This window comes from Myotis yumanensis, unplaced genomic scaffold (genome assembly GCF_028538775.1).
Source record: "Myotis yumanensis isolate MYYU_CA2020_CCGP unplaced genomic scaffold, mMyoYum1.0.hap1 SCAF_1, whole genome shotgun sequence".
NCBI lineage: Eukaryota > Metazoa > Chordata > Mammalia > Chiroptera > Vespertilionidae > Myotis > Myotis yumanensis.
The window spans coordinates 95,473,771-95,545,859 of NW_027223752.1; the positions used below are offsets into that span (position 1 = coordinate 95,473,771).

The 72,089-nt window shown below is 38.5% G+C and overlaps 1 long non-coding RNA gene across 1 annotated transcript; it reads left to right on the forward strand.

Annotated features, from left to right (window-relative positions):
- Nucleotides 1–22,305: 22,305 nt before the first annotated feature.
- On the forward strand, nucleotides 22,306–50,419 carry LOC139019027 (uncharacterized). Its single transcript, XR_011472973.1, has 3 exons — nucleotides 22,306–22,491; nucleotides 49,389–49,500; nucleotides 50,290–50,419. It is a non-coding gene; the product is annotated as an uncharacterized lncRNA (long non-coding RNA).
- Nucleotides 50,420–72,089: the final 21,670 nt, after the last annotated feature.

The following is a 72,089-nucleotide window of genomic DNA, read 5'->3' on the forward strand; positions in this document are numbered from 1 at the left end:
GCAGCTCTCCCACTGTAGTTACAGCTGGTCCTCACAGACAGTTGGCCTGGAGGTCAATTCCTCCCAGTGACACCAACAGCAATCAAGTCTCAACTACAACAAGACTGTGCTCACAGCCCACAAAGGGGTGCACCTAGAGCTCCCAGCTCAGGTGACTGGGGAGACTGAGCCACTGGGCCTTATAGAAAACTTACAACACAAGGCCACTCTATCAACATTGGGTATAGCAGCTGTACCCAAATACATAGAAACAAAGACAGGGAAGCAGCCAAAATACAGAGACAAAGAAACATGTCACAAATGAAAGAAATGGAAGAAATAATACTACTGGATATAGAGTTCAAAACCACTGTTATAAGGTTACTCAAGAATCTTCTAGAAACCTCCAAAAAAAATGGAAAAGGATCAGTCAGAAATTAAGCATACACTGACTGAAATAAAGAATAATATAAAAATATTCAACAGTAGAGTAGGGGATTGTGAGAATCAAATTAATGATTTAAAAGATAAGGAAGCAAAAAACACCCAACCAGAAGAGCAAAAAGAGCCTCTGGGACAACTTCAAGGGTACCAACATTCGAATTATGTGGGTGATAGAAGAAGAAGGAGAGCAAGATATTGAAAACCTATTTGAAGAAATGACAGAAAACTTCCCCTACCTGGTGAAAGAAATAGACTTACAAGTTCAGGAAGCACAGAGACCCAAACAAGAGGAACCCAAAGAGGACCACACCAAGACACATCATAATTAAAATGTCAGTAGCTAAAGACAAAGAGAGAATCTTAAAAGCAGCAAGAGAAAAGCAGTTAGTTACCTACAAAGGAATGCCTATATGAGTATCAGCTGATTTCTCAACAGAAACTATGCAGGCCAGAAGGGAGTGGAAAGAAATATTCAAAGTCATGAATAGCAAGGACCTACAACCAAGATCACTCTACCCAGCAAAGCTATCCTATATAATAAAAGCATAGTATGCAAATTGTCCCCTCGATCAGGAGTTTCACCAGGGGGCAGGGCTGGCTGGGGGAAGGGAGGGAGGTCCTGGCTGGTGGTGGTGGTGACAGGCAACCAGGGGAAGAGAGGGAGGCCTCTAGTCATTTAGAATTGAAGGTCAGATAAAGAGTTTCACAGAGAAGATAAAGCTAAAGGAGTTCATCACCACCAAACCAGTATTATATGAAACTAGAGGTCTGGTGCATGAATTTGTGCATGGGTGGCATCTGGCTGGCCCACTCGGATCAGGACCAATTTGGCTAGGCCGGCCGGGGGGGAGGGGACGTGGGAAGTTGGCTGGCCATCCCTGCCCCTGATTGAGGTGGTGTGGGGGGGGCAATCGGAGGTGGGGCCAGCTGGGGAAAGGGGCTACTGGTAGTTGGCCAGCCAGCCCCACACCTGATTGGGGTGAGGGGGCTGATTGGGGGCAGGGCCGGCTGGGGGGTGGGGCCGCAGGCAGGTGGCTGGCTGGCCCTGCCCCCTGGTCAAACGCCCAGTAGAATTCCCAGTTGAGGGTACAATTTGCATATTAGCCTTTATTATATAAGATATTATATAGGATATGAAGGATATTTTTTAAGAAGAGGAAGAAGAAGAAAAAGACAAAAAATATGAACAACAAAATGGCAACAAATACATACCTATCATCAATTTAATCTAAATATCAAAATAAATGAATAAGAAATCTAATGAACAGAATAAACTCGTGAATAAAATAGAATCAGAGGCATGGAAATGGAACAGACTGATGATTCTCAGAGGGAAGGAGATTGGGGGGGGGGCAGGAAGAGATTAAACAAAGATCTTATATACATATATGCATTACCTATGGACACAGATAATAGGGTGTTGAAGGCCTGGGGTGGGGCAGGAACTAATGTGAGGAAAAAAGAGGGACATCTCTAATAATCTCAACAATAAAAATTTAAAAAAATGTTTTGGAAGGAAGTGTAATGCTATAGATGTTTATTTCACATAGGGGGATAAAGAGAGGAGAGAGATTTAAAAAGGAACACACACACACAAAACACCTGCTGATAAAACATGTTCTTAAAGACTGGGAAGACATTTACTCCAAAATGTAGTAGTTACTCTGGGTATGAGGAATATGAGTGATTTAAAAAATCTTTAATGCTTTCTTCTATTCTTCACATTTATTTTTCTTGTAACTTATGTAACCAGAAATAAATGAAATAATAAATGCCAGTGACATTTTAGACAAGCTATTTACTAACTCATAATGATGTAAATTTTTAAAAATATATTTTTATTGATTTCAGAGAGGAAGGGAGAGGGAGAGAGAAATAGAAACATCAATGATGAGAATCATTGATCAGCTGCTTCCTGAGCACCCCTCCCCCCCAAATTGGGGATCGAGCCCACAACTGGGGCATGTGCCTTTGACCAGAATTGAACCTAGAAACCTTCAGTCTGCAGACTGATGCTCTATCCACTGAGCCAAACCAGCTAGGGCATGATGTAAAATTTTTGAATGTGGAATGCAATGTTGGCCAAGCTTATTGAAAAGCCATTAATTGGAACTTTTTGTATATCAGTCTTATAGCACCATGATTTTTTTCTATATTGATTTACTTGTATTTCACAAAATGTGTTTACTAAGATCATGCTACAATACATTTAATTGTTATATGAAAGTGGTTATTTGGTTGATGTCAAAAAGAATTTCACAACAACATATTTAAAAGCACTTTGCTTTCTATTTTGTACAAAAAATTAAAAATGGATGTACTAGATAACAGATAACAGAAGGTACTAGTGTTCAACTTGATAAAGATAGAAACAGATGATTCTCCCAGTTACTCAAAGCCATAGTCTTGATATTCAGACTAGCTCCATTTGAGAGGGAAGTAATTATACTTTTATTCCTAATTTCAGTTTTAGGATTAATGTTGTGATCATGACATGTTGAACTAAATATTAAAGTTTCCATCAGTGTGACATCGGAGCATCATAGATTCTAATCTTAAAAAATTGTCTTACCTATTACTCTGCACTAGGTAGACAGTTTGTAACAGATGAAGACTCACCCTATTGAACACCAACAATGAAGAATGTTATATCTTTTTGGGTAATTTATTGCTATTCTTGTTATAAAAATTACTTTTTAACTTAACTTTTGCTTCTTCTTCCACTGTTTCAGCTTAGTTCTTTTTGGTCTAGCTCTAATATTGATGAAGAATAATGATATGAATGTACTTTTTAATATTTAAAATTTATCATTAAATTGCTCTTTGATCTTCCATGCCACAGGCTATGAAATCCCAGTTTCTATTATTGATATTTTACAATTTTCCCCATTGCTTTCACAGTCCATGGCCATGCCTCTGTGATATCCAGTCCATGAATTTTAGAAAATACTTTGGAGAGGCCCCTTATTATACTCCTAGCTCAATTTTTAACTCTTCTGACAAATATGTTCTGGAATGTTGAGAAATACATGGAGGTATGAAGGATCAGGTTCCTTATATCAATCAATGCTCTACAAGGACATGACAAAATAACCTGGAACTCTCTATAGGTCAAGAGAGGAAGAATAGGTGATGGTAGCCTCTTCTTTGTGTTCCTTCTTGGAGATAAAAGGGGGAGAGGAATAATAAGGAAGAATGTAAGAAGATTTCCAGATAGAGCAGTAAAGGAGCTACCTTTGGCAGGATAGAGGAGAGGGAAAAACAACAAGTAAGCTATATAGACTCATAGCTAACCTATGATTAGCTTGGGTTCAGAAATGTGTGCCTTATAAAGATGTCCATTAGCACAGTTCTCTGTTCTCCATAGTGGAGGCTTGCCTCCTAGCACTAAAAATGATGGTATATCTTGAGGTAGTTTTGGTGAGAGTGGGGACCTCTGTGTAGCTGTCCTCCTTCCTGGCAAAAGGCCTCACAAATTCTTTGATGTTGGTCTCCTCCAGGCCTCTCCTAAGTATATATGATCCCTTTACAAATAGGTGCCGATATAAAATGCAAAGGAGGGAGAAGGCATGTTAAAAGGTTTCATGGAAAAGGGGGGTTTGAGTTGGGCTCCAAGCAAATGCGTACAATTTGACTGGTGAACACTGGGGAAGATGGTGACTTAATTGAGCAAGTCAATTATATTCTCCACACTGGCAATGACTAATCAATAGCCAGCCTCCAGGTCATATTTCAGTGCTGTATGTGAAGACTCCAGCAGAGTTTGTTGGTGAGGGGTCTGAATCCTATCTTTTATAAGTTAATTATATTGGCAACTTCTTTTATTTTTCAAATATAATTTTTAGCTAATATGAAGAGAAACGCACCTTTTTAAGTGTGCAAATATAATTCTATAATTTTATTGGCTTATCTAAAATTTCTTTTTTCCCCTCATATACTCTTCTAACAAAAGCAGATAGTCAGTCTGCTATGTATGAATGAAAATCCCACTAAACACTTTAGAGTGGTTAAGAAAGAAATGAGCATATCAACAGATTTGAGACCATTTTCTGCCAAAGAGATAAATAATTGATGGCCACTGAAAAGAAAAAAAAAATGAGCAAACTGAAATTGCTCTTCTAAAGAATAAAGGCGAAATATATCTTCTAAAGAAAAATAATGAAACAAAGTGAACAGATACAGCTAAAGCCGCTGTATGTTGAGAATGATTCTGTGACACACCGAGTGGTGATGAAAGCTGACTGCCAATTTTTATAGAGGAAAGTGTGAAACTGATATCAGATGGAGACCCATCCATGAATTTGGAAAAGATGGAAACAACCCATGGGCTTAAGTCAGAGCACAAGGGTGCTCTGCATTATAAATACCACCTGACAGAATGATTTGGTAACTAAATACTGATACTGGCTTTTCTTACATAATCTTTAGCCCTTTCATTTCCAACAAGAGTTAGTACAGCATGCCCTTTGGAACTTTGCTATTAATTACAGAACAAATTTGTCAGAAGAGCTCAGAAACTGACCTGTGAGGGAAACGGGGCCTCTCGTGTGTGTTTTCTGAAATTCATGGAACCTTAATTTACCTGGACTCTGGTTTCTGTGTTTTATTGCAAGGCATAGTCAGTCTACTGGCAATACTGGTGATAAAAATACAACTAAAGGAGATTTACAATGTCAACAGAGTAAATGGATGCTGCACGGACATGCTCCCAGGAACAAACTGGAATTACAACTAAAATACAGAAAAACCTCCTGAATAATCAACGGAAAACGTGCAGGAAAGAACCCTGATACCCGAGAACTGAAAGTGGAGACCGCATAGAGACTGATTTATTTTGTATATTATAAAAAATAAATTAATTAAAAAATACAGCTAAAAAAAGTAAAGAGCAAAAGTACTTAATGTTTGCAGTAAATGGAATCTAAATCATCCTTTCAATGGAACCACCATAATTTCATGTTTTTGAAGGAACAAACACAATGCACTTTAAGTTCAGACAAATGAGTTTACCTAGGGAAATCACAGCAAAGAGCAAAAGCCTGATACTGTTTATTTCTTGTAGACTGAGCAAACTGTTTTCTAAAAGGAAGTTAAACTTGCCCTTATCAAGAATTTAGTTAAGGCACTTGGGGGTCTGTCCCTTACCTTTGAGGTCAACATCAGGAATCCTTGCAAACATCCCTTGGTGCCACTGTCAGAGTCAGAATTTGGGGCTGAATAGACAGTTATTTCTGACTAATAAGACAGTCTCATGAGTTCTTGTTTTTCTAAATGAGGAAAATCCAGCAGGAGCATACTGTCAAAATGTGGGAAGGACACAGACATAATGGCATTTACTCACTAAGTTATCTCCTCTTCATTCCTGCCTGAGGATGCTGTCAGCAGAATTCCACAATAACCTCTGAGGTTGCAGGTGTGTATCCCTCCATGCAGCGCCCTGATAAGAGAAAAAGGATGAAAACCCACCAGAGAGTACATATTATTACAATAAACTGACTTAATGTCAGTTCATTTCAGTACTACAAATGCTTTCTTTTTAAATATTCTATCTATTTTTCTACTCACCACCCTCTACTTCCACAAACTTCTCATATAGAGCTGAAGTTGAATTTACAAATGTGACGGCAGAAGGGCTGGACCAACAAATGTAGGGCTTCTACCACACACAAGACCAGTGCCTTGCATATAAGAGGTGCTCAAGGAACCCTTGTTGAATGACTGAAACCTACTTGTAAGATACAATGAAAAATTTCGCAGGGGAGCCAGAGACTGATCTTCTGGGTCCCTGTAGCTCATGTAACTCTTTGTTACTTTCTGTTGGGGACTGGCAGCCTAGGTTTCCAGTAGCTTTGCTACTTTGAGCACATGACTTATTTGCGGAGGAATGCCATTTTGGGCTGTAAACACCGGCTATTAATAAAGCCCAAATGCAGAGGTTCTCAGAAGCTTATGGAACAGATTTAACTGGCGTTCTTTTCATGTCTACCATTGAAATGTTTGCCAGCCAAGGCACCATTTTTAATTTTGGGTAGTTACACATATTCCTTGACAAGGATGATCTATTTTCATTTTGTGTTCTTTTTTAAAAAAAATATATATTTTATTGATTTCAGAGTGGAAGGGAGAGGGAGAGAGAAATAGAAACATCAATGATGAGAGAGAGTCATTGATTGGCTGCCTCCTGCGCGACCCCACTGGGAATCGAGCCTGCAACCCAGGCATGTGCCCTTGACCGGAATCGAACCCGGGACCCTTCAGTCCGCAGGCCAAAGCTGTAGCCACTGAGCCAAACCAGGTAGGGCTTATTTTGTGTTCTTACCATTATGCATTGTGGGTTGCGAGGTAGTAAGTTTAAGTTAGAAATGAGCAAAGTAAATGGAGTGTGTATTAAAATAACATTCTTGTTCTCAAATTGCTTGATAAAATGTTACTGTGATGTCCAGGGCCCTATTCCTCCAGCCCCCCCCCCCATTCTTATTCATTATGGGATTAAGGCCCAGGAATCTGAATTTTAGCAAATCCAAGCACCTGATGCAGAAGGCACATGAATCTTTCTTTATGAAGTCTTAGCATGCATGAAAGGGTCTTGTAAAATATGTGCAAAGCAAATTTTTAAATTGTTAGTAAACTTTGCCTAGTAATAGCTGACAGTCATTCATCAGCTTCTGTGCCTGAGACTCATGATCCAGGTCACCTTATTACCCCATTTTCCAGGTGAGGAAACTGAGACATAAAAGAATAATATAGCAGAGCCAGGACTCAACACAGTTGATTTGCCCCACGGTCCACTCTCTGGACCACAAGTTATCCTGCTTCTCCCATTACTTCTTGCTATCAATGGATACTGCAGAAGTGAAAACTTGGTGCTTCTAGGAATTCTACCTAGCAGTGTCCCCTCTGTTATTATTCAGGTGTAATACAGTCATAAACGGACAGTCCTGAATAAATGTGAAACAAAGTTGGATGGGGTCCCCGAGGGCACTGACAGGCACTTGCACAACACATTACATGTTCTTGGTTGTACGCTGACCCCTGGCAGGTTGAAGCATGAGTCTGATGCAGTCTAGAACTTTCACATTCTTTGATTTATGTGTTGATAAAGTTTTACCAATTCAGTGGGGGAAATTCCTTTGGGTGAGGGATTATTATTTCAATCGTTTAGTATTAGGTGACTTTGCAATTTAGTGTTGCTGACGGAAATAGATAGATAGATAGATATGAATTTTTGGTTGATTGACAGAATTTTGACCAAATTAATCAGACCTTTGAGCATTATGAAAAGAGTAATTTTCCTTTACCACTCAATTATTGCCTTCTAAATGGATAAACTAATATGAAAGTAATAAGTGAGACCTCACTAGAGGCTGTGATAGGTAACAAATACATATATTATGGCACAGATTAAAAGAACGGCTGATTTACACATAGAAGTATATCATTCATTTTTTATAATTCACTGTTTAATCAGTTTTTTAAAAAATTAAAGGATGTGTACACTTAAAGAGGCTCTCTTTCCCCTTATTTCTTGATGTTTTTTTCCTCTTTCTTTCTCCCCTCTTTCTGTTCTTTCTCTGTAACTGCTGGCACTTGAATGTAGAAAATAGGCTCATTCGTTTTATCTTCTCATGAGCTTTGATTGCACAGTGTAAGGAAAACTACAGTCTGGAGAGAGGTGTTAATGTTGGATACTGATTCTATCATCTTTTGTCATGTAACAAAAGACATAAAAACCAACAAAATGTGCTATTTATAGAAAAGACCGACAACAGTTTTGTTAACCCAGGATTTGACCCCTTTACATGTAATTTCGGGTTTAAAATAAGATCAAAGGCTGAAGTTTGGGTTCATAGTCTGTGAGTCCCGTAAGGAAAGCACCAGCTCTTTCTCGTTGTCATCTTCTCAGGCACAGCACACTGCTGAGGATGAACTGTTTGCACGATGACGAACTGACAGCAAGGTCTTAGCTAGTTGAAATGGCAGTTTGGCACCTGTGATGTGTCATCTTTTTATAGTCAGTGTGTTTTGCTGGAAAAGATACTAGATGGGGAGTCTAGAGGTATGAGTTCTTTTGTTAGCTCTGCAACCTTAAGAAGTGCGAAGGACTTCAGGCCACAATTTCCTCACAGATAGAGTGAAATGCTTGGGCTAAATGGTTTTCTTTAGTCTCTTCCTGATTTAAAATTTGTGTTTTAAAATTGAAGAAAATATATTTACCTCTTTAACCTTTTTATTTAGAAAAAAATTCAAAATTACAGAAAAGTTGCAACAATAGTTTAAAGTCCTGTCTACCCTTCACTCAGCTTTACCAGTTAACATTTTGCCTCATTTGCTTTACTATTCTTTGTTCTGAAACATTTGAGGGGGCAGATACAATGCCCCCTTAATCCAATGTATTCTGGAATGTTCTTCCTATGGACAATGACATATTTACCCAAACCATTATATATTTATCAAATTCAAGAAAGTTAACATTGATTCAATACTCTTACTTAATAAATAGCCCTATTTGAATTTTGCCAGTTGTCATATTTTTTTGTCAAGTTTTTCCCCTGCTCCAGGACCCATTCCAGGATCACACACTGCATTTAGCAGTCTCTGTAGTCTTCCCAGGTCTGGAACAGCACTTAGTGTTTCTTTTGTTTTGCATGACTTTGACATTTATGAAAATTACAGGCCAATTTCCTTTTTGTAGAAAGTCTCTTAATTTGGGGGGTTGTCTGATGTTTCTTCATAATTAGATTCAGGCTGTCTATTTTTGGCAGGAATCCTACATTAAGTAATACTGTGTTCTTCTTAGTGCGTCACATCAGAAGATACATGACACCATGATGTTAAAAAAAACATTTTTTAAGATGGGAGTTTCATGAGGGAGGGGAGTTTTTCCATTCTCGTTGTATTCCATTTTTCTGATGTTTTATTTAGTTGTTTAAAATAACTATATTGTTGATTGTTTTCCTTTAGATAAAAATAAGCCAGTTAGGGAAAGATAAATATCACATGATCTCACTCATTTATGGAATATAATGAACAACATAAACTGATGAACAGTTTTTTGGATTTAGGTTTTTTAAGACCATAAACAAAGGGAAATAATTACTAAATTACCTAGATACTGGTAATATAATCAACTTATATTAAAAAGTTGATTGTCTATATATTGAAGTTTTCATCTAAATAATTTTATTTGCATGATAGACAACCTTAAAGTAACTATTCCTACTCGCAACTAAAGACTTCTCAAGTTTGAAAAGTTTTTGTAAAGCATTTTAAAGAGGATGCAAATGTCTTCACTCTGGAGCCCACATGATGTTGTTGTTTTTCTTGAAAGAAAAAATCTCATAACAATCACCTTGTTGATATTATGCCAGGCAGAATTGTAAAGACTAACTAGAAAACTAGATCAAACAATGGAAGAAGAAGAAAAAGAACCAGAACGCAACTCTCCTGACCTTTACTCCAATACTTTTTCACTACATTGTGGTTCTCATGAGTCACTATTTGGAAGCAAATCTGGCTCTTTTTTTTTTTTAAGTAAAGAAAGCCATTAGTCAATGACTATATACATTTAACATATTTCATGGAGCCCTCAGAAGAGCACCATGGACCAGTTTCAATGACAATGCCCTTAAAAGTAACCACCTAGGAGTCATTTGGGGCCACTTTGGGGCACTGTAGTGTTACTGCCAAGCAATAGATGGCACTGTTAATATACGTTGATTTTATTATAAAATCTGGAAAAGGGAAGTAGTATTCCAGGGATTTACTATGTGGTTGTTCCAACTAAAGTTAGTGACTCTTCATTTATTTGGTAAAGTCCTATCAAGGGTCTGATCTCTATGATGTTTAATTTATTTTTAAAATATTTTTATTGATTTCAGAGAGGAAGAGGGAGAGAGAGATAGAAACATCAACAATGAGAAAGAATCATTGGTCAGCTGCCTCCTGCATGCCCCACACTGGGGAGCCTACAACCCGGGCATGTGCCCTGCCTGGGAATTGAACTGTGACCTCCTGGTTCATAGGTTGATGCTCAGCCACTAAGCCACACCATCTGGGCTATGGTGTTTATTTCATCTCCCCTAATATTATCTGGCTGTGGAAGTTTTATTTTTTGTTTTTGTTTTGTTGCACATACAAATAATGCAACTTGCAAACTTTATTCCAAGAGTACTTTATTGGGGGCATTGAAAGGCATTTATTATTCATCTCAGATACTGCAGACTTAGGAAGCTAGATATATAGTCTCTAATAACCTTTATACATTTCTTAGCTAAAAAGAATACTTTAGATCATTTCATACTTTTGACCTGTTTGTATGATGCTTATATAGAATTTTTAAAAATGTATTCCATTTTTCTGATGTTTTATTTAGTTGTTTAAAATAACTATATTGTTGATTGTTTTCCTTTAGATAAAAATAAGCCAGTTAGGGAAAGATAAATATCACATGATCTCACTCATTTATGGACTATAATGAACAACATAAACTGATGGACAAAAACAGATCCAGAGACAGAGAAGCATTGATCTGACCATCAAACCTCAGAGGGAAGGCAGGGGAGGGTGAGGGTAAGGGGCAGAGATCAACCAAAGGACTTGTATTCATGCATATAAGCCTAACCAATGGACATAGACACCAGGGGGGTGAAGGCATGAGTGGGGGGGGGGGGGGAGCAATGGGCGGATAAGGACACATATGTAATACCTTATCAATAAATAAAAAAATAAAAAATATCATGAACATACAAGTGTTTCATATTTCATGACATAATTTTTAATTTTTTTAAATGAGTGGGTAAGATATTTTATAAATCACAAGAAACCTTTAAAAAATCTGGAAATAGCAGCATCTCCATAATCCTTAATAAATTCAGGCCTTGATTATTTGCATTGAATGAAAACTTTACTGGCTCATCATACCACCTTTTAAACACCTCACTTAAATTATGCAGATAAAAATTACATTCTGTTCCTTTATTTTTAAAAAAAGTAAAGAAATAATTAAAACTATGTTTAACCAAATACTTCAGAGGTAAAAAATAACAAGTAAGGAAATGGAATTCATTTTTGCTTCTTTTAAAAAATAAAATAATTTAGTTTTTCTTCTCAGGGTGGGGGAAGTTTACACCTTCTACAACCATGACATCATATGAAATATTGACATCTACTATCAACCTAATTAACTATTTGCTGTTCACATTGCGGTGAAAGTACATTGAGACTTCTTTTGTACTCTTATCACTTGTTTAATAGCAAATTGCCTGGCATCTGTGTATTAAGGCTTTGATCTATCAAATACTCTATCAGTTGTTGGCTCAGGCACAGGAGACTGCAGAGTACACAAAGCTGTCGCTGCAGACTCCAGGGGAAAAAGAGGCTGTGGATATAGCCACGAAGTCAGTCAATATTTGCATGAGGCAATGATAATGCCTTCTTTATGTTAGATTGTTATTTCACTGAAGCAAGTAGGAAACTTCCTTTTTAAGAACTTGGTGTATTTTTTTAGAAATTCTTTCCCCCTCTCCCCTTCACCTGGTACATATATGGCCTGTTTTCTTTCATCTCCCTTCATTTTCCTTCCTGCCTTCAACATTTGACTATACACAAATGCAGCATGATACATATTCTTGAGGAGTCCACATTGTTTTTCAAGATTTATATGTAAAGGGATTTTGATAAAAAATGATCTTGCCTACAATATGTCAAAACATTACATCAAAATTGGCTGCTTTATTTTTATACCTTAGATATAAAAGCTGCTTGTTTTATCCTTATTTTCTCATCTTCAATTAGTTGGTTGGTAAACTCAAAACACCGATGTCTTAATTCTACTTTCTAGTGTAGACTTCAGGCTAGCACATCTTTTAACATATCGCACAGATTATGAAAAATAAATCTTATAAGATTAATATTTGAATGAAGGCAATTGAAAGCTATGTTTATCTCCCAGCAAAAGTTAAAATTTTCTCTGTCATATTTCTTGTTTCACATTATTTTAGAATTTGTGGCTTTTGCAATGAGGATTTGATATTCATAAGATTCTGTTTATACCTAGCAAATGTTTCCAATCACATTCTATTATGAGATTCTCTTTCTCTTTCTTTCCATTCTCTTTCCACTTCTTTTGTTTTTAACATAGGAATGGGAGTCAGTGGTAATAAAACAACCACACTGGTATTCCCTTAAGTCATTCAACCAACATTTATGAAGTGGCCCATCAACCACAGTTTTATTTGCTCGAGGGGACATACAAGACACACCGTCCCTTTCTTCAGAGTGTGTACAGTTCAGTTGACCTGTAACATCAAGTAAGTAACATGAAGAAATATAGGGGTTACGATAAAGCTCTGTATAATGTATACTCTGGGCACAGAGGAAGAAATGGCCAGTTCTACTTGGGCTGAATGGTCTGGTGGGCTTCAAGGCAAAGGGAGCACAGTAAAGGTGTTGTGAAAAAAAGCATCCAGGCAAAGAAAGCAATAGGAGCAAAGATAATGTATAGAATAACCAGGACATTAGAGACAATTTGATTATTAAAAAGTTATCATGGGCTGGAGTTGGGATGTAAGGAGGGCTAAATATTTGATTATTTTGTAATCTTTAAATAGATATAAATAGAAATTAAACCCACGGGTTGAGTTCACACAAGAAGAACATGTATGGTAAGAAAGATAATGCTAAGCAACAATTCTTGGGGAACAACAACTTTGAAGGATCAATCAAAGAAAGAAGAATTAGCAAAGGAGATTGAGAGGTTGAAGGAAAAACAAGAGTGGAGAATCTGAAAAGGCAAAGGAAGAAATAATATCAATGAAAAACTGTTCCACAGCTTCAAATATTTGAAGAACAAATAAGACAAATACTTAAAAGATTTTGTTGTCAGTGACTATTAGGTGGTTATCTATGACTCCGACCAGAAGAGTTCCAATGAAATTGGGAGTGAATGAAGGTAATAAGCCACACTACTGAAAGTCAGAGTGAATGGAGATGTCAAGGTGGCTATAGAATATTCCTTCAAGGACATTGACTATTATGGTAAGATGAGTGACAGAGCTAAAAGAGAATTTATGGTATTTCTGTGTCAATCCGCATGTGCATTTTCAATATAGAGAGGTAAGAGCTGGTTACCTCATTCCAAAAAGGTTCTATTCGTTCACGTCTACAATTGTGTATGAGAGTATACAACTTTCTACCCCTTTTCAACTATATATTAACATACCTTCTAACGTTTGCTCATCTGATGGCAAGAACTCTTTTAATTTGCAATTTCCTGCTTATTATGAGGTTAAACATACGTTTTAGCTATTTGTATTTCTTCATTCTTGTCTTGCTCATGTATAATCTTTGTCCATTCTCCTATTACATTTGTTATTTTATTTATCCTTTTTTTTCTGTTGTATATGTTGAAAACATTTTCTTCTGGACTTTAGTTTGTTTTTTAGCTTTGTTTATGGTGTGTTTATGACAACAATATATGTCAGTCTTTACCTTTATAAAATTAAAAAAAAAATTCTTATTTGTTTTATTACAATACTAGAGGCCCGGTGCATGAAATCGTGCACTTGGGGGGTCCCTCAGCCTGGCCTGAGCCGTCTCACAGTCCAGGAGCCCTCAGGGGATGTCCAACTGATGGCAGTCAGAGATCCTTAGCACTGCCTCGGAGGCGGGAGAGGCTCCTGCCACCTCCGCTGCTCTCGCCAGCCAAGAGCCCAGCTTAGGCTTCTGGCTGAGCATGCTACCCTTATGGGAGTGCACTGACCACCAGGGAGCAGCTCGTGCATTGAGCCTCTGCCCCCTGGTGGTCAGTGTGCATCATAGCAACTGGTCATTCTGCTATTCAGTCAATTTATATATTAGCCTTTTATTCAGGGGTGGGCAAACTTTTTGACTCGAGGGCCACAATGGGTTCTTAAACTGGACCGGAGGGCCGGAACAAAAGCATGGATGGAGTGTTTGTGTGAACTAATATAAATTCAAAGTAAACATCATTACATAAAAGGGTACAGTCTTTTTTTTTTTTTTTAGTTTTATTCATTTCAAACGGGCCGCATCCAGCCCGCGGGCCGTAGTTTGCCCACGGCTGCTTTTATTATATAAGATTTTAAGGATTGTATTTAATTTTTTATAAGTGTGATATAATATAGTGCAAAAACTTTATTCTTATAAAATGGATACTTTACAATTCCAACACCATATGTTAAACATCTATTCTTTTCCTAATGGCTTGAAATGTCACCTTTATTATATACCAAATTCTCTATATATGAGTGTGCTTTCAGATTTTCTATTTGTTCTATTAGTATGTTTGCCTATTCCTGTGCTGTTTTACATAATGCAACTTCAGATAATACTAAATACTATGTTTGATATCTGATAGGATAAATATTCTTCATTTTTCCTCTTTTTTAAAAAAAATTGAAGGCATATTCTTGCTCACTCTCTTTTTCAGATGAATTTTAGGATAAGCTGGTCAAATTGTATTAAAGATCCTATTAGAATTTCAGTTGATAGTACATTAGCTCAGATGAAAATCCTTATCCTAGGGAGTCTTCCAGTCAGAAACTTGTCCATTAATTTTCTCGAAGCCTGTTTAAAAATAGTTTTCTTCTCATGACTTTTATTTTTCTTGTTTTATTTATTTCTAATGTTATACTTTTTGCTTCTTTTGTGCAAATTAACTTTTTCCTCCATCGCATTGGTTGTTGTGAATGTACCAGTTAGGAACGTGTTTTACCACAAACAACAGAAATCACAACTGTCGCTTAAAGAGACAGGAGTTTATTTTCTTCACGTAACAAAAAGGCCAAAGCTAAGCAGCTGCCAGTGTTGGCTGAGCAGCTTGATGATAGCAGAGGATGTGTCTCTTTTGCCCCTTGTGGCCTTATTTTCAAAAGACACCCAGTCAGCTCTAGCATCTGACAGGGAGAAAGGAAGGGGAAGGTGTGGTGCTGTATCAGGAACGCAAAAAGCTCCTCAGAAGACGTGGCCCACTTCTCTCAGCCAGAACCGTGTCACGCACCACCTCCAAGTGGCAAGGGATGTGCAAGGGCCACGGGGGAGGAGAAGGGGGGTTAGGTCAGCCCAACAACAGTGTCTTCCTACCTGGCTGTAGGAAAGCTATGGATTTGTGTTTATTGATCTTCTATCAGCTGCCTTGTTAAACGCTCGTTAATTTTAGTAATGTGTTAGTTGATTCCCTCACGTATGTCTACGATAATGACTGTCTCTTCCTTGCAAACATATGTACTGTGTTTTTAAAAACCATTTTTTTCATTTAGATCTTATTGCACTAGATAGTATCCTATTTTTGTCTTATGGATGCAATAGTCTCTTAAGTCTTTTTGAATATATTAATCAGAATTTATTCTTTTCCATTTTCTTCATTCGTTTAATTATTTTAATCTTCATGGAATCTTTTTGTTATTGTTAAACACTGTTTGTTTTCCTTCAATATCTGGCAAACCTCACTTGCTTATTTAACATAAATAATGATGGAAAGACTAGTTACGTTAATAACTAGTCAGCTAAGGCAGATCTCCTCTGAAGCAGTGTTCACCCGCTTCCCCTGACTAGGAGGGCTGGCTGAGACTGGCAGGCTTCATTTGAGGCACCTGGGCTTGGAGCAGCCGGCTGTGGACTGACCCCTTCAACCACTCACTCCTCACTGCCAGAATAAGGAAGACTTCATTCTGCTGCCAAGGCAGGTAGCGCATTGGCCTCCTGGGCAGAGTACTTCCCATCACACCTTCCCCTTCCCTGTATGCTCTGCGGTCCACCTTCCTTCTTTTTCAGGGCCTTATGTCCACATAGGGAGCCCACATTCAGAGTATTTCTTGAGAGAGAGAGGTTCTGAGAGTTTAGCCAGGGGTTAAAGGCAGCTCCTGCCAGCAGCTTTTTATTAACAAGGGAAAGGGGACGCCTGCCAGTATTTGCTGTTCCAAGGGCAGTACTTGAGTGAATCTCAAGTTCCCGTCAGGGCTACTCCAAGAGCGAGACTTCTCTGAATATGTCCCTCTCTTCTGCTCTTGGTTTGGGGTGTGTTCTTTCCCTCTGATCTTGTCCTCAGTCAGTACTTTCTCCCTTTGCTTTTCTATCTTCTAGGCTTCTTTAGAATTTCTTGTCTGTTGATGAAAATTTCCTGTATTTTGTAGTATCCTTATGAATATATTTCGTTAAAAACACCTGTCTTTTCAGATATTTCCTATTTCTGGGGTTGTGGCCAGGAGGAGATGCATTTGTTTGGCCTGCTCTCTGATCTGCACTCCTCTGGAGGGATGCTTATCAAATCATTTACATGTGGCCAATTGGTTGTCCTTCACAAATCAAACAAAACTCACCTGTGTGGTAATTGTTAAGTAACCATTCTGTACTCTGGAAATCTTTCAGCTATAAATACGCTGTATAGTGTGATGTGCGATGATGCATTTTTAGGCTTTATTATAACGAAATAAATGCTGGTGCCTGGAAGTATTGATTCAGTGTCTCTCAAAGTGCACCCCCACGGGTGTTCGTCTGCTTTCTGTGTGCTTGCCTCCCTTTGGGGACAATTTCTTTAAAACTTTTTTTCTTAAATCTAAACATTTTCTGACAATACAAAGGTTCCTAAAAGTGATGTTTAAATAACATTGATGCCTGGAAATCATAAGCAGAAGTTCAATTTACTGTATTTTGTTGTTGTTCTTTTTTCCCCTTTCTTTTGGATGGGGAAAGAGGGTAGAAGAATCTTTTCTGTTTTCTCCAGAAATGAAATTGTTTGTTAAAGGAAACTATTATATTATCATAGCAATATATTTTATTTTCTATTTAACCCACCTCCAGGGGTGACTGTCTATCCAGCAGTAAAGTCCTGGAAGCTTCTCAACTGGCTAGATTGATATATTCACTGCAAAATGAAGACTAATATTGCTGACTATGGACTGTAAGACCAATTCCTCTTCCTCATAAACTCATGGCGCAATCTGTAGAGTTAGATTTGAAAATGAAAAGGTATGAAACATGTTGGTTTCGATGGTGACCTCTGGTCTGCCACCCTTAAAACTTGATTCTTATCATAATGTTAAAATTCTACAAAAATTGTGCTACATGAAACAAGCATCCAAAGGTTCTAAATAAAACATCATACCCTGAAATTAGTAAAGTTAAATGACACCTATAATTCAAAGCTTTTCTAATTTAATAGTGCCAAAGATTTCACAAATGAGAACACTTATTAATTATTTCTCCTTATTTTATTTATCTACACATGTTACTTGGAAAGTACAGTAATATTACAACCTTTGGTGCAGGTGAGACTGAGTAAATAAACATGCTAGAAATTGAATAGCTCAGTATAATATACTTGAAAATAACAGCAAGTTTCCCTTAGCTTAACATTCCAGGAATTATTAGTTTACTATTACTGACTTAGATATATATTTCTAACACTTTCCTCAGAAGAAGGAAATTTAAGAACATACATGGATATAACTCAGTCCAATTTGATCTAGTTTGTAAGTTAATTGAGTTTGGAGGAGGAATAAATTAGACTAATTGCTAAAATGGAGGTTTAGAATTATTTAAGAGGAAACAATAATTTCATATATGGCTTTTCACTCTGTTTAGTCTTTGATTATGGATTTCACATTTATTACTGAGTAGTTAATAAAGCTAGAACTGGGCATCCTAATGGCCAAAAGGTAGTTTAAGAGTCTCTGGACAAACCCTTCTGCAGGGCCAGAAATGCTGTCAGAATTTCCTCAAAAAAGATCTGAATGTTTGTCTTTATTCTAATTTAAATCACACCGTGATTTGCTAAGGCTTTAAAAATGCAATTTAATCCTGTTCAGTTTCCAAAGAGGGGTGAACATACAATGAAATGAATTAACTAGGCCAGTCATAATCAAACACAGCAGAAAGTCAGGCAGACCTACCAGATGCCAAAGGTTTTGCAAACAGATCTCATCCTGCATGGGAAAATGTGACACTGTGTGTGTGTGTGTGTGTGTGTGTGTGTGTGTGTGTGTGTGTGTGTAGTAACTGGGAGAGGTGAGATATCCCTTCAGGAAGGAGCTTTTTTCCTTTTATGAAATTTGTTCACATGACTTTCAATAAGGCACCAACAAAGTTGTCATTATATTTTGTGAGTAGCTAAATTATTCTGGTAGCTAAGTACCAAATTTAAAGCCACATACTTTGGCTAAAGGTGACACTCTTATTCTCTCTGAAGATAATTCGTTCATCCAACAAAATGACATTGAGTCTGGGATAATCACTGAGTATTTTCTAAACTCAAGCTAAGAAATGTTGCTTTGAAGGGGAAGCAGTGTAACTTCAGGAACAGAGGGGCCAGAGCAAGACAACACAGCCCTGTAGGTGGACTTCGTTATTGGTTATTTATGTGGCCTCGGGCTTAAGGGAAGTTATGAGTGACCCAACTTCAATGAACTCTGGTTTTCCTTATCTGTAAAATAGGGATAATAACCACATGATGTTGATTTTAGGATTAAATTAGACAATATAAGCAAAGTGTTTAGCATACTACAAGGCACATTGTAAATGCTCAAGAAAGAAGAACAATTATTATCATTAAAGCAGTCAAAATACTAAACCTTTTCTTCATGCAACAAATACTAATTGTACATTTATTGTGTGTCCAACCTTGCTAACTACTAGGAATTAAGAATCTGCATCTCTGTTGGCTAGAGATGGCGATTTCTGCTTCTTAACCTTACTTTAAAGACAAAACTTTACAGTGCATCATTCACTTAAAAAGATCTACCCATTGCCACATTTTAAAAAGTTTAAGACTAATATCTTTTAGTGATACTTAATGGGCAACTACAGCAGCAACTTTTTAAATTTAAGTACACTTCAGGTGGCTTCTGTCTCAAAATATGGGCAGTAGGGCTTTGATCAGGATTGTAGAAGGAAGAAAGGGGCCAGTATTACATGGCTCTGTGATGCTTTTGCATGGATTTTTATTTTTATTTTTGCTTCCCTTCCTGTTTTAAATCTGATACATGTTAAGATTGTCATGGACATAGCTTCCACCTCCTAAGACAAAGTTTTGCTCCTGCATGAACAGGGATTCCCTGCGACAGTTATGTTTGCCTGTGTATCTCTAGCAGCTGGAGGAGTAATCACATTAGGCGGGGGGATGAGCCCCACCCCACTCCGTGTCCCCCGAGTGCACTCTGAGCTCCACCTTCCTGGAGAATGTGCTTTGGAGCAGGGTAGACTGTGGGCAAGGGACTTGTCTGGGCTTCCATTAATCTCCAAAGATGGGAGGGTAATCCCTTCACAAATATGGGATGGGGGCTGCTCGGAGGCTGGCAAGTAATAAACAGTGAGGGTTTGTGGTGTTTTTTTTTTTTTTTTTATCCTGGATTCCTCAAGCCCTTCTCTCTGTAGTCTTCAGCAATAACGTAGCCCTTGCCTTCCTCTCTGAAGGATTTAAATGGAATGACCTTAATTCTTGCTTTGTTTGCACTCTATCTTTTAAGGAGCTGCAATGAAGACCTAGACAAACAGTAGATTAACAGTGGTACCTTTTACAAAGCTGATTAGTTCCTAAAATATGCTGAAGGGAAACAAACAAAAAAAATAGTGGAATGGAGGCTGAGACAGAAGCCTTTGTCGGAGACTTTGAAACAGCTCCATTCCTTTCAGTGGTTGCAGATATTGACCTTCCAGTGAAATGTTTCCTTTGTGTGCAAAGGCTTTGCCAGGATAGCGTTTATAGTATTAAGCAGGCGCCTGGTAAGTGTTTTTAAACAAATATTACTCACTGCCTAATTTTGGTTTAAGGGGAGAATTGTACTAGGGGTGAATTCAGAAAACATTTGATTATGGCTCATCTGCTGCTCCTTGTAGCAATGGCTATCAAGTGGCTGACAGTGTCAGAATCTGAATTCCAAAGAAGCTGTTCCCTGTGGAATCATTAAGAGGAGCACAGCCTCCTAAAATCTCCTTCAGGGCCTCCGGATTTGAAGGAATTTATAGAGAAACTTCCACGAAACCCCAGCTACATCCAAATGAAAGCCGAAGCATTATAGTGTGACAGAGCTGAAAGTGTGCCACTGGAAAGGAAAAAAATATATATAAAGCTACACGGAAAATAGTCTGGGCTTCAGCTTCTGTTTCCTTTAAGGGATGGGAGCATGTTACTGAAATTGTTCAATCTAATTTAACATTAAATAAAACTGTGAAAGGCTAGGGTGCATTAATAAGATGATCCATCTGCTTATAATAATAGGATAATTCACATCTTCATTGTCAGAGCAGAAAGCCTCCGATAAGGTCAATCATTAAACTCGATATGTTTCATTCTTTGGTGCCGTCTTCTTAGATGCTCACTGCCACTCGTCTGCCCTTCTTTCCCACTATGCACCTATATTGCAAATTTAGTTCCATTAGGTAGAAGCTCACACCATTATGAAGCCTGATTCCATCATTTGCAAAGTGCTAAGCCATTTAAATACAGTGCAGTCTTTGGTCATATTTAATCCAAACATTTACACACATTCAGCTCCTTCTCATCTTTTTAAATAGGATGCGGGGCTTATTTTTAAATTAATCCTCATTCATGCTCTGTAAAAACATCAAGAAAAACTGTCCATGGGATTTAAATTCTGGTCCACAGGAGCTGCTTCCAATTCCTGGCATGGCCATTAAATACTAGCCCCACCTTGACACTCTTGTGTCGAGGCAGAAAAGATAGAATAGAAACAGCCATTTTCCCCCTTCCCAGAAATTATACTACACTACAGCTTTTGCCTTCTTCTCTATTTATACATAAAGGGCATTTTAAAATAAGGGAACGCAGAGCAGAGACATCAGTTGGAAGTTGGGATGCTTAAAATGAGGCAAGTGCTTACCAAAAACTGTGCCTGATTTCTGTCATCACATGGGGTCAGTTAACTACGCATCTATCTGGGAGGGATTTCTGTTGATACAATGAGTCTAATCATGACTTGGGTGCTCTGACTAATACCAACATATCCCAACGGTCCGGAGTCATCCATGGTTCCCTAAAACCCTTGGTACTATCTTTTCCACAGAGCCCCTGTCCTATTGGTTTCTAGTGTCAGCTACTTAATTCGGCCATATGACAAATGCACAGACGCCCTGAAGATATTGATGTCGTAGCTTCCTTCCTTCCATTGCTCTGCAGGTACTGGCACAGTACGAACTCTCTCTTGTCAATTTGAAAAAGCAGTCAGGCCAAACTACTTTTTGATTAGACAAATAAACAAACAACTTGGCCCCACCGTACCTTATCTTGTTCTGTACTTAAAAAAAAAAAAAAATTCTGCCTGTCTGGGGAGGCTCCGTGGATTGAGCATCATCCCATGCATTAAGAGGTCACCGGTTCGATTCCCAGTCAGGGCACATGCCCAGGTTGCAGGCTCCATCCCCAGTAGGGGGCATGCAGGAGGCAGCCAATCAATGTTTGTCGCTCATCATTGATGTTTCTATCTCTCTCTCTAAAAAAAATCAATAAAAACATATTTTTTAAAAAGTCTTACAGTGAAGTGGGGGCTGCCAGAGGAGTCTGTGTGAGATCCCCAAATGATCAAAACTGTGCAATTGTCCGGGGCGCACTTCTGTGATAGGCTGCCGTTTGTTCCCACTCACCTAGAGAGCGTGTGGATAGCCTGAGAGGCTTGTGTGCGTGTGTGCGTTTTAACAAATTTTCAAAAGTTGCCATGGGGAGAGAATAGAAAGAAAGCCCTTCAAAAAGAAAATTATTTTCCCAGCATCATCACCAGAAAAACACGCCAGCAATGGATATCTTTGAAGGTCGACTGCAATCTGAACTAATTGGGGAGGGTGGGGAGCGCTTTCAGATTTGCTCACCTTTTATAATGGGTCTCAGAAATGATCTGCAGCCAAACGCTTCCTGCAATGAGTGGTTTGGGCACTTGCTCAGCAAAAGGAAAGGCTCCTCCAGTTTCTTCTTGTTCATGCCACTGAGAGAGGTCACCACCTTCCCTCTTTTACTTGCCACTTCTGATTATTGGGTAGGTTCGCTCCAAAATCATCTTTTGTTGTGAGGACATTAATCTTCCCCCAGCGTGGAAATGCTCGGTAAGGAGGAGGGGTGGAAGTGGGAAGGAAACCTGATCTCAAAAGCCTCAAGATCACAGCCAAAGAGCATTATTTATAGACCGCTACTGAAAATCAACTTCAATCTGTGCTGAATGTACTACATTGAACCAATAACAAGACAACAAGCTTGTGAATATGTGACATGACGATGAAACCGGCCACAGCCCTTGGGCTGTGGGGAGGGAAGCACAGTTTCCCAAGTGCTGGTGCTCCTCCTTGGAGTCCGTTGTGGCTGCTAGCTGGTTTCCACAGGCCCTTGCTGAATATTATGCCATTAAACAGTATGAAAGAAAATCCAAATGTATGTTTCCCGGGGTACTAAGTAGCAAGTGCCCCTTCAAATGCTGTTTCATGGCTGGGCTTTAAAGTCACCCCGGAGTGCCCTCCGGGAGCCGGAGCAGCGTGTTTTGCAGATTTCCGTGGCTGTAAACCACCATGAGACGCTGAATGAAAGTGCAGAGATTTATGAACACCCCACCCTCTGCAACATATGTTGTTGAATTTGTAGTTGTAATTGAAAAATTGGTGATGTCTCAGCTGTGTTTTCCCCGAACTTGAGTGACAATCAATGTCTGGTTCAACATAAATATGGATATACTTTCTGGGGCATTCAAGGAAGGAATATATGTTTGGATGGTGAATTAGAGTGAGCAGTGGCTAAATGTGTCAAAATACTTGCGGTGTGAAAATAGACATAATTAAGAGCATTTAAAGAATAAGTACAGTTCTTGTAATATACTATCGATTGTTTGTGTTTGTATGGTAAATCTACCAGCACTCCATGTATGAACAGACATAGGCCAAGTTAACAGAATAGAAAGTCCAGAAATAGACCAAAAACATAATAGAGTTTAGCATCTCTAAAGGGAGCATTTCAAATCAGTAGGAGAAAAGATGAATTTTTCCATAATTGGTAATGGAATGCCTGGACAACCATTTGGAAAAATCTAAAGTTGAATCTGTATCTTATACCCTTCTCAAAGATAAAGGTCAAACATTAATATAAAAATGTAAAAAAGAAAAGAAAAAGAAACCATGCAAGTACCATAAAAATATGTGGAAGGATTTCTTTATATCCTTGGAATAAGGATGAAAGAAAAAAGACAAAAGGCATAAAATATTTGTGTGGCTACATAAAAACCAGAACTTCTACATGGAGAAACTCCATAGGTAAAGTCAAAAGACAAATTACAAGTTGGGAAAACTATTTGCAACTCTTTCTATTTGAAAACTAATTTTTAAATGCATAAAAATCTTCTAGGAATCAATTTTTAAAAATCCACACCCTAAAAGAAATATGGGCAAAATATCTAAAGAGATGATTAACAGAAAAAGAAATACAAATGGCTCTAAAATGTATGAAAAGATATTTGACCCCAATAAATAATAGAATGTAAGTTAAAACTGTAGAGTGGTACTATTTTTTACCTATCATATTGGCAAAATTTCAAAAGTTTAATATTACCTTTTGTTGGCAAGGAATGGGAAAACAGGTACTTTTTGCACATTGTTGATGGAAGCGTATAAATTGGAATAACTCCTACAGAGGGCATTTACATTTTTTTTTAATTTTATTTTTAAATATGTTTTTATTGATTTTAGAGAGAGAAGGATAGAGAGATGGAAACATCAATCGATTGACTGCCTTCTGCACTCCCCCCTAATGGGGATCAAGCCCCCAATCAGGGCATGTGCCCTGACTATGAATCAAACCTTCAACCTCATGTGCATGAGTCAGTGCTCAACCACTGAGCCACACCGGCTGTCTATAGAGGGCAATTTGACAATTATCATCAAATTCACTTCCCAGATTCTATCTTTCACATTTATTTGCATATATAAAAATTGACAACTACACAAGGTCATCCATTATAAAAGCAAAATATTGAGAACAACTTAAATGTCCACCAACAGAAATTGATTAAATAAAATATAGTACATTTATACCATGAATACCATGCTATTGAAAAAGAAGAAGGGGGAAGCTCTCTTTTCTGATTCGGGAAAAGAAGGAAATATAGTGTTAAGTGAAAAGTGCAGAACACTGTGAGGAGGATGCTGCCATTTGTGTATGCAAGAGGGAAAATTAGAACCTCTATGAGTATTTTCTCATATTCGCATTAAGAAAGTTTGGAAAACTACAAACAAATCTAACAATTGTTATATGTGGAGGATTGAGAAAGAACTAGATAGAATTCAGGGCTGGGAGGAAAACTTTTCATAGTAAAATTTTTCATCTTTTTATATTTTTAATCTTACTTTACCAAATGCTACCAACTTAAAACTTTGAATGCTTAAAAGAATTAAATGAAACACTTAAATAAACATTAAATTATTACAAAATTAAACAAATAAAAAAGTGTATAGTGAAAAAAATTTACACCAATACTAATGCAAGTAATTACTGGTAAGGGCAGGTAATGTCTACCAACACAATGATTATAAAGACTAAGAGCAGTTTTTTATAGGAACTATTATTATTTGGTCCTTGTCTATGATATATCCCTTAATTTATCACTTATCTATGATATATCTCTCCATTTACTGGTTTAAAAATCTGGAAAATTGAAAGTTAAATTGAGGAATAATTATATTTATTTTGGTTAGCTTCAAAAACATTTCTTTACCATTTGAATAAAAAGTTCTTTATTTTAGTCAGCTCTAATCTTTAAAAAAAATATTTTCACATTTCCAAAGTAGAAATGGACCCTACACTATCTTACCACCAAAAAGAAAAAAATTGCCCAACTCTTAATTCTGCTTCAGTCCTAATTTCAACCTGCTGTCTTTGGCTTAAACAGAACATAAGGTTAAAGTAGCAGAGCCTCGAGAATCAAAGAGCTGATGCTACGGTTATATAGTAAAAAACTATATTTACTCTAAATTGCAAAATGGTAGGTATTGTATGTGATGTTTAAGTTGCAGCAATTGTTCTATTAATAAATGTAATATTCAGCAGCATTTTTCATAGATTACTCAGTTCATCATTATTGCCATTTTGCCTCTTTATAATAATGTGCACTTTCCTTTAGAAAGAGCTTGGTTATTTCTTTGGTTGAGCCTATTTGCTCCTTTTTTATGTGAGATTTTTCAATACTATGAAAAGATGCAGAGCAAAAAAGGTCCATCCACTTCACTTGTGTTGCCTCCTGCGTTACCTAAACCACAACAGAACAATGACAGACAACAGAGCCTCTCTCCTTTCTAACAATTCAGTCACCATGACAACCAGCAGAAGAATGTTGGGCCAGAAAAAAGCATTGAGCTTGAGGGACTAGACTAATCAAAAAATGGAATAACATGGCAACAATTACACTGATGAGTGAGAGGGAAGCTACAGATGCATTCAGACACCTATGGCACCGCAGACTCAACGCATTCAGCATTTTGTGTTTAGTGTCTTGTGTTTTTGAGAGCAGGTAAATAGACAAGATCGAATTGTGTAACAGAATGTCAGTGCTCTAGTTAAATAGAAAATTCCTTCCCTTTGGCTGTGCTACTTCAAGCGTGTTGAAGAGGGTTTAGGGGAGATGAGGTTTTGAAGTGAAATGTGTAATAGATACAATATGAGTGCCACAAGGCAACGTTATTTAGTTTTAAGAAAGTAAACTTAGGCATGCCCCCCCTTTTTTAATATATAGGCACAAATAATGGGAGAATGGTGCTGGGTTAGTGGCCAACACTATCTTAAATGCAGCTTCCACGTTTCTGGAGCATATTGATTCCTGTTGACAAAATCAAGTGCCATGATTTTAGCAATGTCAGTTCTAATGTCCAGATAATTTAAGCTGAAAGGGACAGGACAGTTCTGTGGGTCATATAACCAGAGTAAAGGAGCTTAGGTGCTTAAGTGCTTATTCTCCTTATCTCTTGCCTCCACAACTGCCTCAGTTTATCTCCTTAAGAAGTCTCTCCTTCCTGAGGAGGTTAGGATAATGCCTATGTGTATTTTTTTAAATGGCATTTATATTGACATTACTTATTGATTGTAGATATAGTTGGTGGGTTGTAAATAGATTTCTCCTTAAGTTCTCTGATTAAATTTTTCTCACAAGTACAAGTTTTGTACTTCTTTATGTACTGTGCTCAATTAACCTGGTGGATTTTTTTCTTTATTGATTAAGGTATTACATATATGTCCTTATCCCCTTTTTGCCCCCCTACCCCCGCTCACGCCCTCATCCCCCTAGTGTCTGTGTCCGTTGGTTATGCTCATATGCGTGCATACAAGTCCTTTGGTTGATCTCTCCCCCTTCCCCCCACCCTCCCCTGCCTTCCCTCTGAGGTTTGATGGTCTGATTGATGCTTCTCTGTCTCTGAATCTGTTTTTGTTCATCAGTTTATGTTGTTCATTATATTCCACAAATGAGTGAGATCATGCGATATTTATCTTTCTCCAACTGATTTATTTCGCTTAGCATAATGCTCTCCAGGTCCATCTATGCTGTTGCAAATGGTAGGAGTTCCTTCCTTTTTACAGCAGCATAATATTCCATTGTGTAGATGTCCCACAATTTTTAATCCACTCACCTGCTGATGGGCACTCAGGCTGTTTCCAAATCTTAGCTATTGTAAATTGTGCTGCTATGAACATAGGGGTGCATATATCCTTTCTAATTGGTGTTTCTGTTTTCTTAGGATATATTCCTAGAAGTGGGATCACTGGGTCATATGGGAGCTCCATTTTTAGTTTTTTTGAGGAAACTCCATACTGTTCTCCACAGTGACTGCACCAGTCTGCATTCCCACCAGCAGTGCATGAGGGTTCCTTTTCTCCACATCCTCGTCAGCACTTGTCATTTGTTGATTTATTGATGATAGCCATTCTGACAGGTGTGGGATGGTACCTCATTGTCATTTTGATTTGCATCTCTCAGATGATTAGTGACTTTGAGCATGTTTTATTTGTCTCTTGTCCTTCTGTATGTCCTCTTTCAAAAAGTATCTATTTAGGTCTGTTGCCCATTTTTTGATTGGGTTGTTTATCTTCCTTTTGTTAAGTTGTATGAGTTCCCTGTAAATGTTGGAGATTAAACCCTTATCGGAGATAACATTGGCAAATATGTTCTCCCCTGCAGTGGGCTTTCTTGTTGTTTTGTTGATGGTTTCTTTTGCTGTGAAGAAGCTTTTTATTTAGATGTAGTCCCATTTGTTTATTTTCTCTTTAGTTTCCCTTGCCCTAGGAGCTGTATCGGTGAAGATATTGCTTCAGCATACGTCTGAGATTTTGCTGCCTGTGGATTCCTCTAAGATTTTTATGGTTTCCTGTCTTACAGAAGAAGTAAAACTGTCATTATTCACAGATGGCATGATACTGTACATAGAAAACCCTAAAGACTTAGTCAAAAAATTATTAGACTTAATAAATGAATTCGGCAATGTAGCAGGATACAAAATTAACACCCAGAAATCTGTGGCATTTTTATACACCAATAGTGAATTTACAGAAAGAGAGATTAAGAAAACAATCCCATTTACCATTACACAAAAAAAATTAAGATACCTAGGAATAAACTTAACTAAGGAGGTAAAATACCTGTACTCTGAACACTACAGGGCACTGAAAAAGGATAGAGGAAGACATAAACAGATGGAAGAACATACCGTGTTCATGGATTGGTAGAATCAACATCATTAAAATGTCCCTATTACCCAAAGTAACCTATAGATTCAGTGCACTCCCCATTAAAATACCAACGGCATATCTCACAGACCTAGAATGAACTCTCTAAAAATTCATCTGGAATAAAAAAAAGACCCTGAATAGCTGCAGCAATCCTGAGAAAGAACAACAAAGTTGGAGGGATCTCAATAGCAGATATCAAGCTATATTACAAAGACACTGTTCTCAAACTGCCTGGTACTGGCATAAGAACAGACATATAGACCAATGGAATAGAATAGAGAACCCAGAAATCGACCCAAACCACTATGCTCAATTAATATTTGAAAAAGGGGGCAAGAACATACAATGGAATCAAGAGAGTTTCTTCAATAAATGGTGTTGGGAAAATTGGACAATACATGCAAAAAAAAAAAAAAAAAATGAAACTAGACCACCAACTTGCACCATACACAAAAATAAACTCAAAATAGATAAAGGACTTAAACATAATTTGGTGGATTTTTAAAATGTATCTTTATTGTTCATACGATTGATCCCCTTCACCAATTACCCCTTCCCCTAGCGCCCTTTCTTTCTCATAACCATTAATTGTTCTCTGTACCTATGAGTTTTGTTTTGTTTGCTCATTTGTGGTGTTGTTTGATGCCATATATAAGTGGAAGCATTGGTATTTGTCTTTCTTTGTCCGACTTATTTCACTTAATATGATAACCTGAAGGTCCATCCATGTTGTTGCAAATGGCAAAATTTCATTCTTTTTTTATGGCTGAGTAGAAGTCTATTGTATATATGTATATACTTACCACATATTCTTTATTCTTTTAGTCATCAATGGACACTTAGATTATTTCCATTGATTGTATATCTCAGTTATTGTAAATAATGCTGCAATGAATATAAGAATACATATATATTTTTGAATTAGTGTTATTGTTTTCTTTAGATACTCAGAAGTAAAATAGTTTATGGAAGTTCTATTTTTAATTTTTTGAGGAACCTTCATAGTGTTTTCCATTGTGACTATACTAATTTACAGTCCCACCAACAGTATCTCCTACCACATCCTCTCCAAGACTTGTTATTTCTTGTCTTTTTCATAATAACCATTCTAACGGGTGTGAGGTGATATTTCATTGTGGTTTTGATTTACATTTCCCTGATAATTAGTGATGCTAAATATATTTTTAATGCTTGTTGGTCATTTGTGTCTTTTCTTTGGAAAAATGTTTATTTAGATCCTCTGCTCATTTTAAAAAATAATTCTTGCTTCTTTCTATTTTTAACATTTTATCCTTTTTTATTTTTTATTACAGTTGACATACATTATTACATTAGTTTCAGGTGTTAGGGATTAGACATTTACATAACTTACTAAGTGATCATCCCAATAAATCTTGCACCTATCTGACACCATATATAAGTTTTTAGAATATTATTGACTATATTCCCTATGCAGTACTTTATATCCCCAGGACTATTCTATAAAAACTAATTTGTACTAGTACTTCTTAATCCCTTCATCTTTTTTGCCCATCCTCCTTACCCTCTCCCATCTGGCAACCATGAAAATGCTCTCTGTATCTGAGTCTGTTTCTGTTCTGCTTGTTCATTTATCTTGTTTTTAGATTCAGTTGTTGCTAGATATGTATTTATTGCCACTTTATTGGTCATACTTTTTATCTTCTTCTTAAAGAAGACCCTTTGACATTTCATATAATACTGGTTTGTTGATGATAAACTTTAGTTTTTTAATCGTCTGAGAAGCTCTTTATCTGTCCTTTGATTCTAAATTATAGCTTTCCTGGATGGAGTAATCTTGGTTGTAGGTCCTTTCTTTTCATCACTTTGAATATTTCTTGCCAATTCCTTCTGGCCTGACAAGTCTCTCTCTCTTTTTAAATTCTCACATGTGGATATTTTCCATTGATTTTTAGAGAGAGTGGAAGGAAGAGAGGAGGAAGAGAGAGAGAAACATCAATGTGAGAGAGACACATTAATTGGTTGCCTCCCACATTTGCTCCAATCAGAGCCAAGATAGAGCCTGCAACCAAGGTACGTGCCCTTGACCGGGAATCGAACTCATGACCCTTCAGTCCCCAGGATGATGCTCTAACCCCTGAGCAAAACAGGCCAGGGCCAAAGTTTCTTTTGAGAAATTAGCTGACAGTCTTATGGGATCTCCCTTGTAAGTAACTAACTGCTTTTTCTTTTGCTGCTTTTAGGATTCTTTGTTTTTAACCTTTTGCATTTAATTATGCTGTGCCTTGGTGTGGCCTCTTTGTGTTCATCTTGTTTGGGACTCTCTGTGCCTCCTGGACTTGTATGTTTATTACCTTCACCAAGTTAAGAAAGTTTTCTGTCATTATTTTTCAAATAGGTTTTCAATTTCTTGCTTTCTCTCTTCACCTTCTGGCCCCCCATTATTCAAATGTTGGTATGCTTGAGTTTTTTTTTTATACAGTTGAGGTTCTCACTAAGCTCTTTGTGCATCCTTATAACCAGTGTTTTGAACTCTGCATCTAGTAGATTCCTTGCCTCCATTTTGTTTAGTTCTTTTTTGGAGTTTTGTTCTGTTCTTTCATTTGAATCATGTTTCTTTGTCTCCTCATTTTGGCAGCCCAAAATGTATTTGTTTCTATGTATTGGGTACAGCTGCTACTTCTCCCATGCTTGATAGTGTGGTCTAATATAGTAGTTGTCCTGTAGGGTCCAGTGGCACAGCCTCCCTCATCACTCAGGCTGGGTACTCAAGGCATACCCCACACTTAGGCTGTACACTCTCCTGTTGAAGTTGAGACTTGATTGCTGTTGGCAAGTCAATGGGAGGGATTTACCCAGGCTGATCAGCTGCAAGGATTGGCTGATCATTGACCTCCAACCACCATGGAGGATTAGCTGTGCAGGGGCCGACCCCACAGAGCAAGACTTACTTCAGTGGGGCTCTGGTGCTCACTGAGTCCACCCGTTGAGTGTGTCACTTGTGAAGGCAGTTGCGTGGTGGTGCTTCCACGTGGTCTGAAGCTGTGCACTGGGTGCACTGGCTTTGGTGCATTGTTTGTTTGTTTTGCTATTGAGTTCTTTATATAGTTTGGATAGTAACCCCTAATTGGATATATGATTTGCACATATTTTCTCCCATTTAGTAGGTTGTCTTTTCACTTTGTTGATGGTTTTCTTTGTTGTGCAGCTTTTTAATTTGATGTAGTCCCACTGATTTGTTTTTTGCTTTTGTTGCCTTTACTTTTAGAATCAAATCCAAAAATTCAGCTCCAAGACCAATATCAAGGAGCTTATGACTTATGTTTTCTTCTAGGAGTGTTATGGTTTCAGATATTATATTCTACTCTTTAATCCATTCTGAGTTTATTTTTGTGTGTGGTGTAAGATAGTGGTCTAATTTTGTTCTTTTTCTTGTGGCTATCCAGTTTTCTTAATACCATTTATTGAAAAGACTATCTTTTCCTCAGTGTATATTTTTGACTCAGGAAGGCCTGTTGATCTGCTGCCAGATGCCATGCCAAATTTGAATGAAAAATGAGGATTTTCAATGAGATTATTGTGAAAAGGTGAAAAAGCAACTAAATCAGCTTTGTAGGAGATAAACATTGATATCTTGAGTAGATCACACTTTACAAAGGCCAGATCTCATTTTAGACAACATAAGTATGTTCATTCTTTCTATACAGTCTCTGATATTTTACTCTACCACAAAAAAATATCTACTTATTAGTCTTAACACCCTTCTCTGAGTTGCCAGATAAGAGGCTACAGCAATTGGAAGAAACTTATCTTTAAAATGTTTCTATTATTCTTGGTGACAATGCATTTTCCACCGAGAACTTCTCTAAATGCGTATTTTTTTTTCCTATGAATGAAGCAGAAATCAAAAAGGACTTTCATCTGCCTCCGGAGAACACAGGCGTGCAAACATTGAGCATGGCATTGCATTAGGCTCTGAAAATGCTTTAGGGAACTGGTGGTGCCATGCACATGCATCAAGGCAAGAGTCTTTATATTCTAGGAAATTCATCACAGTATGACAATTTGTGTGGTGCTCCCAACGAAGTTCGTTCTTGTCTAGTTCTCCCTCTTTTATTTCCCTTCAGTGGCTTCACGCATTCTGGAATATGTCTTAGGGAGGCAGGGAAGCGGGGAGAATTCATTGAGGTTTCAGACTAAGGGAAGAAGCAGCCCAATGGGTTAATTTACCTTCCCTCATGCCATGCCTTCATTATAGGATAATGAGGCTAACCAACACTTATTGGGGGGTGTCTACACTGTACAGGTACCAGGTGAGTCACTTCGCTCACATTATTGTCAACCCTCACTGCAGCACTATAAAAATAAGTATTCTGGTCCTGCCTGAATTGATGTATTAATCTGGCATTAATTCAACACAGTTTTGGAGGACCTAGGTTATAGACTTGCAGACATAGTTGTAGATATTGAGGACCCAATGACAAGTAACATTTGACTCCCTACACATAAATGGGAAAACTAACCAGAAAAGAAGTTAAGGGACCTCACCAAGGAAGGAGTAGAACCAGAATGAAGCCATTTGTGTAATTCTGAAATGCCTGCCATTTAATCCATACCATGCTGTGTTTGTTTGTTTGTTTGTTTAACTAACTCCCATATTCAGATTTGTGAGTTTCCTAGGGTTAAGAGCACTGATTTGGGGCTGAAGGCAAAGAGTACCCCATTTTTGCTGACCCTGGGAAAATTATTTAACCTCTCTGACTTAAATGATTTTATCTGTAAAACAAGAATTCTGATACCAAACCCCTAATTCTATTCTGAAGCATAAGTTATATTGTGTGTATAAAGTCTTTAGCACTGGGCCCAGCACATAGCAAATGCTCAGGAATGTAAATATGACTAATATCTTCTTCACTATGGTTTTCTCTTACACTGAAGTGTAGGGAGCAGCTAAGGGGTTAAGCCTCAGACTGAAACCTGTGGCAGGGCCACAAACATGTCCCAGCTTGGAGGGCAGAGCTCTCCTAGCATAACTAAGCTTGACCTTATAGTCCTCCCTTGCTCCTTCCTAGGTAGCTAATGGGCTGTGGGAGGTGCAGCAAGTGCTGCCAAAACAAGGTGAAACTCATAAGAACATTGTAAACATGTTGACCACTACTCTTGTTTTGCTTTGTGTGCTCTGACTATAAAATAAAGACTCGGCTTGCAGGCCGTGCGCTGTCTCTCCATCAGAGAAGCAGCGTCCCACCGAGCCCCAGCTGTATTCTCTTGTTCTGTCTTCTTTAATCCTTCACCACCCCTCCTCAGGCTCACCAAACCTGCTCGTGCTGGACGCAGCACACTGAGGAATCTCTGGGGCTGTTTGCTTTCACCTGGAATTGAAGTCTCTTCCCTTCCTTCCCTGCTTGGCTTTGCTCCATAGCTTGTCAGAGATTTTGCTCTGAACTAAAGTGACAACTGTCATGATTTTGCTGTTCACACTAGAAGTCTACAGGACGAAGATAGAAAAGTGCCTTCATGCTCAGGAGTATCTATGTGACCCTATATAATGTAATCAGGAAGAGAGGCCCCAAGAGAAGGATGCTAAAGAGTTGGGTTTTAGCATCTCTGATTCCTGAGACTCACACGGGAGTGGATTACCATCCTCTGTTCAAATGTCTGTCTTTCTCTGTGGACTGGGGAATACATCAGGGAAATGACAAGGTCTTATTCCTCTTTGTCATCTTAGTGCCTGTCATGGTGTTTAACATATAGTAAGTGCTCATTAAATATTGTGGAATGAATAAAAGAATGAAAAGTGAACCTAAAAGTTCTATTGAATTGTTTGTTGTTTTAAAATGGACATATTCCTGTATTTCAAAAGGACCAGAAAAAACGTATGTCAAAATGTAATGTGGAACAATAGTTTTCTCTGGGTATTGGGATTTGGAGGTGATATTTTTACTTTGTACTTTTAGAATTTTGTGAATTGATAACATTAACAGCAATTGATGTTATTAAGGAAAGTTCTTTGGACTTTACTTTGGGGTGGAAGAGCTTGGTATTTCTACACCAGAGAGTACCATGATGAGAGCTAGAGCCTCTGGAAATTCAATGTGATGGTGGAGTTTAGCATCGTTCTTGCCCTATTCTCACCAGGCACTGAGCATATACCATAGATATATGCTTTTGTAGTTCAAATTATGTCACTCTTTTATAGAGCTCTCAGATCTTTGAAGCCATTATTGAATTTAGCCTGCCAATTAGGGGGCCAACAGGACCAATCCCATTGGATAGGGATTAGAGAGATTATGCTTTTACCCAAGTTTAAGGTCCCACACACTGCTCTTCTATAATCTAACCTTTTATACTATAGCTCAGAGTGGTGACCTAACCCCCACCCTCAGTGCAAATGCTAATATAAGCCATCATCAGGAGCCAGGACACCTAGTTAGGTTTAGTTTACAAGCAATGTCATTCTTTTATTTTTAATTGAATGTATTGGGGTGACATTGGTTCGTATAACCATACAGGTTTTAAGTATACAACTCAACAAAACATTATCTGCATACTGCATCGTGTGCCCTAAGCAAAGTTTCTCTCCATCCCCATTTCACCTCCCTTTGCCCACCTCCACCTACTCCCTCACCCGCCTTTCCCTCAGGGCTATCAACACAGTGTTAGCTGAGTCTTTTCATCCAGCCCCACAACCTGCCACCAGCTGTCAGTCTATTCCACATATCCATGCCTCTGTTTCTATTTTGTTCATCAGTTTATTTTGTTTATTAGGTTCCAAGCAATGTCATTCTTAATGGCTTGAGAAAGTTTCATTCTTTTTCATTTCTTTTGCTGTAAATGACACTTTCAAAAAAAAAAAAAAAAAAAACACTGGTTGTTTTCAGTAATGATCTACATAACTCCTATCTCTTCCTCACTATTAGATGGGACATGAAAATGTGTCCTGTAGACTCTGAGCAATGTGATTTCCCAACTGGGCAGTGATGTTGCTATAAAGGTTATGAGTCACTGAAGAACAGGTTCAAGACAATCCTTCTTCCTTTGACCACACAGAGGTTATTTTGAGAAATGCATACTGAATCATCATGCTGTCATTTGGGTCTACACAGGATGACATGTGCCTCCTAGTGCAGGTTCAGGGGCGGGCAAGTATGTTATTTGGCTTCCTGGGGATCACAGGCACATGCTCACCCCCTCAGGCCACCACAAGGATCTTTCTCTAGGCAGAACTAATTGTTGGGAAGACAGCATCCCAGATTAGGAAGAAGTGAGTGGGTCTCACAGGTGTGAGGAATTCACAAATTGAGTTAGTCTTGACTAGATTTGATATCTCTTTAAAAATTATTAGTGATAGCATGAACTAGATTCTCCCAAAAACATAGTTTATTATTTGGTAGTAAGTTAGACCACTTAGGGACATAAATAACTAGTAATCAAATAAATTAAGCCCTGCTAATGCATTATGGATCTAATGTATCATCTTTCCTAGGCATATGCTTTTGCTTAGTTTGCCTGTGTCTATTTCTAAGGGATCCTCAAGGAGTGATGTTAATGGTGGGCTTCCAAGTCCCTAAAGATGTCTTTGGTCAGAAGGTACTTTGGGAGGAACCATATCCCATTTTACAAGGGTCTTCCTAATATAGCTTCTTACCTGACATCAGGAAACCATCTCTTCTGGCAAGCCTTTCAGGAAGTCCAGAGTCAAGCCCTTCATTTATTTTTATTTTTATTTTATATTTTTTATTGATTTTCTACAGAGAGGAAGGGAGAGAGATAGAGAGCTAGAAACATCGATGAGAGAGAAACATCGATCAGCTGCCTCCTGCACATCTCCTGCTGGGGATGTGCCCTCAACCCAGGTACATGCCCTTGACCGGGATCGAACCTGGGACCCTTCAGTCCGCAGGCTGACGCTCTATCCACTGAGCCAAACCGGTTTCGGCAGCCCTTCATTTAGATAATTTTAAAATACATTCTGGAATGTGTGTTTTTCTTTCTTTTAATATAGGAATATTTGAGCTTGCTTACTTCATGGGCTCTTATGAAATTTTAGTGTTATAAATTAGTTGAATGAATTCCTCACACAACGGTTATGTCCACCCAGAACCTCCGAATATGATCTTACTTTGAATAAAGGTCTTTGCATATGTAATTAAGGTAGGGATCTTAAGATGAGATCATCCTAGACCCGTGGTCGGCAAACTGCAGCTCTTGAGCCACATGCGGTTCTTTGGCCCCTTGAGTGTGGCTCTTCCTAAGCCTTAGGAGTACCCTAAATAAGTTAATAACAATGTACCTACCTATATAGTTTAAGTTTAAAAAATTTGGCTCTCAAAAGAAATTTCAATCGTTGTACTGTTGATACTTGGCTCTGTTGACTAATGAGTTTGCCGACCACTGTGACCTAGATTATCCAGTGGGTCCTTATTCCAATTACAAAAGTCCTTATAAAAGAAAAGGAGATGACATAGAGATACCGAAAGGGATGCCATGTGAAGACAGAGATTGGAGTTTTGCTGCCACAAGCCCAGGATCACCTGGACACATAGAAGCTGGAAGAGTCAAGAAGGATTCTTCCCTAGTTCCTTCTGAAGAAGCTTGGTCCTTCTCTGGCCTGGATTTCAGACTCTGGCCTCTAGAGTTGTTGAGTAAATACATTTCTGTTGTTTTAAGCCCTACAGTTTGAGGTAATGTGTTATGGCAGCCCCAGGAAACTAATACAAGCACATTCTTTGAGGTCCATGATTACAAGTGCTCTCAATGTTGGCAGAATGACTTGGGAGTGTGTATTACCTAGTGTCGTTTTCTGAGGGGTCTAGATTTAGTTAGTTTGTTAGGATCATATCATATTCTGTTGGCACCTGATGAGGCATCGGTATGTTTTAACTCACTTTCTGAAAGACCCAAAATCCAGTACACAGCTCACAGTTTTTGGTAAAGAATTGATTATGAATGCAGTAAGTTCCTTATGCATGTTTTTGGTTAAGTAAACAAATAGTTCCAAACACCTTTTCCACTGGGAGTTCACCTTCTTGACGAACCTGAGACAAGGAATACCAAAGGCATGAATAATAATTAACTCCTGGTTGCAGTGTACAGCCAAAAGTCCTGTTTTGTTATCAGTTCTCTGATTCTCTAAGAGATTAAACATTTGATTAAACATATTTCAGCAACAGAAACTACTGCAAAGGCTTTTGAACTATTTTAGTCACTTAGTTGTATATTTACCTTATGTGCAATGAAACAATATCCTGTTCATTTGTTTATGCGCTTGAAGGATCTGAGCTTCTATATCTATTTATCCCACCCTTTATTAAACAACAAGGAAATGATTCAATTCAAGAAATATTTGGCCAGTGCCTACTATGTGCTCTAGACACTATTAGAGCTGAGTGGGTTATTACAAAAGTGAAAGACCTAGACTACAAGTGCTTCCAAGCTAATCAAGGAGGGAGAATGTATAAGTAATCTGTGTGTCAAAGAAACCTGTACTAAGAGAGACACCCAAGCAAGTGTGACTATGCACTATTGATTGTCCTTTTTTTTCTGGCAATTCCTTCTTAGTTTATTTACAAAGCCTCTACCTTTTCTACCAGCCATTAATTGGAGAAGTTCCACAAGGTTTTATTAGAGGCCTATTTTATTCTCTCTCCCTAGGCAAGAAAGTCTATAGTCACTAATGCTTTAGTTACTAACAAAATCTGAGGTTTGGACTACTTTATACAACTACCTGATATCTCTCGTATGTCTCAAATGATCCTCACACTCAACATGCCCAAACAAAACTCATGATCCTGGATCTCTTACCTCAGATCTGACCCTCTTTCAATTTTCCCTGAGCCCAAGAATGACGAAGACAGACACCAAGGAGTTATCTTTGGTACTTTCCTCTCCTATACTCTGATCTCTAAACCATCACAGAGTCCTATAAATTTTACCTTCTGAATTTTTCTCAAATTTATGTTTCTCTTCATTTCTACTGCCACCTCTCTAATATAAGTTACAGCCTAATCAGAGGAGTGACTTCCCATCATCTTTCCATATTCTGTTGGTTAGAAGCAAGTCAAAGGTCCTGCCCACACTAAAGGGAAGAGAGTATAAAGAAACAACATCACGGAGCCAAGGTTATGGGGCCATCTTAGAATTCTGCTTATCATAGATTTCAAATCTTAACTCACTTCATCAGAAAAACCTCCCCCAACCCACGCTGGTAGGCTATATTGCCAATTCACTTATAGTTAGGCAGGGTCATGTGACTACCCTTGCCATTGAAATATAAGCAGAAGCAATATCTGTTACTTCAGGCCAACACATTTCAGAGTCAGTATGTCCATTTGGAGAAATGGGATACACAAATTAAATGGCTAAAGAATGCCTGTACAAAATAAATTTTAACACATATAAATTAATTTGGTACCAACTTGACCCAGAAAGGTCAATGAGCAATATCAAAGTTAGATGAAGTTACTCATGAAATATTGCCCAGGGGAAGGGGATTTTGAGTTGGGTTTGAAGAGAGGGAATTATAGTAATTGGTGAGCAGAAAGGGGAGGAGGAAGCAAAAGTAAAATGTTTAAAGGCTTAGGAAGAACAGATCTACTTACTGGAACAGAAATTTCATTAAGGGATAATGAAGAAAAATGGCTAGTTTTATGTGTATATTCCCCATACTAACTAGCAGAATAAATGCTAGATGAATGTTTAGTCCAAGTTGCAAAGTTCAAAGATCAAGTTCCTAAACAAATTGGAAATGAACCTACCTGATTAGAAATAAATTGTCATTTTACTTGATGGTCAAATTTCATCGTAGGGAATTCTGAGACAATGAGAAAACTTGTAGATTTTCCAAGAAAACCAAATATTGTGGTTTGCTTGATTTTCTTAAAATGAATATGCCAGACTTAACCCAAATAAATCAAAGTGGTATCCCTGGGAGACCTAGGTCCTGCAGTTTTCAGCAAACGTTTGGAACCCCCGTTTTGGAATGGTATTCAAAGTCTTCAGCTTTTTCTTTTGAATATCTTCAGAGAAAATAGGTTTGATTTCTGAAATAATAAATTCATGCAGAAGCCAATCTAGGTGAGTAGGACTAGTTTTAAGAAAGGTGCACCTGTAACCTGATTCTGATTTTGCTAATATAAACTTGATCTCCAAATTACCAAAGAATTTCAAAAATATGGTTAGCACATACCACCTCCATAACCTCCTGTGGTGACCACTCTGAAGGGCAAAGCCTAGATGAAAATATACAGTCACACTTAGCTGCATAAGAAGCATCAGCACACCTTCCCACTGAGAGACAAACAGTGGTAACCACACCTACAACCCCTTGTCCTCCGAACAGCGAACAGCGCTGGCTTCTGCGGGGCAGTCTGCAGCGGGTTTCGCGCCTTCCTCGGTGCCCTTTTCTACAAAAGCAGTTCCTGAAATATAGGGCTGCTTAACATTTTACCTTGTGGAAAAGCACTGAGGGGAGGCAAGCTGAGCCCATGGGAAATTAGAAGTGCCCTGGAATTTAACAGGAAAGAAAAAGCAATCATTCTCCCTGTGGCCCTGGTATTCACCCAGATCCAGCTGCTGCAGCGGAGCAGGCAGGCCGATGGTCCTCAGGTGGTGAAAGATAACGTGGAAAATGAAAGCAGCCTGATTCATGTGTGCTAAACCAAACCCTGAAGTAGTGGCGAGAGTGTATTGTGTAGGGAGGCTTGAGAGCAAAATGGGGTGTAGGATGAGTCACGGCCAGCACATTGAAAATACAAGAGGGTGTGAGGGGTAGTGTGGGTGGGGGAGATGGAACTTATGATCTGTGGGTAATAAGTTGGGTAACAAAAGAATAGGAGAAAATCAGGAGCCTTGAGCCTTCGTGAATTCTCCTCTGCTCTCTAAGACACTCCATTGTTATGAAATACTGTAACATTGTTCAGAGCCTAATTGCCTTGTGTTTGGGCACTTATATTTATTCTGACTTTGGGTTTATCCAGGTTTATTCTCTTTTACTGACTGCTTCCCACCTGACTCCTCAGACATAGCAATCACTTAGTGCCTCATGTTTAAGTGACATCCTATCATCTGTTTTCCAGACAAATATCATGGAGTCCTACATACCGTGAAACAGCACTACCACCCCCTGTTTATCGCCACATCCTCTTGTAACCGATTGACAAAACGCATTCTCAGGCTCATTTTTTTCTTTGCAGAGACAGTATTTAAAGTCATTACATTTAAAACACGAGAATTTTAGTTGATGAACTCCAAAATAATTTGCCTTATTGCTGTCACCCTTTCCTAGAGAATTCTCCTCTTCCTCACCCTATTCCGCCTTTTTTAAGGATATTGTTTCTTGCACAGATGCTAGCAGATAGTAAGTGCTCGATAGATATGTTATGAATGAATAAATGAATGAAGGTCACTCGATAACACAAATCTTTCCAGGATGGTTTAACCAACATGATTTCTAAGGCATGAAAATAAATGACTTTCTAAAGTCCCTTTAGTTGCTAGGTCTTGGATATTTAAAGACATGTGTTCAGAGAGCTTTCAGAAAAGTGATACTGTAATCCACTGTCAGCATCGTGGGAAGTAAGTTGGGGAAAAGAATGGTGGGTGTAGTGTGTGTGTGTGTGTGTGTGTGTCCCACCATATATTCACTCTAAATTTAACCTTTCCACACATTACTATAATACTGGACATAAATTTTTTCATAAATAATAATTGATACATGGCTCTAAAGCATCTACATTTCATGAAGAATTGAATGTTTTTTTTTACTCCTAAGTGTCATTGCAACTCATGGACAAAATGAAGTCATGGGTTGTTCAGTGCTAGAAATAGGGCAATCTGTAGTAGGGCCTCAATTTATAGATAAGAAAACTCAGGCCCCAAAAAGTTCCATCACAGAGGCTGATGGCAAAGGAACCAGACTGCCGAAACCGGTTTGGCTCAGTGGATAGAGCGTCGGCCTGCGGACTGAAAGGTCCCAGGTTCGATTCCGGTCAAGGGCATGTACCTTGGTTGCGGGCACATCCCCAGTGGGAGATGTGCAGGAGGCAGCTGATCGATGTTTCTCTCCCATCGATGTTTCTAACTATCTATCTCTCTCCCTTTCTCTCTGTAAAAAATCAATAAAATATATTTAAAAAAAAAAAAAAAAAGGAACCAGACTTTCAGGTTTCTGTCTTCCAGTCCAGCCGTGTCTGAGCAGCTCATCCATTATGGAGGATTGTCATGGTGCTGATAGCAGTCATCTCGGATAGTTCAAGAAACAAAAACATTATGGACTTTTTTTTTTCCATGCAAGAGGGCTTAGTGACTTAAAGAGTTGGGGAAATAAAACAATACTGATAAAAAGACAATTAGCAGAAATATGCTTTCTTTTTAATTGCAAATCAAGGACATTTGTCATGAAGAATATCTGTGAAGGCTTTGCAGGTGGTGTTTGGTTTAATTAATTAATTAATTAATTAATTAATAATTTGGTGTGCTATGGAGATAATTAAGGGTTTCCTTATAACATTAAATACTCTTGGGGAATGTCCCACCTTAAGTCTACCTCAGTCACTAGTCACACAAGAAATGAGGACGTGGATTTAATAAACATATTGAAGTTTGGAATATAACTTGGAAAGGAAAATAAGTTTAAAAATATATTCATCAGCATTAAGAAAAAAAGCAATTGATCGCTTCTCGGCCTTTTGGCTAAGATCAAGTGTAAGAAAAAAAGCAATTGATTTCACAATTATGGGTTTCAAAGGATAACCTTTAAAAAAATCTGCTCTTATTTTTATGTGTAATTACTTTTTTTATAATTCTCCCATAGGTAAGCAATATTGTTTTGGTTTCCATGGCTGTGATAAAATATTATAGCTGACCAGTTGGTGGAGCAATTCCATTTCCCTAGCACTTAATGGCTATTTTGCTTAGGTACTAGTAACTTAATTATAATCAAGAGACTATTAAGATTCTAAGGACTACCTGAATGGATCACAACCTTTCAGGTGAAATGACAGCTAAAACCATTTTAACAACATCCAGCCCATGGAAGACAACCTGTAATTAAATTAAAGTGGTAATTCCACTCATGACAACTGGAGAGTCTCCTCTGAGAGCGCCCCCAAGAGGTAGGCCCCATTCCTGCAGTCACAGTTACGGGCAGGTATGAGTAAGGGACGGAGAAAGGTCAGCCTTAGTGCTCCAGTTCTCAGAAGCATGAGGTTCATTAGAATTTTTAATGATAAACCAGATACCTCTTTATAACACTGTCCAATGCAGGCTTCGATATAATTATTAGCTTCTTTGGCTTAGGCAGCTATCCTAGAGAGACAACACACCTGGGAAAGCAATTTGCTCAATCCAGAATTCCTCCAAAAGAGCATTAGCTGAATGTTTGCCAATCCGACATTTTAGTCACCTCAAATCATTGTAGCTACTTATAGTATTTAAAAAACATAACCTTCATCTGTTATATATTCAAATAAAAATGTAGGAATCAGCTCTGGCGGTGTTCCTTACTGGTCAGATCATTGGCCTGAGCACCTGAAGGGTCTTGGGTTCAATTCCTGGTCAAGGGCACGTACCTCAGTTGCAGATTCAATCCTTGCCCAGTTGGGGTGTGTGTCTCTTTCACACTGATTTCTCTCTCTATTTCCTTCTTCATCCCTCCTTTGTACTCTCTCTAAAAAGACAGCAATGAAAAAATACCCTTAGGTGATTATAAATAAAAATAATTTTTAAAATGTAAGAATCAGTGTAGTTTTTGAGTATGCAAAAAATAAATCTTTGAATAGATCAAATACTATAAGGAACTATACAATGATTGTTTACACTTGTATAGTGAAACTTGGTGATTTTTATTTTTCTTATACTTTCTTTGGTTTTCAAAATTTTCTAAATTAATATTTATTAGTTTATTAAAAAAAAAAACTAACAATGCAACTCCCATTTGATCCAGTAGTTCCACTTCTAGGAATATATCCCAAGAAATCAGAAACACCAATCAGAAAGCATATATGCACCCTATGTTCATAGCAACTCTATTTACAATAGCTAAGATTTGGGAACAGCCTAAGTGCCCATCAGCAGAGTGGATTAAAAAAGGGTGGTACATCTACACAATGGAATACTATGCTGCTGTAAAAAAAAAAAAAAAGAAGGAACTCTTAGCATTAGCAATAGCATGGATGGACCTGGGGAGCATTATCCTAAGCAAAATAAGCCAGTCGGAGAAAGATAAATATCACATGATCTCACTTATTTGTTGATTATAATGAACATAAACTGATGAACAAAAATAGATCCAGAGGCAGAGAAGCATCGATCAGACCGTCAAACCTCAGAGGGAAGGCAGGGTAGGATGGAGGTGGGGGTGGAGTAAGAGATCAAAAAAGGACTTGTATGTATACATATGAGCATTACCAATGGACACAGACAGTAGTGGGGTGAGGGCATGTGCTGGGGGGATGGGGGTGGCTGAGGAGAGGTCAAGGGGGGAAAAGGAGACATATGTAATACTTTAATCAATAAAGAATTAATAAAACAATTTGAAGTGTTATTCAAAAAGTAGGAAATTAGTGCTAACAAACTTAAAGAAATGATTATGTGCATAGATGTATACAAATATAAACAAAATAGTACTATCTTAAAGCTACCTAAGTACATTCTTCTTAAAAAAGTTTTTCCTTAAATCCTTACTCAAAAATATTTTTTTATTGATTTTTAGAGAGAGAGAGAGGAAGGGAGAAAGAGAGAGAAACATCAATTAATTGCCTCCCACACATGCCCCCACTGGGGATCAAAGTGGAAACCTATGTGCCCTGAATGGGAATTGAACCCAAAACCAACTGAGCCACCCAGCCAGGGCTTATGTACATTCTTGTCACAGAGGCCATGCAGGGCAGAGGAGGGCACCTGCTCTGAGCTGAACGCAAGGACTAACCTGCACATGTTGATAAAGTTATGTTGCCCAGCAAACTGTAGAGAAAAGGGGGTTGACTGACACAGGTTAGGGTCAGATTGGAGGTTTTATTTTATAAAGTTCAAGTATCTTCCAGACTTGCGTTAAAGCCAGCTTTAAAACAAACATTTATTAAGTGCCTACGATATGACAAGCACTGCTCTAGACAGTAAAGTTAAAGTAGTAAATAAAATAGAGATCCTTGCTCTCTTACGCTTACATTTTATATTGGGAAGACTGAGAATAAATACATAAACAAAACTGTAATATTTTAAATAGTGATAAGGACAACAAAACAAAATAGAGAAGAAGGAAAAAGAATGCTTGGAAAAGGAAGAGGAAAGATGGCCAAGGAAAGCCTCACTAATACGTTGATATTAAGCTAAAACCTGAAATAGTTATGATGATATCTAGGGCAAGAATCCCAAGTAGAAAAGATAAGTCCAAGCATGCCTGGTGTGTCCCAGAATCAGCCAGGAGGCAGGCATGGCTGGAGCAGAGTGAGGGGAGAGGAACTGGGAAGTAAGGGTAGCAGTGTAAAGGAGTACTAGGCCACATGGACATGGTGGACCATTCGAAGAATTTTGGCTCTTACTGAGAGGGATGGTAAGACATTGAAAGGTTTGGGACAGAGGTGTGACTTGATCTGATTTTTAAAGGATCTCTCTGGCTGTTTTACTGAGAATGGACTATGAACAGAGGCAGAGATTAGTTAGGAGATAATTAAAAGAGTAAAGACAAAAGATAGAGGTGGCTTGGACCAAGGAAGTAGCAACGGAGGTAGTGAAAAGTGACAGGATTTTGAATAAATCCTGAAGGTAGAGACGCATGATTGCTAACTGGTTGAACATAATACAAAAGAGAGCAGTCAGAGACAACTTCAAATTTTTGGTCAGAGTAACTGGAAGAATAGAGTTAACATTCACTGTAGTGGAGGAAGACTGTGTGAGGAACACTTATGTATGGGTGCGGTGAGAGTTTGGTTTTGAACATATGTGTTAAATGTGAGTGGCTTATTAGATGTGTGAAGTAGGCAATTCGATATACAAATGTCCAATTGAGGGAAGAAGTCTAGGCTGGAGATGGAAATTGGGAAGTTGTGTGGTATTTGAAGCCATAAAACTGGGTATCATTAACTAGGGGTGGACAGTGAAGTAAAAGGAAAAAAAGTACGATAATGAATAATACAACAACAACAAAGGGAAACTGTGAATAAAGCAAAAAACTGGAGCTGTGTTGGTTTTGGACACCTAAGGAAATCTCTGTCCAGTCATTAGCTGGCCACTAAGCAACTGAGCAGAGGCTTCAGTGGCCATACATGACAAAGAATACAGATGACACAAAACTAGCTCAGGAAAGTCACAAAAACATGTTATATAAACAAGCCAAAGATGGCCTCTGTATATTGGCCCTTAGGTTATTTCTTCACTGCAGGCTGAGATATGTTACTTCAAATTTTTACACATCCAATTATTTTTAAAATAGTCCATACAAGCAAAATTTTAAACATTTAGAACCTGCCTGCTCTGCATACCCTGCAAAACCTCACTTGACAGTAGTTACCCACTGATAAGGGAGAGTCTTGTGGTTATAAGACCCGATGCTGCTATGGCCCTTTCGAGCTCTCTGACCCAGAGACACCTCACTATGCTGCTGAGCAACATCAACTAGCCATGTACCATCCCTTTTAGTTAAAAATGAGCTCCAACTAACAAAATGTGAATCAAAAATAGCTCAAAAATAGGAGAAATTGTGCCATGAAAGAACAGAAAACATCTGATATAATACTGACTGTGTGTCAGATATCAAATTTGAACTACATGCTGCTTAAAAGACATATGAAAAATAGAATAGATGGCACATAGAAGATGGGTTCACATATAAATATCAAAACAGAAATCCTGACTAAAATATCAACAAATCAAAGTCAGCAATATATTTAAGAATTGCTTCATCAGGTACTGTTTATTTTGAGAATACAAGATGGTCTAAGATTAGGAAATTGACCAGTGTTACTAGTATTTGTCATACCAACAGTTTAAAGGAAGAAAACAATATAATTGTGTCCAAAGGAATCTGACAAAAGTAACTATTCAAAAAAGAAAATTTTTAGAAATTAAAGATCTTATACTTAACATGATAAAGAATGTCTCCGTCAAACTGAGAGTCATGATACAAATCCTAGAGATATTTTTATAAAAAATAAGGGTCAGAAAGAACATCTATTATTAACACTATTCACCATTTTTGATGGCGTTAAATATGCCCACAAATTTCTTGAGCATCATCTGGGAAGCCGATTCTCCAGCCCAGTCAAGCCTTCAGGTGACTCAGCCTCATCTGACATCTTGACTGAAACCTCATGAGATACCTGGGTCAAAACTACCCAGTTCATCTGCTCCTGGGTTTCTGACCCTCAAACATTGTGAGATAATAAGTGTTTGTTGCTCAAAGTTTCTAAATTTTGGAATAATTTGTTACATAGCAATGATTAATATGCCATGTTCAAAACGTTCTAGTCAATCAATATAAAATAAATTAAACAATTTCTAAAACAAGCTATGACTATGGAAATGGAGGAGACAAAAAATAATTTTTGAAGATTATACGAAGTGGATTGATGAATTAAAATTTTTAAGAAGTCCATAACTAGATGATATAAATGAAGATTTCATTGATCTTGGAATTGGTAAGACAATAAAAATAAAAACATTAAAAATATGAAAGTAATAGTAGAGATCATCATAATAATGTCTGATACTTATTAAGCACATGCTGTATACTAGATATTCTGTCAAGAATTATAATTTTATAATTCATTTTATCTTTGCAACAATCCCATGAAGATAAGGAACTTGAGGTTCGGAGAAGTTATTTTGCTCAAGTCTGTAGCTTATTCATTGAGTTTAGGCTTATCTAAATGCATCAGGCCTATGTTCACAGATATTTTAGAGTTCAAAACTCTACAAAAATTATTTTTATTTTTATTTAATTTTTAATGCAATATATTTATTTTATTTTGTTGAACTTATTGGAATTATTTTGGTTAATACAATTATGTAGGTTTCAGGTATAAAACTAAAAAATTTGAAACACAGTTGGCAAAGTATGGAAAAAAAGGTTTGACAAATGTGACAAAGAGTTAGTGTTTAAAACATATAAGGATGTAAAAAAATGTTTATAACAATGTTATTGATAAATAAAATGGAAAAAAACTAAGTATCAACAGTAGATAAATGGTTAAATGAATTATACAAATTTATAGAATTGAATTTTGCAACTACTGTATTAAACAGTTATGTTTCAACTCCATTAAGAAAATGAAACCACAGACCTGGAGAAAATATTCACAAAACAAATGTCTGACTAAGAACTGGTAATCAAGAATTATAAAGAATTCCTAAACTCAACAACCCAATTAAAAAAGGGCAAAACATTTCAGAAGACATTTCATGAAAAGAAATATGTAAATAGACAGTAAGCATACGAAAAGATGCTCAACATCATTAGTGATCAGAGCAATGCGAATTACAACCAGGAGGAAACAGCACCATATACTCATTAGTATGTGTGTAATTAAACAGACTACAACCTTAAATGCTGGCAAGGATGTAGAACAATTGAAACTCTCACACATTGCTACTGGAAATGGAAAATGATACAACCAGTTTGGGAAAATTTTGGCAGTTTATTAAAACCTAAACATTTGCCCACCCTAGATCTAGAAATTTCACTCTAAGGCATACTCATAAAATAAAAACTTACATTCTCAAGGGGACTTGTATAAGAATGTTTATTGCAGCTTTATTATAAATGGTCAAAAACTGGACTCAGCCCAGCTGCCCATCAATAGGAAAATGGATAAATTGGTTTATTTGTACAATGAAATGGTAACTAGTAGAAAGAAACAAACTGCTTGTTTGTTCGTGTGTGTATACACACAGCAAAATGGATAAATCTAAAATACATTATGCTGAAGGAAATAAGCCTTATACAGAAGAGCACTCACTGTATAATCCAAACAATATACAATTCAAGACTAGGTGTAGGCAGGGATTGATTGCAAAAGAATATAAGGGAGCTTTTGGGGGCTTAAGGCAACATTTTATATCTTGATATAAAAGTGTTAGCTAACATTATACTGTAGTTAAAAATATGAATGTTGAAGTGTTTAGAAGAAAGTGTGATGTCTGCAAAGTTCGAAATGCATCAAAAGGGTAAGATGAATTAATGAATGGAGGGAGGGATGAACAGGTAACTGGATATGTGATAAAGCAAACAGTGATGTATTCGTGGTAGATTCTCAGTGCTGGGTATGTGATTTTAAACCATAAAATTATTTCAACTTTTCTACAAAGAATGTGGTTTCCTCAAAATGTTAAAAATGGAACTGCCTTTTAATCCAGCAATCCCACTTCTGGGAATATATCCTAAGAATCCCGAAACACCAATTCAAAAGAGTATTCACACCCTTATGTTCATAGCAGCATTATTTACAATTGCCAAGATCTGAAAACAGCCCAAATGCCCATCAATAGGTGAGTGGATAAAAAAAGCTGTAGTACATTTACACAATGGAATACTATTCAGCTTTAAAAAGAAGGAAATCTTACCTTTTTTGACAGCATGGATGGACATGGAGACCATTCTAAATGAAATAAGCCAGTCAGAGAAAGACAAATACCATATGATCTCACTTATATGTGGAATCTAATGAACAAAATAAACTGATGAACAAAATAGAAACAAAGGCATGGATATATAGAACAGATTGACAGCTGTTAGAGGGGAGAGAGGGAGGGGCACTAGATAAAAGAAGGTGAAGGAATTAGTCAAAGAATGTATATACATAACCCATAGACACAGATAACAGTGTGGTGATGGCTAGAGGGAACGGAGGTGGGGGGGGAGGACGGGACGGAAGAGGGTAGGGGCTGGGTGGAGGTGGGCAAAAGGAGAGAAAATGGGGACATCTGTAATAGTGTCAGCAATGAAATAAAGAATTTTTAAAATTTTTACAATAATATGTTGGGAAAAATCATGTTTTCAAAAAAAATTACTTCAGATACCATGTCAAATTTTCAAAAGCAGGATAGCCTGTTGGTTGTGTAATATGATGTAGTGTAGAGAGCACTAAAGTAGAGAAAAGCAAAGTGGTTATCTTGGGGTGTTGTGAAAATGAGTAATTTTTATATTTTCTTTACAATTTATGAACTTTCTATAATAAGTATGAATGACTTATCAGAAAAAATATATTTCATCTCAACATTCTTAAAAATAGTTTGAAAAAGGCAGATTTTAACTTACAGCAACACTTTCTAACAGATCTATAGGTAGATGAAATGGACCTCTGAGATGGCAAGATTCCTATCCCCCAAGGACCACAGTCCAAGCTAGAAGACCACCGGTAGGAATATTTTGGAGAGGATTTAACAAGGTATGGAAGATTTTAATGTATCCTCAAATTCTGAGAGTTATATGTGAAAAAGAAAGTACAGAAATGAAAAGATGTCTTGAGTTTTCCTAATCTATTCCAAACTCAGTACCAACTCCATGGAAATAATGCAAATCCAAGACCTCTGGTACCAGCATTCACACACTGGTTCACTATGTAACAGGAAAGTCATGCTGTTCACCAAATCCGAGTTGTTTTAACCTCTTTGCAGTGCTATAGGTATGGGGAGTAATAACAATACTTCACATATGCAAAGAGTTTGCAAGTGAGCAGAGCACTTCTGCATACACTAGAGGCCCGATGCACAAAATTTGTGCAACAGTAGGCCTTCCTTCCCCAGGCTGCCGGCACCAGCTTCCCTCTGGCATGTGGGATCCGGGCTTGCTTCCCTCTGGCTGCAGGCAGGCACCCGGGACCCAGGCTTCGTTCCAGCCTTGGCTTCATCCAGAAGGACGTCCGGAATGACGTCCTGAAGGACATCTGGTCTATTTAGCATATTACCCTTTTATTATTATAGATTATCTCATCTAAGTCTGTGACAACCCTGAGACATCTTAGGGAAGATGGGCTTTTCAAAGCTGAAGGCCACAAGATTGTTCAGGGACACCACTTTCTTCTGTTACATGTGGATGGTCCTTGTTGGTGCCACATTTTATCCAATAATTAAAAGATCCTGGTATTTGTAAACATGTTCTTAAAGAGATGCACCAAGTTAGTTCAAGTACATTTTTCTGGCTTAGTAATATAATGAAAATCTGATTTTTTCCTCAGTACCTTTAGCACTCAACTGGGAGAGGCATCAATGTCAGCTGAATGCCCTGCAAGCAGCCAGGGATGGAGGAAAGGCTGAACAGAGGGGTGATGCCTTTGCGCCTGCTCTGTGTGAGTCTCTCAGCCAGGCCTACAGACATGTGAGTAGGGTCTTTTCCTAATCGATTAGGAATTTATCTGCAGTGATGCACATTGACACTATTGTCCTTATTTTTTTATTAGGTTTTTGTAGACTGGGACACCGATGTTCAGGTAGAAGAAACAGGATTAGAATGTATGACAGCAATGCTGCTGGTGGAGCATAGATGAGAGCAAATTTTTTTGAGCCTTATTCAAATGAGTCTCTGGTCAACCTATCAAATCCTTTAGGTTTGCAGTCGATAAAAGAAACAAGCCAAAAGAATATGAATTCGCACCTTGAACTTACTCAAATGTTAAACTTGTTCTGAATGCTAACAAATGCTGCCCTGAGAATTCTAAAAATTTCTTCCCGCGAGAAAAAGACCACATGCGTCCAAGTTGACACACTGGGTGTCCTCTTTCTCCCGAATGACAGTGGAGAACTTGAAGAAAGAGCTTTGGCTTTTGCACTTTTGGTTTGGTTGATGCTCCATTTAAACTGGGGCTTTTTTTTTTTTTTTTTTTTTTTTGTCTGAGACACTAGCTATCTGCTCTGTTTATAAGAGGGGACAATTGCATCTCAGCTAGGCCAGGCAAGAGAGTTTAGACTGAATGGGCAAATGCTTTACCACAAATCACAATACAATAAATGACATAACTGTTTTTGGAACGCTCCTAATGGAAAAGCAGAATGGGACGAAGGCAATAACATTTTATTAGTCCAAAATCTTTACTTTGAAAGAGATTTTATACCAAAGCTTGAAGAACCTTCAACAAAATCTTTTAAATCCAGGACTAGCATAGATGACTTATTCTAATTCATGCCTCCAATGTTGAAAAAAAAAAAAAACACAGCCCGATATAGAATACTTCTGTATTTGACAAAGTCCTATTAAGTGGAGTATATCCTGTCTTTACTGAGCCAAGGGTCCTTCCTGTTGCAGCCCCAGAATTAAGAGGCCAAGCCCACTGCCTATTTTTCAGTCAACAACAAATTGAGTATCAGCATCTTCCTCCACTTTTTAGGACCCACAGCCTTATCTAATACTGTCAAGAAAAAAAAATGCAGAGGAACAATGTCATCCCCATTTCCCCCAATACGGAAGCCCATTAATTAGGTCACCTAAAAACCTGCATTTCCAGGCTATTTCCGAAACACCACATGCAACCCCTGGCTGACTCCAGGCAAAGCCTGGCTGAAGAGGTCAGAGTTGACCGGGAAGAGGACTGCCCACTCCAGATTATCACAGTCCTTGGGAGCCTCCCTTCTTCTTTGCGTTCACTTCCCTAAATACAGTGGGGCCTTGACTTAAGAGTTTAATTCGTTCAGAGACCAAGCTCGTTAAGGAGCTCGTTAACTCAAATTACTGTCAACTCAATGCAAAAAATCGGCTGAGAGACAGCTGGTATCTCAAAAAACTCGTTAGTCAGGACACTCGTAAGTCAAGGCACCACTGTACTTCTCCAACTCTAGGGTTGCCTAAAAGCATGCGGTTAAAGCTTTATTTCTCAAATGTGGCTTTTGTGAAAATGCAATGCCACTGGGGAAGTAAATAGCAACTTTCAACTCATTGTGAAGATGTTTATCAGATTTCCTTATGAAGACGGTTGTGATTGAGCAGAACAACACTTGGTGCCCCTCCAGGAAATCAGGCAAGCAATAAGGAGGAGAAAAGCTTCCCAGAGGGGAGGCTGGGAATAGGGACACTTTTGAATTAAACCATTTTCTTCGGCTGCCCCTTGGTCTTAAGTGTTAAAAAGCTCTTCATCCTATCCTGAAATCTTAACTACTTATCTGATAAACGATTCCAATCTAAAGCCACGTCAAATTTGTGTGTGCCCAATTTTTCTCTATCTTGATCAAATACAGGAAATAAATAACCTTGCAAAGCACATGGAGACCAGCCAAAGCACTCTGCAGATTGTGTAACGCTGTCCCAGCTCTCAGCGCTATGTATTCAGCAAGGACTTCAAGAGAAACCTCATTCTTGTTCTCCCTCTCAAATGCACACGCCCAGATTTTTTTGGTGGACTTGTGGGCTTTGATTTTGCAACTCTAGTTTGGAGAACAAGTAGAAAACAGTAACACTTCATTTTTTTGTGTGTTTTCCTAGTATTTTGTCCTCATATTACGATACATTGGAATAGACTTTTAGCTAGAAAAATATAGAAGGTGTCTCCTTTCCTTGTACACACACACACTTATAAAAACCACATGACTGTGAATTGTTGGCCTACATAATTCTATTCTTAGTATAGAATGAAAAGAAACCTGAAGACCAGGAGAGAAAATTGATTTTCCTGAATCACTTAGCCAAGCTTAGAACTAGACTCCTGCTAGAGATATTCTGGTTTTTGGTTTTATTTTGTTGTTGTTGTTGTTGTTGTTTACTGAGTTGTACTTACTGTGGAAACTCCCTATACTTTCTATTTCTGAAACTGTTTTAAAAGCAACCAACGTAAGCAGGTAGATTATCTTTGCTACAAGATGGTATGGTCTTCTCTCTAACTATACTTATCACCGAATTCAAGTACAGAATCTTTATAAAGACTTTGTGCCATTATTAAACTTTTAACTTCAAAAGCGTATGAGGTAGACATGATACTAAACTGTAAATGGAGTTTAAAGGCAAATTCAATTTTCTTCTTAGGACTGTCATGAACTTCAACTCTGCGGGCCATATTCCATTTGTCACAGGATCTGAAATGAGTACATAGTGTGTGCAGTTGTGTAATGCAGTTGTCCTAAACTTTAATACATTCACTTTTGAGTACCATTTAAAGACTGTTTCTCTAACACGCACAACCTGAGTTATTAAAGTTTAAAAGTGAAGACCCTGCTTGTAGCTCAAGTACAGAGCACTGGAATTCTCACTAAATGACCTCTTCTTGCTGCCAGCCCATTCTCCTTCAATCCACACAGGCTGTAAGATCAAGACAACTGTATGTTTCTTTTCAATGAAAGAGAGAAATTCTTAAATTCTGGTATTTAGTGAATAACTCCTGCTAGAGATATTCTGTTTCATTTTCAAAGTGCCTTCCTGCTTAGAATGCATAGATAATGTCATGCTTTAACATAAGATGACTAGTTCTCGACAAACGGCACTGAGGGAGAGTAAGAGCAATAAATCAAATAATTAGAAGATTGACCATCCCATAGGTATATGCCATTCAGCAGCTACCAACTTGGATTCTACTATTCCTTCAAGTTCATGCAAGTGCATGTCATGTTTCTTGAACACTCTTAGATCTCTCTGAATTCCTAAAGCATTTTTAAACTGAGACCTCAGATTATCTGGCAAGTTCATGGAAGAGTTGGGCCTGGAACCCAGGACTGTTCTCTTTCCGCTAGACCCCTGCCTTAGTCCTGGGTTAGGAGTGATAAAAATGGTAGCTTAAGGGGAAACCAGACCTAGGGAGGAAAAAAAGGAAGGTTCAAAGATGTCTAAGGGTTTGAATGTGGGTGGCTTAGAAAATATGGGGAGTACAGGTTGACGAAAAAGTAGTGGGTTTCATTTTAAGCATGTTGAGTTTGAAATGATGGCAGAACATCAAATCTATTTGGCCTGGTTGAGTCAGGATTCTTAAAATGATAAAGGCTAGGAGCTTTGTGAAAAGGATGGAATCTCTGTAGCATGATAGACACAAGCTTTAACCTTGGTAATGGGGCGAGTTTAAAGCTTGGTTGAGTGGCTTGGGCAGTGTGGAGGCTTGGAAGACATGCTAAAGCCCTGTGAGAGTGATGGGCAGTGCAGTTGCAATGACTGTTTCCTCGGTAGCAACTATGGCCTTTTGATTTGGAGCACATCTTTCATGGTCAGCCCCATTGTATAGATCAGGTCAAAGGTCCGCAAATTACAGCCCTTGGCCCAATTCTGGAACACTGACTGCTTTTGTGTAGGCTGTTAGCTAAGAATGTTTCTTCCATTTCTAAATAATTTAAAAAATCAAAAGAATAATAATATTTCATGATACATGAACATTTCAGGAAATTCAAATTTTAGTATCCATAAAGTTTCATTAGAACACAGACCCATCCATTCATTTCCATAGTGTCTGTAGTTGCTTTTGAGTTATAATGACAGACTTGAGTAGTTGCAACAGAGACCATATGGCCCACAAAGCCTAAAATATTTACTATGTGACTCAGAAAAATTTTTCTGGCCAGTATCTTAGGTCTTTAAGAGTTCAGGTATCTTCAGATGTTTATCCGTCCATAAGTATATTTATCCACCCATTCATTCATCTACACATATATCCAGCCAGTCAGCCAGCCACCCAGCCATATAATATTTATTATGTATATACTCTATGAGATCCTAAATATTCTCAAGACCTAATATCTGCACCCATTACCAGTGTTATATAGCAGTGCTGCCTCCTTGTGAAAGAATTTGGCATTCGTTTAGTGGATTAAAACACTTCCCTGGGTAGTTGAGGGCTGAGTTTTCAGTACCCTTAGAGGAAAGAGGGATTGACTGTGAAATAGAGGCTGAAACTGCAGCTGTAAACCCAGGAGCTCCTGTTAAGTGGAAGAGGAGGATCGCTAAGGTTGGGAGCCAGGCTGAAACCGAGGAGCTAAAGCTTTTGTCTGGCTGACTAGGACTTGTTTCCCCAGCCTGGGGCAAGGCCATATTGTGCCTGCCAAAGTGAGAGTGTTAGAAAGGACAATGGTGGCAGGCAGGGTCCTGGCAGGCACACTGCCTATCAATAAGCAGTCTAAGCTGGGGCGGAGCAGGGCCAGTGGGCTGACTGACCTTGCTGCAGCGGAGATGTCTGTGGGCTTCACAGGTCAGCAAACCAGGCGCAGGGCGGTAGGAGATCCCACCGAAATGTGCCGTGGCTAAATTAGGGGCCACTGCTTTGAGTGAAGGCTGACACCATTTAAAAATGATAAAATACATTTTGGTATCATCCTACAAAGAAACTCTACACAGTCAAATGTATACCCATGCAACCAGATGTTTATTAGCATGGAGATATATTCAACATATAGTAAAAGAAAATATACAGTTACATGGATTGTATTGTAATGATTCCACTTTGTGAAATAATGTGTACCGATTTGTGCATAGTTTATATAACTGTAGTTTCATAGAGACAAGCTACAGATATTTGCTTCTAACTTTTAACAATAAAAAAAGCATTTACTGTAAAAATAGAAATGGTTTTATCTCTAGGTGATAAGATTATGAGTGATTTTATCTTTCCTTTGTGTATTTCTGGACTTTATATATTTTCTACAACACATACAGTAATTATTTTGTAATAAAAAAATAAAAATTATTAATTTTTAAATGCAGCATCTGCACAGTGGTGGAAAGCTACCCAGTTATGTCTTTGTCCCAAGCCAGAGAAGAGATAACCATGATGAGAGCACATACCTTCCCATCATTTTCTGTGTGGTATTTCAATTAAGATTGTTTTCAGCTACAAGTAATAAAAAATCTAACAGTTGAATAGACTGTAACAACATTTATTTATCCCTTAAGTCTGGTAATTTCAGGATTGTCCTGGTGGTTCAAGTGTTATCAACTTTGTCTTTCTGCTCTGCCACCTTAGAATGTTGGCTTTTTATCACATGTATATCTCCATGTGGTCTTACTCTCACTTTCACATTCAAGACACGAGGAAGGAGGGGGACACAGTGGTTGTTGGGGTCCAACCCCAGCAGGTCCAGGGGTTCCCAAAGGTGTGGACGGAGTTGGCAAAGAAGGAAGGACACGGAGACAGTGTTCAGTTGATCAGCAGCCTAGCCAGGTTCTCTAGCCAGGTTCTAGACAGGTTCTCCCTTTATTCTCCTGTTACATCTGTATTTATACCATTTGATTTTAATCCTATCCATACTATTCCAAAGGTTATCTCCATTCCAAGGTCACTACTCTAGTGTTCTGTTAAGCTACAAGGAAGTAACTGAAGGAGATTATCCTAAGTAAAGATTATGTAACTTAAGCGTGATTGTTCGTAGTTAAAGTGATTAACAACCTGCCTGGCACTTAGTTAAGGGGGTTTTACTGATTTATTCCCTTCCTTAGTCCTGTTAATCCCTAACTCCAGGGGAAAATCCCCACCTGGGGAAACAACCTTTCTCGGAGAGGTGACCTTGGTTAAAACACATAGTGCTAAGAAGAGGAGCAAACATATTAAGAACAGTATGCCATATACGCCAGGTCCCTTGAAATATATGCTGTGCAGATGTTTCTTCCCTGCAGCGACTGTGTGAAGCAGCAAGGATGGACCGGCTTCCGGCAAGTGGCATGTCTGAAAAGCAAGTCTTTCTGGGGTGAGGGAGAAGAAACTAAAGAATAGCTGTTGTATAAGCCAATCAGAAGTGTTGGTTATAGGTGAGAAGGTGCTGTTCTCTTGGCTGAGACATGTCACAGGCTATTATTTTTCTCATTACAGCTTTTTCAATCTAATAGTAAAAACATTCCTCCAAGATGCTGGCAATGAGTTGTTAATTTTTCAGTCAGTGTGAGTTTTTCTTTCTCTGTCTTTCAGGGAGTTGAGAGTAAATGGAGTTACCTGAGTTTTCAAGCATTCACATCCTTTATTCCATATAAGAATGTGAGGTAAATTGAGCATGTATGGTTAATAAATAAGTATAAAATTATTCTGCAGATTTTACATATGATGAATTTGAGTGCTAGAGACTAAATAATAAAGAAGACAGAGGGTCATGAGTCAGGACATATTTATGATGCTCAAGGATAACTAACAAAGACCTAAACACAGCACAGCAGGTCCTTAGTCCAGGTCACACACAATTCATTTCTATTGAGTTTGATTCCACAATTCAGTCTAAGAGTAAACAAGCATTTAAAAAATAAAAGACAGTGTACAGAACACATTTTGGGAATCCAAGAATTTCTTTTTTCTGTTGGATTTCATAACCTGTGTATTTATTTAGGTCTTTTGAAAACAGTGGAAACACTGCACAAAACTAAGTCCGCTGTTTTTATTTCACTTATTGATATGATACGTGCACATTTTAGCAATTCCCTACTGAAGACCTACTGATGAGTAAGGGAGGACTGAAAGGAAGAGAAACATTAGGTATCCAGATCCTTCTTTTTCCTTTTATATTATCATTTTCAGTGTAAGTAGTTGGCTAACACAGAGAAACACAAATGAAAAAGGGTATGATAGTTCTTCGGTGTTTTGTCATTCAAAGCAAATTGTGGTTCAAATGGAAAAGTGTGGCCTCTTGAGTAGGGTTGCCAGAGCTATCAAGTACAAGACAATTAAATCTGAATCTCAAATAAACAACAAATCATTTTTTTAGTATAAGTATGCCCCAAATTTTGTCTAGCAACCTTATATAAGAATTTTTTTTCATTTTACTGTGGCTATAATCACCTTAATCCCCACCTTTCTCTGGTGCAAATATTGCCTTTAGTTAAGCAAGTCTGGTTTATTCTGCTATCTGTACAATGGGAATAATTTTATATAGTACCTGTCTTACTTGAATTAATCTGTTAATGTGCATAAAAGGTTTTGTAAGATAAAAAGATTGAGGCATTAATATCAGTTCTTCTAATGTTGTATTTAGTGCACAATAGTTAAATCTCAAAAAAAGAAAAGAGAAATACATAACAAACAAAAAACCTTGATAAAAGGTTGAAATTCTCTGTAATAGGTAGCCTTAGCTGGTGATGCTGCAACCTAAATCATTATGAGTCTATTTCAGTATTCTCCCAAATAAAATAAACTCATAAAATAAAAATTAAAAGTAAACTGAATTTAGTGATAAAGCTTAATTGACCTACATGCTTTGAATGTTTAAACAGCAAGATTTTGTGTCATGTTAGTATCACTTTTGCTGTATTATACAATTCATTCTAGCTTAATACTTCTTCCTACTGTTTTCCTATTATTTCCTACAGACAATCATTGTTGAATGAATGAATTATATTCTATAATATGTATTGCTTGATTTTCAACTAAAATGCTTCTCCAGCATGTATGAGCTGCCTCTCTATACAATAGCAACACCTTTATCATGCTAATCCCTATATTCTGCATTGAAAATTTATCCAGTGGTTTCATATGTGTGCATATTTTCTCCCTAATTACAAGAATAGAAGCTACCTTCTTTACTTTCTTTGTGAATCCTAATGAAAATGTTATTAATATAATGAACATAATACAAACCTTTGTGTTTATCCTACCTAATAAAACCCTAATATGCAAATTGACCGAATGGCGGAATGACCGGTTGCTATGACATGCACTGACCAACACGGGGCAGACATTCAATGCAGGAGCTGCCCTTTGGTAGTCAGTGCACTCCCACAGGGGGAGCGCCACTCAGTCAGAAGCCAGGCTCACGACTGGTGAATACAACGGCAGTGGTGGGAGCCTCCTGCCTCCGCTGTAGGCAGGCGGTAAGGAGTGAGGGGTCCTGGACTACGAGAGGACGCAGGCTGGGCTGAGCCTCCCCCCCCCCCCCCCCCACCACCCAGTGCATGAAATTTCGTGCACCAGACCTCTAGTTTTTATATAGTACTTAATAGCCCTGGCTGGGAGGTTTGGCTGATTGGAGTGTAATCCCATACATCGAAAGGTCACAGGTTTGGTTCCCAGTCAGGGCACCTACCTAAGTTGTGGGTTTGGTTCCCCAGTCAGGACGTTTAAGGGAGGCAACCAATCATGTTTCTCACATTGATGTTTCTTCCTCTCTCTTCCCCTTCTTTTATCTCTAAAAATCAATAAAAACATAACCTCAGGTGAGGCTTAAAAAACACACCTTAATAATGTTTTCAAAACATTTTCATATCTATTAGTTTATTTGATCTTCATAGAGGTATGTATGTTATTTTTTTAATTAAAATATCTACATCATATATAAATATATAGCATTTTTCCTTGCCAAATGAAAAAGAAATCCTAGTCTTTAGAAAAACATAAATTAATTTTTCGTAATATTAGCCTTTCATTTATAATATCACTTTCATTTTTGTTCAGGCTCAAAACTTTAAGATAGGCATATTAGGAGAATGCAGGCCAGAGAGGTTAAAGGATATGCCTGAAGTTAGATGCTATTTGGTCAAGGATGCGAGATGAGAACTTTGGGAAAGCCCTTCTACATTGGTAGAAATGATCTGAAGTGGACATTCTTCTTCAGTGCCTGGAGGATCTGGATGCCTTTAAAAAACACTTTTGCAAGCACAGAAAATCATCCTATCAGCAACTATTGAGCACCTCCAAGCTAAGCACACTCTCTTTATAAAGATAATCAAGGCCTCCTCCCTACCCTCAAGTTGCTTTGTGACTTGTAGGTGAGACATACACTCACATAAGCCCCTGTAAATCAGGGGTGATGTGCTTTTGGAAATCAATTAAAGGCACATTTCCCTATGTTTGGTTCAGCCTGGAGGATGGCGGAGGCTGGGGGAAAGCAAGCAGTGGAAAGGAGTAATAAAGAACTTTACAAAGGAGTAATCATATCTATAAATAGAAATAAAAAGATATTAACAAGTTGGCATAAAACTAATTAGCACTCTTTTCACTATATTATAATTAATTAATTAATTAATTGCATGTTTATCATTGCCACTGAACTCTGAGTTCTTCATTGCCATAACCCATTTTTTGTCAGAGATTACTAGTTGAGCACTAAAATTCACTTTCCCCTTCTTTCTTAGCATTAGAATCCTGTCTGTTAAAAAAAAAGAATATTCAACTGAATACATTTTAAAAATCTTATTGGCTTTATTCAGCCATTCATGAATTAGGCAGCATCCAATCTAGCCGAAAGCTCTGAGGAACAGCACAAAATGAAGGCTTTTAAAGGCAGGAAAGACAGGAACAGGGAAGTCATACAAGATGATTAGATTGGTTATTGCAAGGTTACTTTCCTTATAAGGAACAAAGGGAAGAAATTTAGTTCTGTTTTGGTGTGCTGACACGGGGCTTAGCATCAGTAACTCCATCTTGTGCCTAATCTGATTACTTTCTCATGGCTTTTTGGCTGAACAAGTGACACCAGAATAAACTCTCGATCTCCCAGCCTTCCATGCTGTTAAGTATACGACTAAATTCTGGCAAGTAAGATGTAAGCCAAATTGTTAAGTGGGGATTCTGGGAAGACTCCTTAAGGGGAAGAGGTGTATACCTTCTCTGCCTTTGCTCCTGTCTTTCATCCTTCTGCCTAGGATACAGGTGTAGTAGCTGATGTTTCAGCAACTACCTTGAACCATGAGATGACCTGAGGGTGAAAACCAAAATAGGAGAAAAAGAAGGACTCCGGATCCTTGATAAATATTTGGAGCTCCATCATCTGGGCTGCTTAACTCCCATGTTACTTTACACAAGAGAATAGATTTGTTAATATATCTGTTAAGTTTCTTTTAATACTAATTAAATCTGCTAATTTCTGAAGCAATTCCTAAGCAATAGTCATTATATTTTTTTGCATTCACAGCTGAGAGCATGGTGCCTGAATTGGTAGTTGATCAAGACATATGCACTTCAAGTTTTATTTAATTACTTATACCTGCTTTATTCCATAAAGAATTAAAGATGGGGTGCTAAATAAATGGCTGAAAAACTGAAATTATACCAGCTTATTAAGGAAGAGCATAAAAACCAATTCAGAAAAACAAATGCGAGAATGAAGAGTCAGTCCTCAAAATATAAAATCATAGCAGTTATCCAAAGGAATGTAAAGGCAAAATGTCATTCCTTTGCTGGGAAGAAAACCTGGCAACATAACTTTAAATTATTTAAACATGGATAATGAAATAAAAAATGAGTAAATAATTGGCTCTAAGTATGAGTTGCTAATACATTAAAGGACAAAAATCAAACTCAAAGCAATAGTGGAGAATTGATCCATATCAAAAAGCAGGGAAAAGTTGAATGGCATAACTGGTGAATGACATTTGAAGCAATAAAATGAACAAGCAAAATTATGACAAAAATAAGCTTGGTCAGAGAATCACCTGATAAATAAATAATGGTAGCTGATTTATTTAACAATCACTGATTTAACAATTCTGTGTCAGACATTCTAAAAACTTTATAAATATTTATTCATTAAACCCACAAAATAACCATATAAAGGAGTTATTGTTATATGTTCATTTTTCAGATGGGGAAACTGAAGCCCAAAAAGTTTATGTTTCTTGGTCTATAAAACACAATAAGGGGAGGATAGGATTTCACCAGAGACCAACATTTTTAAGATGAAAAGTAGGAGGCATCATTATTCATTCTTCTAAGGCATACTTTAGTACACAGTGCACCGATGGGCAGGCCAGCTTCTTGGTACCTTTAAATCTAGCTCACATTTTGAAATTGTGGAGAAAAGAAGGGAATCTGAAAAAGGCTCAGAGAAAGGTAAAAAATAAAAGTCAAGGGATGAAAAACGACCCCTGAGGAAAAGTCAAAGCTGCTGAATGCTTTTAATTTAGAGAAGAGACCATAGCCATGAATTTTCCGACCTCCAATAGAGTGTGGTCAGATGAAAGAAAGAACTAGTTGACTGTGATAGCTATAAAGGAAGGCAATGGAATCTCTGGATCCAATAATTCTTAAAATGAGGACAGCCAATGTAAAATATAAAGATTTTAAAAAACATTTGTGTCACTTCTTCCATACATATTCTTCTGAATAAGCCTTATAATTCACATAGGTAATATGTAAGTTCTGAATGCTTTCTCTGCCTTTCTCCCTTGTCTGATTGGAAACTTCATTCTCCAAGAGTCTGCTTCAGTGTCACTCCTTCTTGAAGCTCAGAACCTTAACTCTGTCCTGAGTACAGTTGCCTGGAGGGAGTTTTGGAATTTGTAGCCCTTGTAGACACTTCTCCTCAAGGTAGAAGCCAAAGCAAGGTGCTAAGAAAATAGTCAGATGGGATATTATCAATTGTTGTTGTTTTTCTTAAAGAACTTTGCCATCTATGGCCAGGAGACATCATTATTGATTCTTTGATCTTTGTCCTTAAAGAGGCAAAGAAAACATCTCTAAAACGGTTCTCAAAACAATAGGAAGACAAAAAACAGGGGGAAATTTGACCGTGCTCTTCATGGTTTCCTTGAGAATTTTTAGTGGTTTTATTGTGCTGTCTTAGTACTTTGGTTATGACCTCTCTATACCCCAAGGTCAAGTCAGCTTTGCTCATAGCTTATGGATTAAACCCTTTGGACCATGCTAGGGCCTGAGCTTTAACTGGTCTCAAGGACATGCACCCACACCTGCATGTTCTTTCCTTTTGCTTTACCAGGAATGGGGGGCTCCTTTTTAAGCCTAAGTTTCAAAGGACAGTAGCTAGAATTTATCCTGAAGTGGAGTAACAGGCTTTGGAGCTGAGCAGTGTCCTAATACAGGTGAAAAGCATGTATTGATTACTTAAAGAAAGTTAAAATAAAAGCAATTTTGCTCCCCATTTCGGCACATTGCAGCTTTTGGCCTATCCACTTACAGCTAAAAAAGCATTCTTTCCTGATAATCAAGCTTCAGCTGTCTGAATTTCAGGCCGAGCCTCTCCTCCTGAGCTCTGCTGAAGAGCTGCTTTAATTAACCATTATACCACAGATGTTATTGATTTTTTTCAAATCTGGGTGAAACATCATTGTGCTGGATCATGGCCAAAACTAAGGCCCGAATTTGTGTGTGTGTGTGCTGCTTTTACTCCTTCTGCATACCTTATTAGTCTCCATGTCAGTTCAGTGCAATCCTTAGTATTAACTCAGAAAATATAGAATTGATTTTTAGCCTAGCAGCCGTGATCTAAGGGCTCCTAATTTGAAATCTGAAAACCTCAGTTGCTGAGGAAGTCTTTCCGCTGTTCCTTGAAGTAAGCTTTTTATTCTTTAATTTAAGAGAGAAATCTCCCTCTGCCTTTTACTTCTCTCTCTTTCACACACACATTTTGAGGTTTCATAGGAACATGACCCATTCTTTGCATTTTCAATGTGTTTGTCATGAAAGGTGCCCAGAGCCTTATTCTTGTTTGTCCAGAATGGATGGCCCCCAGTGTGGACCGTATGAAATTTTGAAATTGAAGTGTCTCAACACTTTCCATATTTTGAAGACAATTTAGAAGAACTTGAGCAACATTCACTTTGAGCAAATTGCAGGATATCAGAAACCACGGGACATCAGCATTCCTTTTACAATCCATCTTCCAGTGATGATAAACTCAAGATCCAAACAATCACAGTAGGTTCCTAAATTCTGATAAGGTTTCTGTGAGTTCAGTGATATGTTCTTTAAACATAATTTGAAGCTTTTGAAATACTGTAATGCAGCTCTTGACCTTTCAAAAAAATCACATAGAGCAAGAGGTGGTGAAAAATGTTTATTTACTCTGCATTAGTGGCTAACCCCCCGTTTCCTTCCTAGAACCGGTAGTTCTTTTATACTGGGGAACTCACGCATGTCACCCCCATTCTTCCAACTCGAACCAGACAGGCCCACTTGAGCTGGAGAAACAATGGCCTGCAGTCGGCCCCATGCCTCAGTGAGAAACAACAATGCAGGCCTCTTGACAAATTCTGGCGTCGCGAGTGGAAGCTTGCAGTTCAACATGTCTGCTGAACAGAAGTTGGAAAAAGAAAAGATCATCTTGTAAACAATTAATTAATGTTTGTCATGAATTATCATTTTTACTTCCTTCTCAAGAGGCTCAAAGGGAATAAAAAGGCATTTTTGCAGGTGGTGGCATTCAAAGTAAGGGCAATCAAAGGTTTGAGAGCCGAGGCACAGCACTCTGAGTCTCTAAGGGTGAATGGTGCTAGGATTAGAGCACAGCGGGGGGTTGAGGGCTTCAGGTGTGAAGCTTAATGTTTGTGATCAGCAAAAAAAGTCTTGAATTTATCTAAACTGCTCTTCTGCTAACAGTACTTCTAGCACATAAATGTTCTGAAACTGACAAGTGTTCTCATTGCTCTTCTAATGCAAACATGATCTGCATTTGAAAGATGCATTCCCTCTTGCCTAATTTAGAATGTGCATCACAAAGAGCGTAAGATGATGACCCCACAAAGACCTCTCTCTCTCTCTCTTTCTCTCTCTCTCTCTCTCACACACACACACACACACACACACACACACACTCCAGATGTGCATGCTGCATGTGCATACATGCATGCAAACTGCCTCTTTCTTGCCTGGATCTTCTCTGAAGCTTCCAACAAGGATCCTGCAGAATTGTTTTTCTCCAGATTCCTCAACCAGAGGTTGAAAACTAGGAGACTCAATAGCCATCTGACCAGTGATTTCCTCTGAACCTCTACATGAATAATTCCTTTTCATTTGGTTGGGATAATTGCCTAGAATGTATTATGCTGCATTTTAATTGGCAGTCCTTCTCCTGCCTCCCCCACCCCTTCCATCAGTAGCAAGACATAGAAAGGTATTCAATATACAAAAATTTAAAACACACACATACAAACCAATGATATTAAAATTTCCTAAAGAATTATAAGTAATGCTTGCAACCCTTAGACCCAATAACCAAGGCAGGCATTGTTGATGGTTAGAAGGTTGCTAAAGTCCATACAAATGCATCTGATTGCTTAATGAATCCTCCCAATAATCTACTGCTGAATTCTAAATACTAATTTTCTCTTTATATCATGGATAGATGTCATCTACCAGAAGACCTCTACAAAGAAATACTAAATGAAAGGTTGATAAGACATAACTTAGTGAAAATCAGTCATAGGCAAAATTTGGAAAGACTAAGATGAATCTGAGATTCTTGAGTTAATTATTAATCTAACCTTCCAAAATTCTCCACTATCCCATGGTACCCAGCCATTTTTTCTGCATTTATAGTTTGTATTTCCTTTAGTATTCACTTATCATAATATAATAAACACATTCTTGGGGCACCGGGCCTCCTCTTTCCTACTGAAGGCCAAGGGGACGAAAGTGATAAAAGGAAATGTAAGCTCATGTTTGCCTTGGCTCCTGTGGAGCTAAGAAAGCCAAGCCTTTGTGCTCACCATCCTAGACCATATCCTGAGGTTTTCCTTTGCACCCAAGTATCTATATAATAAAAGCCTAAGAGACCCTTTCGGTAGAAAGACCAGAACGACCGGTAGCTATGATGCGCACTGACCACCAGGGGGCATATGGTCAACGCAGGAGCTGCCCCCTGGTGGTCAGTGCACTCCCACAGGGGGAGCATTGCTCAGCCAGAAGCTGGGCTCACAGCTGGTGAGCACAGCAGTGGTGGCAGGAGCCTTTCCCACCTCTGCAGCAGTGCTAAGGAGCAGCAAGCTAAGCAGTAAGGAGCAGCAAGCAGGCAGGCAGTAAGGAGCGAGGAGTCCCAGATTGCGAGAGGGATGTCCAACTGCTGGCTTAGGCCTGCTCCCCGGCAGGCAGACATCCTTCTTGCAGTCCGGGACCCCTCGGGGGATGGGGAGCAGGCTTAAGCCAGCAGGCAGACATCCCCCAAGGAGTCCCAGACTGCAAGAGGGCGCAGGCTGGGCTGAGGGGCCCCCCCAGTGGACAAATATTGTGCACCGGGACTCTAGTGTAATATAAACCTGTAGGCTTAAACCACCAGAAATTAACGAAGAGTTTGGGAAGAAAGGGACAAACTGGAATATCAGGTAAAGGACATGAAAACGAGTTTTAGAAGGTTTAGAGGGGAATGGGACCTAGAAGGAAAGAAAACCAGCACAACCTCTGAGATAGAATGGAGATCACGGGGTCCCTTTCCTAAAATTTCTGAAAACTCTTTAAATTAACATCAAAGACTGGGTAATACAACTTATCAAAAAAGTAACTTAATTTCTCATAATTATTAAAGTTCTTCAAACTCAAAAGTTTATCAGAGTATTTAGTTTGGTTCCCCACTTTTTATAAAGATGTTAAAATCCCATTAAAAGCCTAAGGCCAGCTGCTTTAGAATCACATATAAAAACAGTGAAAATAAAGTAGCAGTGGTTGTGATTAAACTGAAAAGGAAGAGACTTCCTACCACCCACCACCCATACCCAGGATGAAAGGAGCTCGTTAGACCTGTGTCAGGTACGTTAGGTTTGTTTCTAAGTCCCGGGATCCTGGACCTTTGTCAGCATCTGTGGCTCTGGTGGCCTGTTTCTCTGAACCTAATCGCCATCAAGCCCTTTGTTAAACAGTGTTCGGCACTTGGCACTGCCTCCAGGACAGATCATTTGTTTGGGGGTGAGGAAGCGCACATTTACTCCATGCTTGCTTCATGGCAGGCTCAGTGCCATGTGCTACCATTCATTCTCACTTTGGTACTTTGGATGGTGGAGATGGAACTCAAAAGTGGGGGTGTGGCCCTGGTGGGTGTGGCTCAGTTGGTTGGAGCTTCTTTCTGTACGCCAAAAGTTTGTGGGTTCAATTCCCAGTCAGGGTACATAACTAGGTTGCAGTTTTGGTCCCCAGTTGGAGTGTCTACAAGAGGCAATCAATTGATCTCTCTCCCTCTCTCTCTCTCTCCCTCTCTCCCTCTCACTCTCTCTCTCCCTCTCCCCATCCCTCTCCCTCTCCCTCTCCCTCTCCCTCTCCCTCTCTCTTCCTTCCTCTCTCTAAAAAAAGAAGAAAAAAATCGTTGGCTGAGGGTTTTTTTAAGTGGGGATGTGGGAGAGAACTGAAAAGTCTCCAAAAGATTGAATAATTGAAAGTCTGTGTGGCTTTTATTGGTATTAGTTCAATTCATCTATATCTACACAGTAGGATGAGTTTTTACAAAATTAAGAGCACTTCGATTTAAAATAAATTGCACTGATTAATCCAACCATAAAAAAATAATGTGCAAAAATGTATCAGCCTGATGCCCTCTCCCTACCACGAATGCCACAGATTGAAAAATAGATGATGGCAGTGGGTTCTCTTACTTTTTTTCAATGTAAATAAATAGATTCCCCAAGTAGTTAGCTGCAAGTTGCATTAACCCAACGCAGCAAAGAATACTTTCAAGTAGTGAAAGCAAAGGACAGTTTTAGGAATATTACTAGGAATATATATCTACTTCCTTCTAGAACAGAAAAACATGTTTTGAAATAAAGGCCTCCTATAAATTGCTAATAAATGCCAACCACCCAAGAATGTGTTGATGATGAAAGAATTAAAAATTACCACTTGAATGGCTTTCCCGGTTGGATCTGTCTTTTCCAAAGGGATTGACCTTTCCAGGACTTCAGTCTGCGTGAGGGGTCCCACCCACCCTGTGCCTGTTTTAAGGAGAGCTGTGAGAGGCTGCCTTCCATCCCCAGCACCACCACCACACCCGCCCCCGCCCCCGCGCCCCCTTTATGCCACCACTGTGTGCTGGTGCTTGAAATTAATCAAGGGCCCCTTCTGGGAAAGGGATTCCTCTTTGAGAGGAACGGAACTGGACACTTCTCTGCCTTCCCGCGTCCCCTTGCCCTGCCGGTCCCTGCTTCCCAAAGCTCCCCAGACAAAGCCCCAGGACCCCGGGGGAAGCTGCTAGAAGCCGCAGACCTGTCTCTGGCAGACAGCTGCTGTTTGAACCCAGCTCTGACCGTAAAATCAAAAGTGGGTCCGAGGGAAGCGGTAAACACTGTGCAATGAGCCTTTTGAAGGCAGCTGATGCCTCATTTGGGGTGACATGCTGTGGCTGATGAGTGTGGATGATGTGGGGTTTTCGATAAGTGCCTCATCAGTATCCTCATCATGCTCGTGTTGCTCCGCCGCGGCGTGTGCCCTGACTTGATTGTAATTGCCCGAATCTGCTCCCGCTGCTCAGGCGCGCACAGTAATATGCAATAAAACAGCACGAAGTGAATGTTAACCATCTGAGTTCTGACACAGCGGCTCTGCAGTTCAAGTTCTCCATTAAGGCCCCCCCGCCCCCAAAAGAAAAAAAGCCTGTAAGAAAAGAAGAAATCGAAAAAACTCCCAGGGTCAGTTTGTGTGATCCAAGGGCAAGTCCAGAAATTCAGGCGCCTGCCTAGGTCCTCACAGGTAGAGACTAACAGGTAGTTTCCTGGTATTTATTTATTTATAATTTAATTTTTTGCGTCCCAGGTGTCCCTGCTTTTGCTCATCAGCTCTAATCGCGCGCACTGCTGTCGCCTTCCCCAGGTGTGGCTGGTGGTCTACTTCCTTCAGGGTAGGCAGCCCACGGCCGTCAGTGCCCTGGGGGTGCAGGGGGCTGTTTCGGAACCTGAATTTCTAAGATCCAATTTTCAACAACTCAAAGAGGCAGGCTCCTGAAGCAGTTCTTAATCAAACCGCCCAGGATTGACTGGCTTGGTTGTCAACTTCACTAACGTAAGTGAAGGGTGACATAAGTTGTCTCTTCTGTGCTTTCTGCAGTCTTCACACACCTATGGAGGCCTCATTCAGTACTTTGAAATTAAAGCTTACACTGTGGTGGGCACCCGGGAAACCAAGGAGGGGGTGTGGGGGGGGGGGGAAGGGGGGAAGGGGAATGATCCCCAGGTCTGTGCATTTAGTCTTCACTTGTAAGAAGACCTCTGGCTGAGAAAGGAGACCTTGGTCAGGTGTGCGTGCAGTGAGTGGAATATTGTAAACCTGGTAGAGAAGGGGTTGTAGTTTATTTGTAAAGAAATAACATAATTTTCTTAGTTAAGTAAAGTTAGAATTTCTACAAAGGTATCATTTTCTGCCTAACTTTCAGTATAGATTCTAGTGATAAATATGCACACTTGAAAATCTAATTTCAATATTACAAACCCAGTTTTCTTATCCTTAGCTCCCTTTCTTCTACCCTGGAATGAACCATAATTGCTTATCATTTGGAGCTAAAAGCTACTATACAACCTATTGTCTACTTAGGAGCACTTCTTAAAGCATCTCAAAGAAAATACCATATTCTTTACAGTTTCCTGTTAATTGAGTCCTTTGGAAGCCAGTAGCAATGGTGACTTCAGAATGAGATTTTAATTACATATAGAAACCTTTTCCATTGTTTTTCATTTTAAAGAAAATAGGGTTTGCTCAAAAGCATTTATTCTCCTCCCCGCCCCCACACCCCCCATTTCCAATAGCAATGTCTTTTCAGAACATTACAAATCCTGTTTGTTTGGACAGTGGGTTTTCTCCTTGCTTTAAAGAAAAGAAAAGAAACGAAAAGAAAGGAAAAGGGAAGAAAAGCCTCACATCTGAAACTAATGAATTCAGCCAGCATCCCACTTGGAAGGCCCTGTACAGATGGAGTTTCATTAACTGTTTGAATATCTGTATCAGTGACTGCTCAGGAGAAACCATTCCTGACCACGTGGATAATTAACAGAGCACTTCACAGGAAAAGGCCTTCTCCGACTGTAACTACCTGGCCCTTGCTTAGCAAACCTGTCAAGTTTCACTTCTTTCTGGAGCCAGAAAGCATCTCTTCCTAGGGAGTGACTGACTAACCGCTTCCCTGTAATTGCTGCAGCCCTATCAGGTCTTGCTACATTCCTGGTGGGCTCAGTGCGGGTCAGCGCAGAGCAGAAGAGAATAACTCCCCTGGGGCTGGTCCCCTGAAGACTGCTGCAGGAGGCGGCCTTCCTCTGCGCCCCAAGGGCGTGCCCCAGCTTGGTGCTCAGCAGACCCTCTCTAGGATAACGGCCTTGTCCATCTTTTACGATAAGGCAAGATGTAGCCCCGAGTTTTTGGTTCAGATTGCCACATGGGGTCTTTCCTTTCCAGTTTTTAAACACGCCTCCCACACCCAATTCTTGTAGAGAAAGTATTTCCATTTATTTCCTGCCTTACCTAAGTGTGTGATTTTAGCGGTGCTATGCTTACTCACAACTATTGTTTTTTTTACCTAACAAGTGACTGAATTTCATCAGTGGGTGACTCCAGGATAAAGTTCAGGTTCTTCTAATTAATTTGGCAATATTTTGCCATTTATAAAAGAAGTCCCCTTAACAGGTGAGCTACAAATGAAGCAGCATTCGGTTTTTTGAACTCTTAAAGACAGGCATTTTTAAATGAATACAATTTTCAAGCAGCGTTTTTACTTATTTTTTATTTTTTATTAAATATATTGGGTTAACACTAGTTAATAGCATTATATAAATTTCAAGTGCATACAACATTATGATTAGGCATCTGTATACTCTATGTGCTCTTCACTCGAAATCTAGCTTCCTTTTGTTACCATATACTGTATTTGACCCCAAGACAGGGTTTTTAAAAAGACAAAAGAGTAATTGTTGTATTTGAGAAGCAAGATCAGATAAACTGTGTAAATACACAATTTCTGGTGAAAGTGAAAGATCCTTAAATCAGGGCGCCACTGGGAAGGAAGAAGTTAAGCCAGAAATGTTTTCAAATATTCAAATGTTACCTAAAGACTAGCAAATTTATTTACAGAAACTGATATTTGTGTCTTTCCCCCTCCCCCCAGAAACAGATTATAACAAATTTTCAAATAAGCAAATACTACGTGATTTATAAAACATTTTGATGCAAGGATGGTTTTTAAGATCCTATCCTTAACTAATACCATTTCAGTAAATATGATCGCCAGAGAAGTAGTAAACTGAAAAGAAACTAGAACTTTCTAGATACAGAATATGTATAAACTTTTAAACACATAGTCCTTCAAGTATTGCATATACAGACACACACACATATGTGTTCATGTAAAGCTAAAGTAAGGGTTTGCAAGAGAGTTTGCTCCCAAAGTAGTTTTCACATCAGCAATTAAGACAGTGGTTCTCAACCTTCCTAATGCCGTGACCCTTTAATACAGTTCCTCATGTTGTGGTGACCCCCAACCATAAAATTATTTTCGTTGCTACTTCATAACTGTAATTTTGCTACTGTTATGAATCGTAATGTAAATATCTGATATGCAGGATGTATTTTCATTGTTACAAATTGAACATAATTAAAGCATAGTGATTAATCACAAAAACAATATGTAATTATATATGTTTTTTCCGATGGTCTTAGGCAACCCCTGAGAAAGGGTCGTTCGACCCCCAAAGGGGTCTCGACCCACAGGTTGAGAACTGCTGAATTAAGAGAAGATAGTAAAGGGAGGAAAATGAATTCTGAAATGCAAAAAGCTTTTGTTAAATGGCAGGTTTAATCAGTAAGAATGCATAAGTCAGCTTTTATGGTGTGTCTTCCTGAACCTGACTGGATTTAGACTGCAAAGTTCTGGCTGTGAATTCTGCACAAGTTCATTTCAAAAAGGTCCCAGGAAAAAAACAAAACAAAACAAAAAACCCTGCAGTAACATTTCAGCATTAGATGGGGTTGCCATGGGCACCAGAGAGAAGCTCAGGATAAGAACTGCTGCCTGAGGTTACTTGTGGGGGATGGGCATGAAGCCCCAGGCACAATATGTGGGGCTGACGTCATCAGCTGAATGGTGGTGTCTTCATTCCATGGCAACTCAACGAATGCTGTGCGGTGTTGGTCAGTGAAGAGAATGGGTCTGCGGTTTACACTTGTGATGAGCTTGTGAAGTGAGAAATAACTGATAGCCTTGCCTTTATGAGAGAGAACGGAGGTTCCTTGTCCAGGTAATGTGAGAACCGACCTAATTAATGCAGTTGCCCCAGTCCTAGTCCTGCTCCCATGTGCTGTAGTTCAGGGAAGTGGCTGGACAGGCCTCCTTCCTGACTGCACGTTACTCAGGTCAGAGTTAAGCCCAAGTTGCAAATATGGACAGAATTTGGTAAGCTCATGTGACCCTGAGACAAAACCAGCAAGGGAATCAGGGAAGGACTTAGTTCCTTTCAGAATCAAATCTGCAATCT